This window comes from Blennius ocellaris, assembly GCF_963422515.1.
Source record: "Blennius ocellaris genome assembly, chromosome: 14".
Taxonomy (NCBI): Eukaryota; Metazoa; Chordata; class Actinopteri; order Blenniiformes; family Blenniidae; genus Blennius; species Blennius ocellaris.
The window spans coordinates 14,646,465-14,707,412 of record NC_137663.1 but is presented as its reverse complement, the minus strand read 5'-3'; the positions used below and the strand labels follow the sequence as shown (position 1 = coordinate 14,707,412).

Genomic DNA, 60,948 nt, shown 5'->3' with positions numbered 1-60,948 from the left:
ACCAATGAAAATACTTGTACTTGACCCCCCTCTCACTATATCAGTAAACATTTACCAGTCGGGCTTTGACCCTTGGATGCAAACAGACTTTTGCTCTTTCACGCTCACCATTCTTACCCGCCCCCTCGACTTGCTTTCCTCCAAATGCTAAGAAAAAGTAACCTGGAACACGAGCATGTGCTGGATTTGTTAACGATACTCCCTCCCTTTTTACCCCCTCTCCCCACTCCCTCCTTACCCTCCCTCCTCCTTGCCTGTTCTCCCCTCCCTCCAGTATTTTGCCACTTCTCCCTCCGCTCCTCTGTCTTTCTCCCGTCTTTGAATGGAGAAGCTGGGTTCCCCGGAACCTGCACAGCCCTCGCAGGGTGCGGAACCCGATTCCCTTGCCAAGGCAGCAGGGGTTGTGGGAGATGAGGCAACGGGAGCTGCGTGCTCCAAACTCTCTCAGTGCGCATGCATGAGTCGTTGGATCCCACTGGTCTATAGAGAAGAACTCTACCAAGTCTTGCGACTCACAGGCCCACTGGTGAGTAGGTTAAAGTTGAATTGGTGGGGGTGGTGTTTTTTTCCTCCACCAAATAAAGTTGCTGAGGTGCACATTCTGACTGTATTTGTTTGTTGAGGGCAGAGTTCGAAATACGGGGGAGCTAAGGGGAGCTGGGCTCCCCTGAAAGGGACCTGAGCTCCCCTGAAAGCCTAATTTGAAAAATTTAGGGGGAGCTCTAAAAACACTGGCAATTGTTGGAATTATCATCAATTCCGCGCGTCCGTTTGGTTATGAAGAAGAGTCAAACCGTTGTCTGGATGAATTGCAGGAGTCTTTATTGTACTGAATGCATTCAGGGCAACCATACATGCACTACAAGAGTACAGAATAGAAGCCTCGTACTTTGACGGAGCATAAGATTTATACAGCTGAGCCTGACCTCTTGACCTCGGCGGACCCCTTATTTGGTCTCAGAAGGTATTTCATGCTTGTGATTGGTCACAGTCAGATAGTGGTCTCTACATGAGTCAATGCATACGTCATGGCAAAGGTAAAGTTTTTGGGGTAAACAAGAGCTGGTTTGAGCCGGTTCTTCAAACCGAAAGTACCTGAGGTGAATGTGAGGACAGAGGTTAATAAGAGGACAGGCCTCTGATTATAAGAGGTAATACTGTGTTAACCCTTTCAATCCCCCTTTTGAGCTTATCAAAGCTCAACACAAGGAAATGTGCCTAAAAAATAAAGATACTAAAAAAAAAAAAATATATATATCCCTTTTGGGCTTTGTCCAAAAATGTAACAATCACAACTGTCAAAACATCATTTTGAGACCTTATATTCAAGTAATTACTTCAAACATGATTATGATACTTCAATAGCGGAATAAACAGCGTAAATGTGGAGAGAGAGAGAGAGAGAGAGAGAGAGAGAGAGAGAGAGAGAGAGAGAGAGAGAGAGAGAGAGAGAGAGAGAGAGAGAGAGAGAGAGAGAGAGAGAGAGACAGAGTACTATGGAGGTGGTTTGGCACACCACTTGTTGGAGAGGAGCACTCCTTCTCGCTCTCTTGGTGAAGGGAGGTCTTGCACCTTTTCCTTCCTGGAGCTTCTTCCGACTTCTCGTCCCGCCGAGGATCAGGGTGGACTACCTGATCCTTGATGAGCCACCAGAGGATTATTCTGCCTCTTTTGTTGAGGTGGTCTTTGGTTCCTCAGCCGAGGAGGTCCGGTCCTGCTGGTCAGCAGGTGTTTCACGGCGTCCGGTCTCTTCAGCCGAAGAGGGAAGCGCCGTTGTCATGTGGGATAGATGGTACCAGGTGTCCCCCTTTCCTTGGAGTCGGACTGCATGGGAGGTTCTTTCGGTGACAGCGAATGGTCCGGTCCAGCGAGGTTCAGACCACTTTCGTTTCAGGGATTTCAGGTACACCTGTCCTTTGGGCAGGGCTGGTTGTCCTGTAACGTCAGCGACTGCAGCCTCGTCTGGTTTCGGGTCACCTGGAAGATCAGAGAGTCTGCAGCATTGATTAGCAACTTCTCTCGCTTGTGCATTGATTTTTTCATTTGTGTACGTTACCAGTCGAGTCTGGGGACCTGGAAAAGGTCTACCCGTGCATGCCTCAAAAGGCGTCTGTGTCCTTGTCCCACTTAGGGACATTCTGACTGACATAAGTGCCAGTGGTAAAGCCTGCAGCCAGTTCATAGAGGTGGAGTGAACAATCTTTCCCAGTTTGTCCTTCAGAGTGCGGTTCATCCGTTCCACCAGTCCCTGAGACTGGGGATGATAAACCGATCCGAACCTATGTTTGAGTCCCAACATTTTCTCCACTAATTGAAGATGTTTGTTTTTGAAATGAGTTCCATTGTCTGATTGTATCACTCTGGGGAACCCGTGTTGCGGGATGTAATGGTTCACCAAACACTTAACCACTGTGTTGGCGTCTTCACGCCGAGCCGGATATGCCTCTGGCCACCCTGACCAGGCATCTGTTAGTACCAGAAGGTACCTTTGTCCATTAACTGGAATGAGCATGTCGGTGTAATCCATTACAACAAGTTGTCCTGGTTCTGTTACCTGGGTCTGAGCTCCTTTACCGGGCTCTGGTTTAGTCGTTGGTTTGGAATTGTACAGTGCACACGTCACACATTCAGACAACACATTTTGACATACTTGCAACATGTAGGGATGCCACCAACATTTTTCCAACCTCCTCCAAACTTCCTTCAGGTTTGAATGTGATGGACTGTGTGCTTCATGTATCAGTGTTATCAATGTGGATTGTGGGACTGCAATCTTTCCGTCTTTTCTCCATATGCCCTTCTCATCCTTCTTTGCACCTTTTGATATCCAGCCGGATAGTTCCTCCGGGGAAACCTGGTGCTGTTCCTGTTCAGGTTCTAATTCAGAAAGTGTTTCTGAGGTTCTTAGAACCATCTGGGTGTCAGCTGGTTGGTACCCGGCAGCCATTTTGGCTGCCTCATCAGCTGCACGGTTTCCTCGGGTAATGGGATCTATCCCATTTGTGTGTGCTTTACATTTAACAACAGCCACTTCTTTTGGTAGGTTTATCGCTCGTAGAAGTCGGTGTATGTCTGGGAGATGTCTCACCTGTTCACCTCCAGCTGTAACAAAATCATTTCTGATCCATTCTGTCAGGGTTACATGTATTATTGTACAAACGTAAGCTGAGTCTGTGAAAATATTTACAGTGCAACCTTCAGCTAGCTCCAATGCTTCGCACATTGCAACTACTTCTGCTCTTTGAGCCGATTGTTTCCCTTCAATCTTTTTGCTTACTTTTATGTACAAATAGCCAGTGTCTTGTTCCTGTTCTACCACTGCACATGCTGAAACTAGTTCGTTTACTGTAAGATCTCTGTGACAGCACCCGTCGGTGTAGAGTGTGAGGTCAGGGTTTGGGATGGGTGTCGTGTGCAGTCCGTCTCTGAGTTTGTTTTCTCGTAGAGTCAGTTCTGTACAGTTATGTGGTTTTCCTTCCAACACAGCGTCGGCCATATTGATTCCTTCATGTGTCCATGTGATGTGTGGTTGTGTCAGCGCTTTGTCAATGTCTGTTTGTCGTTTTGATGTCATTGTGAAAGCTTTGCTGTCCACTAACTGAACTAGCTCATGTGAGCAGTGTATAGTCAGTGGATGTTGCATAACAACATGTGCTGTTTTTTGTAGTAATCGAGTTGTTGCTGATGCCAGAGCTTCACACAGGGCGTGTCGTGCCTCATATTGTTCATATGGTGTGGAGATGTACATTAGGACCTTTCTCTCTCCCCCTTGCTTCTGGTGCAACACACCAGAAGCACTGTTTGTTTTTGCTGAAACATCAAGGTGAAAAGGAAGTGTATAGTCAGGGAGAGCAGCATCAGCAGCAGAAGAAAGAAGTTGTTTAAGCGAGACAAACGCTCGTTCAGTATGTATGTCCCAGTCCAGCTTAGCAGTGAGGTTTCTCATGCCTTTTTCGTTTACCAGGCGCCGCAAGATATGTGTGCGTTCCGCATAGTCTGGGACATGGAATCTGGAGAAGTTGCACAAACCCAAGAAAGAAAGCATTTGTTTGACATTTTCAGGTTTAGGATGGGAAAGAACAGCACAGCGGTGAGATGACAGCATGCCAGAGCCGTTACAGGAGACTTCTCGTCCAAGAAAAGTCACGCGTGAGCGAGCACATTGCATTTTGTCACGGGAACATTTCAGACCTGAAGCGTTAAGATGAAGTAGGAGATTGTGAGTTGCAGTTAGAGCAGATTCTTCAGTTGGTGCAGCCAGGAGGATGTCGTCCACATACTGGATGAGGAGGACACCCTCCGAGAGTGACAAAGGAGACAGAACCTTACGGAGAACCGCATTGAAAATGCCAGGAGACAGAACAAACCCTTGGGGCAGACGCGTGTAGGTGTACTGAACTCCCTCCCACGTGAATGCCACCATGGGCTGAACCTGCGAGGAGATAGGGACCGAAAAGAAAGCATTAGCAAGGTCAATGACAGTGAAAAATCTGTGTTCAGGGGTCAGTTGAGACAAGGCAGTAAATGGGTTAGGGGTTGGGAGAACAGGCGTGGTTACGTGCGCATTCACAGCTCGAAGGTCATGGACCATCCTGTACTTTCCTGGGCCTTTCTTTACTGGAAGCAATGGCGTGTTCCATGGAGAAGGCTCCGTCGTTGGTTGGAGTACGCCAGCCATCAAAAGGTTATCGATGGTACCTTGAATTGCTAACCTGGCTTCATTTGGGATCGGATACTGACGTTCCCACACCGGGGTGGGGTCGTGTTTCCAGGTCACCGGAGTAGTCTGGACATGTCCGACATCGTCTTTTCCTGTGGACCAAACAGATTCGGGCACGGAAGACAACAACGTTGCAGTGTGTTCGGAGTCAGTGGTTTCACGGCCATGTGATCGTGGGAGAAGATGATGCTCATAAATTACAGAGAATGTTGTGAGATGTGGGGGAACGGGGATGCGATAAGCCTGCAAGGATTTAGAATACATAAGGTCCAATCTGGTGGTTGTACACCAGTCTGTGGCCTTTTCACAGTCTGCTGCAAAAGGCCCTAGATCTTTGGCGGTGTGTTTAGGGCTAATTAGCAGTGTGACGTGTGGTGCACAGGGTACCATGGGTGGGGGTGGTGTCCGCATCATATACCACTCCCGTTGTTCTGTTGTGAGCGAGATGGATAAACATGCACCCGGCGGACCTACTACCAGGTAGGTCGGGGTCATGGAGTCCATCGAGTCTGCAAGAGATTTGTCAAATGCATCCAAATAACAAGTGTCATCACATCTGTCATAGTACATAGTGCAATGCAGAGGGTCAGGAGGAGGTCTCAGGGGAGAGAGAGTCATCATCCATGGCGTCCAGCTGTTGACAAAATCAATGACAGACCTCCAGTTTGGTGCGGTGATCTGCACAGCAGCCCAGTAGATGTCAGCAACTTGAGTCGAGTTGCTGGTTTCCCACAACGGGAGCATAAGGGCAGCCACATCATCTGAGCAGTTCAATACAGTTCCATCAGGCAATGTCATTTGAATGCCGGCAGAATGGCATTTCAGCAAAGGTGTGAACACGGCCAGCAGGTCTCTTCCCAGGAGGTTTACTGGACACTGAGGAGCATATACAAAAGAACAGGAGTGTGTCTGTGCACCCAACTTTGTGAGGAGGGGTTTTGTGAATTTGCAGGAAGTTGATTGACCCTCAAAACCAGTGAGTTCAATAGATCTTTTGGAGAGAGCAGCCTGGCGTGGCAGTTCGTTCAGAGTGGATGTTCCAGCACCTGTGTCTACCATAAAAGAAAATTGTTGTTCACCGACTGTCATAAGAACTCTGGGTTCCTGCAACCCAGGTTCCAGAACTGGTTCCGGGCCCCGTCATTGTGGATAACTGCCTCCTCGCGGCGGTTGCTGTTGCTGCGGGGGCATGTGTTGTTGGGCAGGAGCCTCCCATGTGCCTGTCGGCCATGACGGTTGTGGTGGCATGAAATGAGGTTGCATCACCTGATTCTGACCAGCAGGTGGCGGCATCCGTGGAGGACCTCTCCAGCCAGATGCACGGCCTCTCCCCCTTTGCTGGTTGTTTTGCGGGCAGTTCCGGGAGATGTGGCCAACCTGACCACATACCCAGCAGACGGCGGTGCTGTAATCAACACCTCCAGGTGTCATCTGTCGTTGTGGCGCCGGATAACGACCTCCTCCCCGTCCACCAAAACCTCCGCGACCCTGAAACATCACACTAGACATCACAGGTATTATTGAAGCACTTGAATCGTCAATTTGGGTCGGAGGGGATTCTTTAGGCCTAACTGGAGCCTGTACTTTCTGTTCCTTTTTTAGCTGCATGTGAAGCAATTTTTTCTGAAGGATTTCAGTTTCCTTGCCTTCCTTGCGGTTTTGATCTACATATCTTTTTAAGTGATGTGTGACGTGCAACTTCCATGTTTTCAACGGACGGGCGTTGTGTTCGGGGTCGTCTTGTAGCTTAGTAAGAACCTGTAACGGGAGTCCCTTCTCTACTCCTAGTTTATACATTAGTCCGGTGGTTGCATCCTTTGAGGGGTGTGAACCTGTTTTACTAATAAATTCACTCTCCGTTCGTTGTATAAACTCATCAGCGGACTCATTGTTTTTTAGTTCAAAAGTGAGATCCTCCACTGAACAGGGAGGAACAGGGAAGACGTCCTCGAGGGCTGCTGTAAGGGAAGTGAAGAATGTTGTGGTCAACTGAGTATCGAGAGACAGACTTCCTAAGCCTGAGCGGCTAACCACTGCTTCAAACTGTGTCTGAGTGCAAGCTCTGCCTATGGCTCCTTTCATGTCCCCCCATGCAAGTGTCATGCCGGTGCAATGTTTCAGTACCCCATTCAACCAGCGGAGGCCCCCCTCCGCGATGGGAGGCAGGGCATCCACTATGCCCTGTACTTCTAAGAAAGTCCAGGCCTTGTACGTGCTCACCTGACCATTGGGTCCCATTTTTGTGAACAGCGGAAATTGACTACCTTTGTCGCCTGCAGGTTGTTTTTTTCTGAGACTCATGTCATGTCGCCGTGGTGTGCGTGATGTAGATTGGGAATCGTCTCCCCATTCTGTGCTTTGTTCGTCGTTGTCGCTATCTGCGTCAGTCTCCGGCTGCTTCATCCTAACCCGTCGTTGCCGCAATGACTGCTGTAATGAAGCAAGGAGTCCCTGTGAGTCTGGTCGATTACGTGGAGTCTCAGTCTGGGATTGTGATGGTGTGAGCGCTGGGGTCAGAGGTGGTTGTAGTCGGCGGGGGTTGTCAGAGGGAGTCAGGGGACGGGAGGAATGCGCAGGGAGGGGGCACGGGGGGAGGTCAGGAATGCTGTCAAAAGATGCTGTCGGGGCCAAAAAGTGGTCAAGAGGATAGGAGGTCTGGGGAGAAGTCAGGGTTGATGGTTTTCTGTCTCGTGTTTTGGGTTTGGCATCTGGGGTCGGTGCCAGTAGGTATGGGTAAATTGGATCGGCTGAAAGCTTTGATCTTGGCTGAACTGGTGGCTTTTCAATCACGTATCTACCCGTGGGAGCCCCTTTGTCATGAAGTTCTCCTTTTAACACTCCACTCGTAATTTCAAATGTGGGCATGCAGGTGGTTCGGAATGGATTGAACGGATTGGGTGGAATGTCTGACTGTGGTAGTTCATACTGAGGTGGAGGATCTATGTTGACGTGTGGTGCAGGTAATGTGGGGTACAGTCCAGAGGAGGAAGGCATTGCATCAACATTAAAAGCAGGAATCTCACTGAGACAGACAGCCGGCGCGCTGAGGGGACCCCCCCCTCCTTTCTCACTCCGTCTCTTTTCCTCTCCCCCTGAGTCTTCAATTTTTTTCACTTCTGCATCTGACTTTCTCTTATAATTTTTTTCACACACCAGTGCAGTCATGTATAAATTCCTCACAATGCCCTTCCACTCATTGATCTTACTATGCGATACTCTCCTTTTTCTCGCACCCCGAGAGAATCCGACCAGTCCCTTTTCTTCCAAAGATTTCAGCTTTTTCAAGTAACATTGTTCAGCTTTACCGCATATTCCCATCAAACATTTACTTGAACTCTTCCGAGATATCCAACCTCCTTTACCCATCTCCTCAAACCAATCTTCTGCATTTTTTCTAACCTTATCTCGTTCTCTCTTGGTATAATTACCCACATATATATTCACCGCATTCTTGAATTGTGTTTCAAGATTCTGTCCATTTTCGTTTTCTGCAACATCATATATGTCGAACCAGTCCTCTTCCCTGTCAAATTCACCTTCCATCTTATCTCTCTTTTTTTTTTTTTTTTTTTTTTTTTTTTTTTACTTCACGAGACCCAGCCGTCACGTAACTTCAAGCCCAAATTTCTACACGAATACAATTATTTTGAGTCTGACCGTGACTCGCAACACGGATATCTTTTCCTGCCCTCCGCGTACGGGCCGGTCATACAATAATCTGGTCAAGATCTGCAGTTATTATTCCGCCCACTGCTGGGCGACCCATAATACAAATTATTTCACACAATAATCTGGTCAAGATCTACAGTAATTATTTCCTGCCCACTGCTGGGCGACCCATAATACAAATTATTTCCCAATTTCCCATTCAAACAGACAACAGTATTTTATCAAAATTACAGATTACTTATCTCAACACACTGGAAGAGGACCTTGAATTTTTGAAGGATAATACCTTCTTACCTTTTATTCAGGTGGCCGGCCCAAGATCGTCTATCAGTGTGAAGAAGATTTTCATCCGAAGTATTTACCTCTTCATCACGTCGGGGTCACCAAATTGTTGGAATTATCATCAATTCCGCGCGTCCGTTTGGTTATGAAGAAGAGTCAAACCGTTGTCTGGATGAATTGCAGGAGTCTTTATTGTACTGAATGCATTCAGGGCAACCATACATGCACTACAAGAGTACAGAATAGAAGCCTCGTACTTTGACGGAGCATAAGATTTATACAGCTGAGCCTGACCTCTTGACCTCGGCGGACCCCTTATTTGGTCTCAGAAGGTATTTCATGCTTGTGATTGGTCACAGTCAGATAGTGGTCTCTACATGAGTCAATGCATACGTCATGGCAAAGGTAAAGTTTTTGGGGTAAACAAGAGCTGGTTTGAGCCGGTTCTTCAAACCGAAAGTACCTGAGGTGAATGTGAGGACAGAGGTTAATAAGAGGACAGGCCTCTGATTATAAGAGGTAATACTGTGTTAACCCTTTCACAATTTTCGCATATATATTTATATTTTCTATGGGTTAAGCTTCATCAGGTTCCTGAAATAAATAATAGTAATAAAATTATGTCAATATTGTGAGTTTATTCGCTCATCAGGCCTACAGTAGGCTAGGCCTACTATTTCCGAAAATCTCTTTTATGCAACCGCTGCGTCTCTCGTCGTGAGTCAAAATGTGCTTGGCAAGTTGCCAAGCACATTTTTTTACATGCGCGCGCGCAAGCAAAATCGGAAAATAGGGCTCCCCCGAAAGCCACGTTGTAATTCGAACCCTGGTTGAGGGTCTGGTTAATGTGGTTGTGACATAATGCAGTCTTGACAATGCAGTCAGTTGGCAGTTGCGAGCGACACAGTACTTTCTCCAGTTCAATCCCATGATCGCTATATTTATGTCAGTGTACTCTGGCACATGTTTACTTCACAACACTGCTTTCCAAACCAAGGACCCAGTACTAATCTGAAAGCAATTGATAAGAAATATTTCAGTTTCATATGATACATGATGGACCCTCACACATTTAAAAAATATGTTTTTTGGTGTTTGTTTTTACAGATGCTGTCTCGGATATTGAACTTTCTCATGCCACTTGTTGTTACAATATTCTGCGGTCACATTGGAAATTCAGAACTTGCTGGATACGCACTGGCCTCAGCGGTATGATCAGTTCAAACCAATTCAATTTTATGTATATAGTGCCAAATAAAACACTGTCATTTCTCACGAGCAAACAACAATAAATGTAGCACAATTAGGAGAAATCCACACTCTCAACTCACTTTACTGCTACTCCAGCTGCCATGACTTTGAGTATATATAAATCTGAGAAGTACATTTAACTTAATTGATTTTTTCATAATTGATTTTGTGATGTTAACAATAAAAATTCCACTTAGTATTTTTAGTGTGATCTTTTTTTTTCAGAACATGAATACTATAAATAACATGAGCCAATCATCCTTGTTATCTTTACTGTTTTTCCTTTAGTATTTGGAAACACAAAATACTACAAAACCCATAAACCATCAGTGATCCCAAGCGCCACAAACAGATAGAAGGAAGATTTACAAAGAGACAGGGGATATTGCTGTATTTGTGAAAGATAGACTACAAACAATCGATCAGACATACACCAGTTTATACAGATGAATCTATGGATCCTGAGACATGAAAAACAGTAAGTTCATTTTATTTGGATGTTATTTGTCATGTAACAAACAAAAAGTAAGTAGTTTAAACAAAGAAAAATCTTGTTTGAAGATTAATTATGCATTGAATTGCTTTATTTTTTTCCAAGTAGATCTCGTAAAATATTTTCAGCGGTGTGGCTGACATTTCCATTAGCCCATGTCATCTGACACTTTCTACACATACTGTAAACAAACATACTTCTTTCCCATTTAACGATTCCATGTTGCAGTTAATGCAGGAGAGCCAGGAGATTTTGTTGTTAACTGAAAGCAGTTACTTGTGGCATTCTGGACCTTCTTAAGGATGAACTGGATTTGGCCAAGCAGGAGTTTGATTAATTTTAATAATCTGAACGAGTATTAATAAATAAATACGTATTAATAAATAAATACACAAAGATTTCCAGGAGACAGAAACGACTTCATTATAAAGTATGGCACTGTTAAAGATGATGATTTTGATAGATGATAACTGAGTTCATTACAAGATGTGATGCCAATATTTCTACTAAATTGAGACATTTTTGCATCTTGATAATAATTGAAGTTGATGCCAAGGTGAACTTGACAGAGTTGAAAGTTTTACATTTTTATCATACGGACACACAAAACATTGGAAAGGTATTATGTTGTGACTGAAGTCTAGCTTAAAGTTAATGTTTTTTTTTGCTTTTCAGCTTATCAATGTGACAACAATTGCAACAGGTTTTGGCCTCGCTTTGGCTTGTGACACGCTCATTTCCCAGGTAGGCACACCAGCTTCAATCTCTGTTGTTTTTTTTTTGGTTGGTTTTTGAGGAAAATTTTCATTTGTCATGGCCCATTTTGTCTTGCAGACATTCGGCGGTAAAAACTTAAAACGTGTTGGAGTCATTCTGCAAAGGAGCTCGCTGATCCTCTTCCTGGTTTGTCTGCCATGCTGGGGTCTTCTCATCAATTCTCAAAACCTGTTCCTCCTCATGGGCCAAGAGAGTGAAGCCTCAAGGTAAATCCTTTAGTACTGGTATTTCACACGGATACAACAGATAACCGATATATTTCAATTACATTGTTTTGATGCTGGAACGGAACCTAAAGTCCTTGTTGTTGAAGTGTTTTATCTACAAAATGAACGTACATTTTGGCTTCTCCTTAGAATTGCTCAGCTTTATGTGATGATATACCTCCCAGCTGTCCCGGTGAGTGTGATGAATTGGAAAATCAGTTTTGAGTCTAAAATAATATTTTGACAATACAGTTATGTTGTTTAAGTCAAACGAGATGATTGCAAGAAGGTTTCAAACATTGTGTAGGTCCACATATTCTTTGTTGGAAACTGAAACGATGTTGATTTCTTTATTAACAGGATAACCCACAGGATAAATATCTCATTTGCAAGGAGGTCCTACAACATGCATCTCAAATCAATAATAATAAAAAAGAAAAAGAAAGATATAGCATATATATTGAGCCACACAGCATTATTGTCACCTTCATATACAAGTTATCTTTGTGCTCAAAAAGAGTAATTATTACTATTAAACTGAACAAATCTTGGTCTCTTTTTGTCACAGGCCATGTTCCTGCATCGGCTACAGGTTGCGTATCTACAAAACCAAGTAAGTTAGAGCAAGAACACTGGTGCACTTTTGCTGATGTGATGATGATGGTGTAACTCGGCTGCTGCCTTTTACTCCTGCTTTTACTCCTGCTGCCCCTGAGCCACTACTCCGTGTCCATATGATTTAAAGGGCCTAATCCTCAAGCGATTTAAAAATTGCGCCCAATGAAAACATGCCACACACACACACACGCGCGCGACCTCAGAAGGGAACAGCTGAAAGGCAACAGAGAAGACGCTGATTTGATTTGGGGATATTGAGTAAAATGTATGAAATTACTGTATTACAGACACTTATCTTGACAGAACAAACATTTTCTAAAACATTCCAGATACAAACAAGCAACCTTCTGTTCAACTGAGCTTTGATTTCTAACCAAAAATCTCCACTATCTTTGATTAGCTAATTACTTTAGCTCAACAACGCTAGACACAATAAACTATTAACATCAAGCAGATAGGATTGCTGCAATTCTTGAGCCCTGAAAAGTTGCCGAAATCTATTATAAGCTATATCCATTATTTATACATATGTCACCTCTACAGACTGGATTGCTCACTACTGTATGTCTTATTTATCAGGGCATCATCCTGCCTCAGCTGTACACAGCAGCAGCAGGAAACATCATCAACTTGGGAGTCAACTACGTCTTGATCGTCAGCCTTCAACTGGGTGTCGTGTAAGTGTGTTTCAACCACCTTTTAATGTTTGTTGTACTTTGCATTATTTGACAAAGTATGTTACACCGGGGTGTGAGGGGATTCGGTCTCCTGTGTTCCCTGGGGCCCTGATGTGCTGGAGACACATCGGGGCCCCTGCCGGGTCTGGGTTGGAACTCAACTGAGGTGTCAAATAAAAGGAAGAGAGAGAGAGAGAGAGAGAGAGAGAGAGAGAGAGAGAGAGAGAGAGAGAGAGAGAGAGAGAGAGAGAGAGAGAGAGGGAGAGAGAGAGAGACAGAGAGAGAGAGAGAGAGAGAGAGAGAGAGCTGATGTCCTGCCACCATAGTAATGGCAGAATGAAGAGCTCTAAATCAGGTTTAATAGTTTAGATTACTCGCCATCGGGGCTGGTAGATTTCTTTTAATGTAACAAGCCAATCAGTATTTCCAGCAGCCATTTATTGTAGTAAATGAAACCAGAGTTTAAGTGCCAGTGAGTGCATTTAATTGTACTTGTTTCTCCATGTTTTAACATGAAAATGCAAAGAACTGTATGTAAAACTGATTTATGCTCCTTGACAGGACATGAGCAAAGACTGACTTATAATGCTCGTCCAAATAGGGAATTTAAATGTATCCTTATTCTTAAACATAGAAACATGTATATGGATAAAGGACAAAGTTTATTACGTAATCATCATTAGATTTTCTTTAAAAAAAAAAATGGAACACCCGCATTTTGTATTATCTGTTGCAATATGTAACAAGTTATTACAAAATACATCAGATTATTACAAGATGTGGTGCTATTGCATAATGAGGTGAACATTTATTACATTATTACATATGGCACCATTATTACATAATGCCATGCTATATTCCTTTTCTGAATAATTACTTGTTTGTTTTAAAACTGAGGCAGTGCATTGATGTTTATTTCTTTATTTTTTTTAGCTTTATTCAGCAGGTGGGGGCAGCACAGGGCAGAGAAAGAAAAAGAGAGCTCTGACAGGAATTGATCTTTGTCCAGCTGGACAAACATTTCTTCCTATGTCTTAACAAATTAGGCCTCTGGGTTCAGGTTCGCTCTTAAATTACGAGTTAAATAACCGTCCTTCTCTATGTACTGAGGCCATTGTCAAGAGATAGCAAGTATGCACAAAACCACTTAGCATCTTGAATTGTCTTGACCCACACCCCCTCCGTGGCCCGTCTTTACTCACAGAGCAGGTAAGATCATCGCTAATGGTGGCAGCCGCTGCTTCTTTTTTAGTAAATAAAGAAATAAAGATGGGGGTGCCATGTGTGTTTGCAGTGGGTCAGCAATCGCGAGCAGCCTTTCTCAGATCAACATCTGCCTGCTCTTGTTCATCTACATCAGATGGAAGAAGCTCTATCAACAGACATGGGCTGGTGAGTCCCACAAACAGATGTTGAATAGCCAAAAAAGTATTATTTGCCACACATGTGGACTCTGCCAGCAAAAATTACAATTCAAATAGTCTTTTGACATATGTGTTTAAACTTTGTGCAGGCTGGTCCACCGAATGTCTGCAGGAATGGGGCTCTTACATGAAGCTGGCTATACCCAGTTTGTGTATGGTCTGGTTTGAATGGTGGGTCTGGGAGATTGGAAGTTTCCTTGCTGGTCAGTGTTGTGCACACTCACATTTTTTCATCATTAATAGAGAGGATGGACTTTTCTGAAAACTGTAACCATTCTGATTTACCGTATCCTTACGCTGAGCATATACAGCTTAGGTCTTTTGCAGCTTCACCACTTAAGTGAAATTTGTGAGGCAATGGTCTGCAATGGAATTTCTTTATGAACAATAACAATAATAATGAAACCAAATGTATGGGAAATTTGTTACTAGTTAAATTGAAGAGATCAACAAAATCTACAAACTCAAAATTCAAACAACAAACCATTAATTCCTTGCTGCCCCAGTGAGGTGCATCAGTTTCTGGTCTTTTGTCCACATGAAATTCAAAAACACTTTTATTCCAGTAGTTTACTGTGAAAAGAAACATTGACAACCCAATAGTGTGATAAAGTCTCTCTCATTAAAAATCTTCTTATTACTGTGTGCAGGTTCTGATGAGTCAATCCTCTCTACAAAGGTCAAGACAATTAAAAAAAAAAGTCTGTATCTGAACTTCACTTTTTATCAAAACAGGTTCACTTGGGGAGGCTGATCTTGGTGCCCAGCATATACTGGATGAAATAGGGTCCATATCATACATGGTATTGAAAATGGGTTCATTTATCACATCATTTACGTAGATTTTACCATTTGAATATACATAAAATTGTGGGGTGAAGTGATTCTAATTGTTGGGCCATGCAGTTTCCTTTAGGTATTCAAGGAGCTGCCTGTGTGCGTGTTGGAAATGCTCTGGGTGCTGGAAATACTAAGAGTGCCATAATAACCTGCAAAGTGACTCTAGTTCTTGCAGGTATGAGAACACACATGCATATACTGCACTTGTGAATATAACACTGGTGCTACACAATATGAATATTAAAAAAGTGTTGACTCTTTCCGGTGGAGTCCCTCTTCATAAAACCCTATAACCACACTGACAGAAGTATATTCAATGTGGATGAAATACAGCAATGTGAGACATAATATGTGTCACTTTATGTCTCACAAAGGAGTGTTTGCAGCGATGCAGGCTATTGTCACCACAAGCTGTAGGACAGTCCTCGGCCGTATGTTTACTACTGATGCGTAAGTTTTCAGACCAACAAATTTTCATTCTGGTGCTATGAGAAGCAAACTTTGTTCTGTTCTTATTACTCTTACTGTCTGCAGAACTATAATAGGACTTGTGGCAGAAAACCTCAAAGTCTTCATATTTCTACAGTTCTTCGATGCACTTCTGGTATGTTCTTGTGCAAAAGAAAACATGTTTCTGTCATGTCTTACACTGATTGCTTGTGTTCAATAGTACACAAAGCTTGTTTTGTTGAATCAATGTCTATTTTCCTTGTTTGTCTATTGTTTCCTTGTCTCTTCAGTGTGTCTCTTCAGGAATTCTTATAGGAGCTGGGATGCAGAAAATTGCTGCCTTTTCCAATCTAGTGGGCTACTACTGCATTAGCCTACCAGTGGGCATCGCTCTGATGTTTAAAGCCAAGCTGGGGATATTAGGTAAGTTGTTCATCCTTCCATATATGCTTTGACAACAAAAAAGAAAAGAAGAAGAAGAAACTTGACATTAAATCGACTCGAACAAGCAAAGCACTTATTGCTGGAACCTTCATAAATGTTTTCCAGCTTACGATCTTAATAATGTGTGAGAAAATCCTCACTACTCCTTCTCACTATCTGCAGTTGATGACCGATGGTTTAATGGTGGACTGGTGAGCACATTTGCCTCACAGTGAGTTTATCCCCGGTTTGAGCCCTTTTGTGCAGAGTTTGCATGTGAGTTTGATTAGTGACCTTGAATTGCCCCAAGGTGTGAATGTGAGTGTGTTTGCCCTGTGATGGACTGGTGACCAGTCCAGGGTGTATCCTGCCCTCGCTCACAGTAAGCTAGGATTGGCTCCAGAGACCCTGAACAGTATAAGCAGTAGAGAAGATGGATGGATGGATAGATGAATCCTTTGCACTGTGCCCTTGACAGCGTCACCAACCTCTCACAGAAGCAACTACGTTAATCATCCATCCATCCATCCATCCATCCTGTTCAGGGTCTTGGGGCGCTGGAGCCAATCCCAGCTTACTCTGGATGGTTAGGGTACAGGTCACCAGTCCATTGTTATTGCTCAAATGGTCCAGTCAGCTCTACATGCGGTAATCTGTTTATCTTATAGAAAAGTCACAACTAAAGCTAATTCCTAATTCACACTTACTCCCGCACACAGTGACAAATATTGTTTGATTCCTCATGTGATCGCATCACACTGTGACATGTGTTTCCTGCCTCCAAGTATTTGCTTATTCCCCTGTGAACAACATATTGAAATATTCCTGCAGAGGTTGGACAAAAAGGACTGTGACTCTACATTAAAGTCCAGGATCATTAGTAAAGCCCATATACACACAAGGCTCTGCTGCACCACCAGTGAACCCTTAATTTCTTTCCCTGCCGTCCGCCATTTACCCCCCGTCAACATGTAGTTCTTTTCTGTCAACTCAAAATGCAAGTGTATTGATGAACTTACATGAGTGCTCATGCACACATACACACGCACACACGCACACGCATTCAGTGCAAGTCACTCCTCTGACCTTGAGAAATGTCTGTATGCTTGTGTGAGTCTATATTTCAATTAGTGACCAATGGACAAATGTGCACAAGGCATTCGATTTGTTCATGGAAAGAAATGTGACAAGTGCACCAAAGGACCCCGAAGGTTGCCCAACCATAAACACCAGATTGTTTGTGTTTCAATTTGTAGATATACAGTATGGTTAAGAATAGTTTGATTAATTAGGTAAGCCTTGCAGAGAAAAAGAAAAGTCTGAATTGATAGTTGCGTGGTTCTACGACTGGTACCGTATTTTTATCACAGCAATATCTATATCTAGACTGAAATGAAATCAATGAGAACCATGTGGAGTGATAAACCTGAATCACATTTTATAAATCATTATACTCAAGTCAAGATTATCAAGTATTCAGTACTGAAACCTTGAGAAAAAAAGAATCATGTCACTGATTTTGCTCCCATAAGCTGTGCTTTGTATGTAAGGCTAACATGTCCATACTAACCTGCTGTGGTGAACATTGTGTTCTCTTAATAGGCTTGTGGTTGGGTATCTTCATATGTGTTTTCCTTGAGGCGGTTTTCTTCATTGGACTGCTCTTTAAACTCGACTGGAAAAAAGTCACACAAAAGGTGAGGCATCCTCTTCTTTCTTTCAAGGCCTACATCTCAATGAAGTAGGACGACTGAAAACCCCCCCAGAAACTTTCTTTTTTTTTTAATAACAGACATTTTGTTCTTAATAAACAATGTATTTTAAGCACATTTTACAAAATTGCCAAACTGACTACAGAGAAATCGCGGACTGCACCCTGGCCAACCCTTTGGAAACCCTTTGCTTGCATCCAATGCTTACTTTAATACAATGTTGAACTTACTTTGTAGTCTGATTCTGTCTTTATAGTCCATAATAGAAAGCACTGTGAAATAGGCTCCATCATCTCAGAGTCATTTGCTTGTTGGTGTTCGTGGGACAAAAGTCAACATTTTCAATTGGTGGATACCTCTGGTAATGCTGTCCTCGTGTGAAACTTGTACCCCAACTGATGTGCTGAGAAAATGTTTGGATTCGAGTAACTGCGAAGTACGTGTTGACCATGTTCTATGAGAAAGAGCAAGAAAGAGAAGAGCCTGATCCAAGCAAAGGCTTCAGACTATACAGCTAAGCGATCCTCCATGGGAGATCTGACTGTCTGGATCCTAAATGTCAAGGACTCCTAGGGTCTGAGGCACCAACAGAGCTGCCCATGTGTATCATGGCCGTTGCAACTTGAGAATTCTTAGTCCCTGCTTCATTTGAAATTTTTTACCTGTTGAAACCCAATTTGCTATGTTTGCCAGGCCCAACAGCGAGCTGGAAAGAAATGTCTTTTGACGCCAAACCGCCCCACCAGTGCATTGGTGAGTGAAGCGATGCTGCCAGACGTCCCTGACGACCCAGTAAGTGGATAAGCAGTGTGAAGTTCAGTCAGTGTGTCCTCGCTTTGTCTCTGTGTGTTATGGCATTGTAGATCTATTAACATGTTCACTGACAACATCACTCCCTCCTGAAGGCTCAGCTGTCAAGCGAGGGGGCTCCTACAACAGACGGCTACAGTCCTGTCGATACGCAGAATAAGGAACTGAAAGCCATTTATGAGGCCGAAGTCAGCAATGCCAAAGCAGGAGGGAGGGACGAGGTTGCTGAGCAGAACACAAATGCTTCAAAAAAGAAACCTGAAGTACCCCTCTCAACCACTCAGCTGATCTTGCGTCGCGGACTCGTCCTCCTGGTTTCAGCTCTTGGTTTGGCTATAGGTGTTATTTGTCATGTTGCTGTCTCACCACCAGAGGCCAGATCCAACTTCAACTTGACCTGGGGGAATGACTCCTCTCCCACAATGCTAGCTCCACTCAACATGACCTCAACCGTTTGAATTATTTTTGACCTCTTAATGTAAACATCCCACTGGTGTGGCCAGTCCTTCAAAACTGATCGGTTGTTCCTTCGAAGCAACACATGTCGAAATCTGATTTTACATCATTACAGAGCCTGAGCTCAGCTGGTGGCTCGAGCTTGTGTTGACAAGAAATGTCTCCGTGCCTCACTGCTGAAAAATCCACACGAAGCTGGAAAAATGATCAAATGTGACACAAACTGAGAAAGAGCTTGTCGCAAAGATCAGCAGGAGACACTTAAATGGGACAACTAGACATGTTTGAAGTCTCACTCAGAAATCATCCGAGTATCGAAGAACAGAAATTTTTACACTATAGTACTGTCCAACTCGATTTAAATGCCACAGAAGAGGAGACTTTTCTGATCCAAAATCATTTCCTTGCTTTTAACTTCAACAAAGGCTGTAAACATCTGCTGTGAAATGTTCATGTACCGTATTTTCCGCACTATAAGGCGCACCTAAATACCTCAAATTTTCTCAAAAGCTGCCAGTGCGCCTTATAACCCGGTGCGCCTTATATATGTAAGAATTGCTCTACTTGAGACTGCTATTTGACAGCTGAACAACCAGAAGCTTTTATTTTGACAACTCTAACTTCGCAACCGGAACTTCAGAGCGGACGACACTCCACACAACACCTTCATCACTCATGGTTGCACACCAACGTTCTAACAAACCAAAATAAACTAGATGAAATAATTACTCCCTAAACTGGGGAACAAAAACACATAAACACAATCAACACAACACCAAGCCCAACAACGACCCACAATAACCTCCAACAACACAAAACATGAATTCCCATCATGCCTTGCATCCTGAGCTCCTCAGTGCAGCCGATAGCTGCAATGAATTATGGGAGTTTCTGTTGCTGGTGTTTTAAATGCAATTATTGGGGTTTGTGGTGTCGGTAATAATTGTGTTGTGTTGTGTTTTTGTTGCTTAGTTCATGTAGTTTAGTTTATTACCGGTAGTTGTAAGTTGTCAACCAGCAGTGAAGAAGGTTTTGTGTGTAGTGTCCTGGCATAGGCTGCAGGTAGGACTATCAAAATAAAGTGTGTGTACCTCTCTGGGTGTTAGAATCAGTGGAAAATGTAACCTAATGGCTTTGAGCTATAAAGGTTGCCGACCACTGGTCTATTCCATGCGCCTTATAATCCGGTGCGCCTTATAGTGCGGAAAATACGGTATATATGTAATACAGCGTGATACTAATGTAAGCAGGTGATTTGTCATTCCTGTATGGCTCCACTGTGACATTTTAACAATGCCTTGTTATTTGTCAGGACAAAAGAGATTGCTGAATAAACTACTTATTTTCTATCAATACAATGTGCTGTGATTGCACAGTAATCAATGCAGAAAACCTTTAAAGCATCTAATAATTACATTATTCGCAGGGAAAATCAAGTAGGATGGACTGCGGTGGCTACATTTCTCAACAGTCTCTACAAAACACATCAAACATCTGTAATTCAATATGTAAATGTTTCCACTTCACAACAGTCGACTGTCTTTGCACCGCATTTCCTTCAATCACAGAGATGAGACCATGACTACATGGTGCTGGATACATGCATTTGCCATGAAACAGAAATAGTCTATTTGAATGTAAAGACATCTGTAAGGGATTTTCGTTTTACATTAACATTGCCTACACCTTTCGTGATCCATCAGTGGTACACGACGTAAACACACTAACCCTGCTCAGTTAATGAACAACATGGGACCGTGTCTTGTTTACCAATAGGTTACCTGTTACACAGAAAAATCTTTCTCAATGTGGTACTCAAACTGAAACGGTGAGACTTTGACAACCGATTACACATACTGCTAAAACAGAAATTGTTTAAATTTTTTTCATTATCAGTTCTGGCGATAATAATGTGTACAGCACACTACTGTTAGTGTTAACATAATGTTGTGCATAACCACATAATTTGCTACCTCAAGGTCTATTTCCACGATTGCCGCCATTCTTTAACTTAGTTCCTGGTCCATTAATGTACTGCATGATGAGACAACCAAGAAGTTCATGTTGGATTCCTTTAGCCACTCTGACAAGTTCCAGTCTAACAGCGCTGACAGCAAACCTCCACGCAGTTGCTCGTCACTTGTTAATGATGCCACAGCATGTCACTGATTGCAGTCTCTGGGGGTGAGCGAGCTGAGATTATGGTCTCTGTGAGGAGCCGGCTGCATCTCCGCTGATGAGCAAGACTGAAGCGCAGACGACTTTGTAACCATGCATGAATCAATCCTGATTTACATGTTGAATAACGTCAAACTAATATGCAAGTTTCTATGCCTGTTGCAAAAATCAATCTGCTGCAATTGCAGTGGCTTCTGACTGCATTGGCGTCACAGAGGCCAGAGCAGAAACTTTCATGGATACCGCTTACGTCAAAGCTCTTTTGAAGTTAGCACCTACGGAAATAAACCAGAATATGCAGTGGTTAGTCTGTCACCTGTGAAGGGGATGGGGTTTGAAGAGAGCCAGAGTGTCCCCTAAATTCAAATAAGACTGGATTACATAAAATGTTCTTTCTGTTGATGTTTGCTTCCACTAAACTTTATGAATAAATTGATTTTTTTAACCAATGTGTTAGAGAAGAGATATATTTTCATGAACTTGAACTTTTCACTTATGAAAAGCATCTGGCTTTTTTAGAGTTTCATAACAAAACATTAAAGAGATGATGTACTAACTTTGTGTCACATTATAGAGACTGATATAGAGGGTTTGCTTCTTGGTTTGAATTTTGTACGTTCTCCTTGTGTCTGCATCAGGTTTTCTCTGGTCTACCAGCTCTGTGATGGACTGGCAATTCATACCTGTTACGTGGGTTTGAAATCCCTCTTTGAATGGAAAAAAAAGCTATCTGAATGTAGTAGAACTGGGCATTTTGTCGTTAGAAGCCCATAGTTGTTCGTCTGATAATGGTTCTGTTGAATAATTTCTATAGGAATAAGTCATTTTGCCAGTATAAACTATGACACTTCCTCACACCACTTCAGACAATAGACTTTGTAACAGTTTATTGGTCGTACTTGGTTTGTATCAACAGAAGAAAATAACAACTATCATTTGACGAATAAACACACATCATAAAATGTCATGTGAAAATAAACTGGAGCCTGAGAGTTTCTTTTCTTCCCCCTCTCAGTTACTGTATGTGATGAAGAGCTCGTCTCTAAACTGGAAAACGTGACCTTCCCAAATCGACAACTATCCCAGTTTCCAGCAGCATGTACGCTGCGATAGAGTCCAGCTCCCCAAGACCCATGCACCATTATCCATGCTATTGTAAATGTGGCCATAATCATTCTCAGCACTGACAGATGCATAAACACATATCGCTTAACATTTGTGAAAATAAACATTCACATCAAAGCAGGTTTTCTGAGGGGCTCGTTAATTGGGAACACACATAAACACGTGAGCCGTGGAGTTGTCGATGGTCAGACTCAGCAAATGTTGCTATAATGAGCTTCCACGTTTCAGATGACATGTAAGCGACATATTGACACGAATGGTGTCTTTTCACGCAGAGCCTCTATTATAACTGCTGCGTAGTACAACCAAACATATGCTTGTCTCTCACATCTAATGCTGTTAGTTGTTGGCCGTTGACCAGTGTGAACGGTCTGATTTCTGACAGGCTGAGTTAGCTGGTTATCTGCTCCCGCAGAGGGAACAGGTGGCTGATTTGCTCAGTTTGACATATCTTCATCCAGCAAGCATCATGCACCGTGAGCTAACAGACCTTTCATTATCATCAAATTTAGCCACACAGATCAAAGGGAGGAAAAATCCGCTGCAGAACGAGAGCCGTCTTTGATGATAAAAGCAGACAACCACAAATGCGTCGTGACCTAAATTGAACATTTAATCAAACTATTTCTAATTGTGGAATCCATTCTGGCTAGAAATTGTAGGATGAGAATATATATTATCAGTGATATGATTGGAGCCCATCTTACACAGCAGGTTTCTATTTAAAGGTGCCATGTCTATACAGTAGTTTTTTTTCTTTCCAGGTCAGAATTTCATTGGCTGTCTCAAAAAAGTTCTGTTTCTTGGTAGATTTTCCAAACAATGACTAATAACTACAAAGATGCCATGTTATGACGTACATAAGAAAGAGAAGTTTGAGAGATATCAAATACTAAAACAAAAAAACACTTTGAGAAATGATTTGGTAACTTCATATGACGTCTGATAATGAAAGTAAAAGGATCTCATTAGCCTTCCTGTAGGTATGACTCCTATGACGCTCAGAAATGAGCAGTTATCTATTATCTCTGGTCAAAGGAGCATGAAGATGATTTACATTTTGTGAAGCTGTAATGGAGAAGTTATTTCTCATGCCAGTCACTGGGTGTGGGACCTGTGACCCAGCTGTACTCTCAAAGTTACTGACAGGCTCATTTTGTGCTCCAAACATGTTCAGCATTCAGTCACCCATCTGAGTCGAGCACTCTGATGAGCATCTCGCTAATGACGACCCCAGCAACCAGGATGACGAACATGAGCAGAACAGTGAGTCCACGTCGTACCAGCAGTTGTCTGACCGACAGTGACGTGTCGGCAGCGGTCTGCTGTACCGATCCTGCTGCGTCCGTCTTCTCATCTGTTGGACCGTGAGACGTCGCACTTAAGTCCATGGCTGTGAGGAAGATATTTTTCACATGCAGTTATTCTTGGCTCTTGTGAAGATGACTTTCTAATGTTGATTTAAGTAAAACAGGTACCTTTATTCCTCATCTCCACAGTATTGACTCCTGATCTTTCCAGCGCCTAGACAAAGATATTCAAACCAGTTACTAATGTTTGAATATGAGAAATGTAAATGAACGCACAACATTAGATTTTTTATTTATTGAATTGATAATGACAATATAATTAATATTGAGAACTCAATGACACGATATCCAAGTGGTATTTGATTATTTATATTAATATATTTCCCATAAAAGCCCTTAACCGTTCCAGAGCTGATTATATTGAATATGTGTTGTTCACTCCAACAATTTATAGCTGACAGTCACCTCACTAAGCTGGTAATGTATTTCTACTGGATGGAGGATAAGAAAGTGCAGAATGAGTCATCAGACACATTACACAGATTCATCAAAATACGGATTTTTCAACAATTATTTGGTACAGATGAAGGGATGAACAACCAATAACCTGATAAACACGAGATAAAAACTTGGAACACTTTCATTTAATTTGCCGAAATTCTCTGAATTTGCCGATTTATTCCTGTGAGAGGAGGTTGCTAAGTTACTCACCTCGACCATGGCTTTCTTCCAGCTGAATTTACACAGGTATGCTATGAAAACAACCGATTGTGATGTAACAGAAATAAAAAGTCCAAGCCAAAACCCTGTGACACAGAGGGATGATATAGAACAGTTTTGTGAATGAAATTATGATCCAGATGTCTATTTACTCGGTTGAAAGTCTGTCCTCACCTAAGACACCCATTTTGGCGGGGAACATCAGAGCGATTCCAATGGGTAACCCGACAATATAAAATCCCACAAAATTACACACGGCACCAATACCTTGTTTTCCCGCACCCCTGACAATGCTTCCTGTCACCCCCTGTAGAAAAATAGGAATTGTAAAAATATTTAGTTTGTGAGTGCAAAAGTGAATAAAGGCACTTTTGATTAAATACATTCTCACCGCAATGGCCTCAATAATATGAATGAAACAGTACATCCCCATAATATCTGCCACGCGAAGTACAATGTCCCTGAAAGCAAATGGATATAATAAATATTATTACAAATAGATAGGAAAGTAAAAAAAAAAAAAAAATCATTCACACATTCATCAGGTCGTACACTGTGACAACACAGGAAACAAAAATTCAATGACAAAGCTGTTAGGTATTACATTTCACAAGTGTACCCAAAGTAATGATTGTCGCAGAGGCATGGGTCTGAGCTCACTTCTCTGAGGTGAAAATGTAACCAATTACATTTTTAGATGCGCCAAGACAGGCTGCAATGGCACACGAGAAAAAAACTAGAGTGGACACAGGAAACACGTTTGTTAAGTAAAGCAGGACCTTAAAACATGTATCGCTATAAATGGTCGAGGAGACGTTGTGATCATCAGCTCATTCATACATGTAAAGATGCTGGAGACCTTGGCAGACAGCTTGGCGAGCTCGACGTTTCCAGCACCAAGAGCATTTCCAACACGAACGCTGGCACTGACAGAGAAACCCATCGGAAACTGTGGAAGAGCGTCATTAAATCTTTCCAAGCCAAATATAGTACCTTACAAAAATGTTTGCAACACAATGCCAACAAAAGGAAAATCGAACTAAATGAATTACCACATAAAGAAAAGCTGCCAGTTGATAACATACAGACTGAGCTGCCAACTCAGTTTCACTGACAATTCCCGCAAGGACCCCCGCAACCTCATACAGCCACCACTCCAAACAGAACATCAGCATGCTGGGGATGGCCAGGTGGAGGAAAGGGCCCCATTTCTGCAGGCAGTCTAGTGACCAACCTATATAGAAATAAAAAAAATAAAAAATCAGTACGATAGATATTTCTTGAGGGAAGGTGTTTACAATTGCCTCTTCTTCAACAAGAATAAAAATCTGAAATGTTTTCAGTTGCGTATATCTCATTCTGTCTTTAACCGAGCAGAAGAGGGTGCAGAAAATGTGTATTCAGGTAAGACTACAGGCAAATTGCTTCAGTTGTCCTCAATTACAAGCAAATGGGAAATTAATAAAAAAAATAAAAAAAAGACGTCAATATTCTTAGTTTGACGTCCCTCTCTTTTTATAATTGAAATATATGGTGAAATCAGCTGCATGAGGCCAACAATCCACCAATTCTTGTTGAGAACAACAGATTTAAGTATCCTAATACACACAATACTAATTTTCGATTGTATTTTGCAGAGTTGAATGATAATGACTGAAATATTCTGCAGCAGTATAAAAATATTTTTGTGTGCTTTCTTTACACGTGTTTAATTCTCGAAACTCACCATCCCATGTTGCTTTATGCAGTCCTTGGTAGCTGATTTGAACCCACAAAAACACGGCCAAGGAATATTGTGAGATGACATTGGCAGCTGCAGATCCACTTTAGGGACGTGAAGTGATTTAAACAACGGCAACAAAAGAAAAGCAAAGCCCAGTCATTTCCACTTTACTTTTGACTAATCATCTGATTAGTGCAATCTAAAAAGCTCGAGCAATGAGCAAAAATAAGTGCAATACTCGTTACTCACGCGAGTCCCAGATCCAGAACACTGAGGAAGATGTAATTGATTACTGCATTTACAATATTTCCCATGGCTCCACAGATCACCTGGGGCCATATGATACCCTGTGAACACAAACAAGTATGAATAGTATGAATAGGCAAGACGTTTCAGGTCTGTCAGTTTGTCACAAAACACAGGGGAGATTGAAAAGTTGTTATGTCACAGTTGTTAAAAGCACCTGATTCTGAAGGTATCTTCCTTGCAGATGGTACATGAAGGTAGCCTGCAGGATTTCATCCATTAGATGAGATTATGAGTTAGACAATGACACACAACACTCATCATTAAAGTGTTCAGTATAAGCCTGGACTAATTATAAAATGCCTCATAATTTTTTTTTTAAAATACACATCAGCCTTGCAATCATAAGTAAACTATTGTGCTGCAATCCCCTGCGATTATGCAATATAGCCTTCCTCTTTGGTTTACACTTTAACCAGAAAACACTGTGTTCAGTCAATTTGTTTAGAACACTAAACCCACTGGCAATGCTGGCATGAAGACTTTGACATACAGCTGGGCGGCCCTTAAGAGGAGGAAGAGGAAAAGGATAAATTTGCAAGATATGTAAAGAAACATACATGTATAATGTTGCACTGAAGACAATTTGAACTGTATTGTATGGGTATGATGCAGTTATATTGAGGACTGTGGTGTGGAAGCTTTACCTGGCAATGTCTGGACTTTGTTTGACAGCAAGCAAAATGGGCTGAGTGTTAATAAGGATAGCCCAGCAGGGGAAACAGGCTAAGAACAGAATCAAAATTCCTCTTTGCAAAATCACTCCGACACGCTTTAAGTTACCGCTTCCATAAATCTGGAAAAACAAAAGTGGCAAAAAACAGCAAGAAAAAAGTCAAAACTGAATTAATAAATACAAATAAATGAAATTAATTTAATAAATAAATAAATAAAAATAAAAAGCATAATGTCACACAATTTTAAATACTCAGGACTGAGTTCACCACTAAATACATTTTAGTTTGAATACCTGGGATATGAGAGTATCACATGTTGAGGCCAAACCAACACCGATGGAAATTCCTGTGACATTTATCACCTGCACAATATTAAATATGGAAAAGTGGTAAAGGAAGAAGATATATATATATATATAAAAAGAATACATTTGAAGGACTACATTGGCACAGCTACAATACAAGCAGAAGAAAAAAGATTGTAACAAGATGTCTCACAGCTATCGCCAATGCCCCCCCTGCCAGCTCGGTTTTCCCCAGGTGACCACAGAACACGATGCTGACGAAGCCAACCAGGAAGCTCAGCAACTGTGAAATGATCTGAAAAAACAAAAATCAAAAACAAAAATCAAGCTCCCTCTTTTTCCACAACAACAGAAACAGGAATGAACTTCATGAATGAAATATTCTAAATGCAACACATAAGGTAGCTGCTTGAGTTAATATACATAAATCCAAGTTTCAAAAGGCCTTGAGGTTAAGGAAAAAAGTTCTTATTTGCTGTGGCAGATGACATGTGTCATGCTTTGGCTTTTTTGGGGGGCTTCAGCTCCTTTGTGTTTCTAAATGTCTTTTACTACTTCTCTTTTCTTCTTCAGAAAATAGTTCTTGTGATTGCGGGTGGAGGTTTTTGACAGGTTTCTGGCATCAAAAGGTTTGCACAAAAGGAAACTAAATGCCCTCATCTATCAAGTTCTGGGTTTGTGCAATGAATAGCTCTCAGTGAAAAATGGATACATGTTGGGTTGCTAAACTATTTTTCTCCCCATAATATAATTTTCCATTGAGGAAGCTATTGCGCTTATTTTTTTTTTTTTTAATATTGTTGAAAATTGAAAATGTTGTTTGGAAAACATCTTTTCATTCATATGCGTTCATGTGTAGGTAAGATTATCACAGATGGAGTTCAAGGGATTTTTTAGGTTATCTGAAATTATGATCCATTTATATTCAATTTTTATAGATTCACCTCTTACTGTCACCTCAGCTTCTTTCATAGTGTTAAATGAGACACACAAATAACAAATCACAATGTACTTGAGTGCATTTTTTTTTTAGAAAAGCTTCCATTTAGATCGGTGAAAGAATCAAATTTGTTTTAGTTTAGTTTCTTGACTCTCCTTTATAAGTTATAAGTCAATTACTTTTCGATCAAATCCTGATAGTTCGGAATCATCATCCTGTTAATTACTGTTGTAATACATTTTAATTTGAAAAGAGTTAGTGGTGTATCACAAACCTCAAGTACAACAAACTAAAAAATATTAATATTTAGCTTTTTTGTTTAGCTTATATGAACACAATCTCACCACAGGTCCTGCCAGTTTAAAACACTGAACTGCTTCATTCTTGTAGTCCACAGGCACTCGGAGCTTGATGCTTTTCAAGCAGGAGCCGCAGCATGAGTCAACACTGTGAGCCGTCGGAGAAGACGACTCGTGCGGTTTAGACGGATCTTGCATTGTGCTTTTCACTCCTAAATCTTCCATACTGTCACGAGATGTGGCAGAAAAGTAAGCTCAGTCCAAAACTGAATGATGTTCATTCAGCAGAATTCCCTTAAGACACATAGAGGAAGGCTGCGAGTAATCGATAACCAATTACCAGGTTAATGATCAATAGCCCTGGCGGTGTCCTCAAACCTTGCTCAGTGAGCGTGAGAATGGACATGTGCAGGCTGCAGGAGGACTGACAAGGAACTCTTTCCACCCCTGACCAACCAACAAGCTCTGGACTTATCAAGAAAAAAAATGTCAAAATGGAGGTGGTCACAGAAACATTACTGACCCTTTTTTTTTCTTTCTCCAGTGCAACTTCAAAAAAAATTACACAATTAAAAAAAACCCATGTATTTACAACCGTTTTTGGGACCTAATTCTGTTTACATACTCATGTAATCATGATTTGTTCCCTTGTGTGAGAACGTATCCATTTGCCAAAGGGAAAAACACTTTAAATTGAAAATAATCAGTTTATACCAAGAATAGGTTAAGGTCAGGACTAGGTTTTTAGTAGATATGGCTGGGTTTGAAATAAATCTAAATCTGCAGGTAAGGAATAAAAACCAATGCGTCGTACCACTGTGTGAATGTATGTTCTTGTTTTGCTGCACTATAGGGAGGTCAATGGACATCTTGGAACCCCCCTTGAAAAAAAACTTTTTAGATGAAAACTTTTTATAAGACTAAATTTAGGCTGATGTTGAGAAAAGAGCTTGGGTAATGAGGTGGGTTAAGTTTAGAGAGAGAGAAAGACCCTGCAGACAATGTATGGAAATCAGTGTATTGTCCCATGACGAGATGTGTTCATGTGTGTGTATAGAAAAAGTCTATTCGACTTAAACTATAAATTAATCTTCACTCCAACGGAAAGGTAAAGGGTGCAGGTACACGATATGTGTGAATGAGAAAATAGAAAGACTCATACATTAAGCATTGTTTATCTTTATTTGATTTTTTAAAAACTTTTTGCTTACATTATGTGTTGCTAATTACTTAAACGATTCCTGTCAGCTTTAACAGTGTAACAGCTTTGTTGTGACTCAAGCCAAAGCAACATTTTAAAATACGGCAATGAAATATAAGAATGTGTAGGTTTAGCGTTTAAGTCCCTTCATATTTGAAACCACAAATGACCGCATATATTCCCCATTTAGCCTTCTCACTGTTAATAGAAACATAATTATGAGAAACAATAATTTGAAAATTCAATTCAATTCAATTCAATTCAATTTTACTTGTATAGTGCTAAATATAGTAGTCATTTCAAGGCACTTTTACATAGAAAAGGTCAACAATTCCACAATGGAAAGGAAACAAATCGATTTTAACAAGAACAAACCTTTACAAAACAAGGCTCAGAGGCCTTTCTGTGGTTCCAGTTGATGTTAGGAGATAGAAGGAGAGAACAAGATAGGACAGCCAGGCAGATTTTTTGGGGAGGGATTCAAACTCGGGTTCAGGTAGTGGGTAATTAGGCAATTAGGCAATTAGTGATTTCAAGTCTAAAATTCAGACATGAGCAAGAGATAAACAACATACTTATTAAGATTTATGAATGCATAAAGCTAATTTAATTTGTAAAAATAGATCAAAATGCTAGATCAAAGTTCTTGAGCCTGAAAGGATAATATGTCAAGGAAACAACATATAAAAATCATTAAAAAATGTAAAAGCAATAGACAATAACAGCTGCATAATGTTTGCCCAGATCTAACAAACTCTTTGTTTTTTGGGGGTCAACACATTTCACTAGATGTGAGAAAGAGTTGTGCTTTTTTTCCCATCACTTAGTGGCAGAACCCTCCCCCACCCACCCGCCCCGAGATAAATCACTGTCAGTCACGTACACACTTGTATCTTGTCAAGTCGTCATGTAGTATGCTGTTCTTCCTGCCATAGTAACAACTCACAGTGAGGCGTTACTGTTTCTCGTTGTGGCTATAGAACCTTCCATCGGGTGGTGCTGTTTTGCTCTATTTGAAACTCAAAAATGTTTCTCTCTGGGATGCTTGACTGAACTTTGAATGGATTTCTGCTCATTTAATCAAAAATGATAGACATATTTTTTCTCACTGAGCTCATTTGATTTACAAACTACAGTCAAGAAACCATGCAACATAATGTTGAACATATGGTGAAACAATAAATTTTTGCAGTTTTAACTGCCTTGGGGGCCGAATTGGGGAAAAAAGAAAAAAAAAGAAAAATCAAACAGAAGAAAGGAGGAAGGAAAATTAGCAGAGGCCAACGGGAGAGGAAGGGGGTGACACCTAATGTAGCCTTTCATTCATTTTCCTGGTTCAATGATGCAGCAAGGCTCATCGGGTCCACCCACCTACCAAATTGTATTCCTCCGTCTCCACCATCCCAACCGCACGCACAGAATCACACACACGTAAATATGTTCGACCAACCAGTGGGCCTGGCGTCCGCCATGACGTCACACTGCAGTTCTTCTCGGGCTCCGCTGGATGACAGTGGCAAGTCGCCGCTTACACACGATGAGCCGTCATTCTAAATGGCGACCGCTCAAGAGTGTGTGTACGTGAGTGCATTTGTGTACGTGCTGTGTTCGCGTGCATGTGAGTTTGGGTGGGGTTTGTTCTGGATGGGGAGTGATGGGGTATTGAGTAGGTGGAGAGGGTTTATTTGGGGTGGGGGTGGTGGGTAGATGGGTTGGTGGAAGTGTAGGAGGAGGGGGTGGGCAGTAAAATCGCAAATGAGGGGAAATTGTTTTGAGTCACAGCAGATTTGGTGAAGGGAGATAAGGGCTGATGACGTTGGTGGTGGTGTGATTAGGATTAGGGTGGGTGGGGGACTGAGGGATTGAAGAGAGTAGAAGGTGGTAGATGTTAGGAGGAGGTGGGGGTGAGTGCGTGCGTAGAAGAAGGTTTCGGGAGGGGTACGAGTATTTGCACGCATAGCGCGCGCGCGCGTGTGTACGGACGTGCGGTTTATCTGTGTGTGTCGGTTGTGAAATTTTTCCTGAGTACGAGAGAGGGGAATTGAGGGAAAGATGAGGAGATGGGTGGTTTAGATAATGGCGGCCGCAGAGAACGAATGAGGGCAGTGGTGTCACGCAGGAAGATGGAGTGCAACGGAACAAGAAAGAGTCGCTGAGACAAAAGAAGTGAATATTACATAGAGAGGCAAAAAAGGAGACAGTGTGCAGAAGGTACACCATGAGAGTGGGGGTGTACAGGCCAAGAAGGAGAGGAGGAACACTGAAAGAGTGCCAGAGTGATTTTTGACGTCCCCCCCCCCCCAAAAAAAAAAGCCTTTGTTGGTTATGTTGTGGATAGCTTTGGCAGCAAGAGCTTTAGGGGTTTTCAGAGTGAACAATGACGCAGGGGGACCCGCCGTGTCTGCTACAGCTGATAATGATGATCCATAAAAGCGATAACAATAATAAGTAGCTTCTCATGAAACCCCAAACCCGTCGGCACGTGATGCTCACGTCACAGACTGCCAAACATGACACCCTGGACACACAGACATGACTATCTCACGTTGGCAGTGTGTGTGCGTGTGTGTGTGTGCGTGTGTGTGTGTGTGTGTGTGTGTGTGAGGGTGGTCAGAGGGAGTGAGCGAGACACAAAGAGGGACAGAGGTGGAAACAGAGACAAAAAGGGGGAGCGGGGAGGAAAAAGGATTATGTCTTTCACCTGCATATACTTGACATTCGCATACGTGATGACAGTGTACAAACTGAAAGTAAAAAAAAAAAAAACAACAACAAAATGAACACATTTATAGCTGCCCCTTTTGTTTGTGGGCAATCTTGTGTAATTTTGCTTTTATCAGTACAGACAGAGAAGAAAAAAAAAATCAAACGCAGCCACTCAGAGAAAAGCTGAACCCCACTGAGAAGCATTATTTTGAAATGTGGTAAAACCTGAATGAGATGGTGGGAGGTGTGAAGCTGGTTTGTCTAACACATTTTTGACTGCATTTTCACTTTAAATCTACACAATGTCAAGCGCTTCATTTAAATTTTAGACGTCGTCAAAGAAACCAATAATTGAAGCGTGGACTCATCCCACAGAGAAAATGACGATACAGATGAAAAGTAATTCAGCCATGACTAAAGCAGAAGAAAATTTGCTGTCTGCTCTTTTGACGATGTATGAGCCATTGAATTTCTGCGGTGAGTAATATAGAAATGGCTTGAAACAGTAATAGCCACGCCGCACCCACATCGTAAAGTAGGTGGCATGCACATGATGTGATGTTTTAGTATTTAATTAAAACTTTCATCTGCAGAGTGAAGACAACAAAGGATCGCTATTCTTCTTCTACAAAACAAATTACAGCTCTGACTTGTTACTGTCAAGTGTTTGAGGTTATCAGGTCAGCTGATTCATGGATCAATCCCGCGTCTGATCTGCTAAAACAGGCATCATGAGAATTCCACTGTTGGTTTTGTGGTGGCATCCTGGTTGCAATTCTTAAATGCCACCAACCCCGATTTGTCTTCCATGACTCATCCAGACTCTAAAACAATGCAACGTCGTGCAGCTCGGTCCCTCATGACACGCTGTCCTTTCCGTAGCACCCCCGACGAAGCTGCGGGTTCGTCCGAGGGGGTAAACACAAACAGACAGCGCCAAAGGGTGTCTGAGGGGCAGCTCGCACAGGCAATGACAAGAGGGGGGGGGATACATGGAAAAGACCAGAAGTAAACAGGTTTTTCAGGTCATCAAGTATGAGTCATCCAAAAGTCTCCCATTAAGCTCCCATGTGACTGTGTGGTAACGTCAGGTGCATGATGGGGTCGGAGGGCGGTATTATCGATGACAAATTCGAGGTGGGAAGTGAATCTGTGCTTTGTTACCTCAGTCTGAAGTAGCTCATTGACGGTGGCAGCTGGTTGACCTTGGTGAGGAGGCAACCTGTTTCTCTTCTCTCAGTTTCCGTTTTACCTCCCGGAGGGTTTTTGTTTTTTGTTTTTTTTTCTTTGTATGAGGAAGTGAAGCGGGAGATGTACGTTTTGACGCGAGAGGCGCAGGAGGAGTGTGGCACCGGGAACAAGCTCCACCACGTCACACCTAAACCACAGCAGCGGCTTGTGAGAATTTAAGAGTCTGTCAGCTTTTAAAATCAATTCCTACACGCTGTGAAAAGTGGTGAAAAAAAAAAACCTATGCGGCATCTTGTTTTGAGAACATATTGAGGATTATTATTGTATCTGCTCATTCTCAATGTTTCACGCACAAAAGCTCTCTGAGCTTGGTAAGCCTTTATAACAACACCTGCACAAACCTTTACCTGTAAGAACCAGGACATTGAAACACAATTGTTAAACATTACAAGGCACGTAACGATTCAGTTTTCAGTCAGTGGAAAAATCCTATAATAGTTTGCACTGGAATATTGACCATTTGTGACATAAGCACATGATCTCACATCCAGATTGACCTGGAATTTACTCAGGATTTAAGATGGATTCATTAGTGAGACATGTGTTTATTACTTTCTCCTTGTGCAAAGACTGATCAGGAAGATATGATCACATGTTCATGCAGATGTTTTTCTTATAACACTGCTCGTGTAGTGCCACATGGTGAAATAAAACGTGATGTATCGTTTACGTGGAATCTGATCAGATTATAAGCAGGATTACACCACATCGAATGGAGGCAATCTAATCAGATAGAAATGTTTACATTGAGTGATTTTTAATTAGTGTTTAATCAGATTGCTTATGCTCCATGTAACCACAGCTACTGAGACCCAGAAGGCCGCAATTCTCCAAACCAAATGCAGTGCTAGAAAAAGAGTTTTAAAAAGCTACTTGAAAAAGAGGATTAACAACAACGTCATACTGTGGGGGTGAATTTGTGAAAACATGTACCAAAACCAAACCAAATGTAAATCCTGCAAAATTTTGGCAGTTTGAGAAGCGACAGAAAATAAAGAAAATAAAGAGATCTGTGACTTTTCAAATATTTAGAAATGGTCACTGAAACCATGATAGAAGGAATCTGGTCTATCAGTCTAATGAAACTGGACTAGAATGGGAGGAGAAACTGAAGACAGGGAAATCAATTGCGAAAGAACTGCTCAGCCATTGATGTGGTCATATTCGGGTCCATTTAGTTTTATTTTCTTCTGTTCCAGCTCCACCTCCGTTCATTTCACATTCCACATCCTTCAGTGGATTAAAAAGTATATTTCAATAGAAAAGAAATTAACAAATAAAAGCTTGATTGTCATGTGCAGTTTGCTGTTGTTCCTGATGGCGCCGTATCTTCCTAACCACACTTTTATGAGAGCACATAGAGGCGTCTTAATGCAGAACCACCCTTAAAGCCATTTTAAGGTTTGTAAGCCGGATTTTGCAATCATAATGATCCTTTAACTACTTAAGGACCTCCTATGGTGAAGCCACAAGTACTGTGTAAAATATCTGTTGTTTCGTGATCCCTCTTTTTTCTACGTAACCTAGTCTACCACTAACAGCTGTGTCTGATTATTTTCTGCACATTGTATGAAAAGAACACCATTATAATCACACAAATCGAAACACTTTGATTCTCAAAGAAACCACTCAGTAATTTACATGGTTTGAAACCTCTTTTTTTCTTCTTGCACTATTATTTAGAGGGGTAACCAAGGACAGGCATAAAACAGGCAGACTTTTTCATGATTCTTCTCCGTTAAACTCCACTGGTTCATCTCCAATGTGTGAGATACTGACAAATCAGTGCAGCTTTCACACAAAAAAATGGTGCCCAGGCCAGGCCAGGATTTGGCCCAAGGCTGATGTTTGTTCACATGTTCCCCACTGTGTTTGAACAGAGGTTGATCAAATATATGGTCAGACTCTACAGTTAAAGGTCACCATCAAAGAGCATGAAAGACTGTGACCAGGCCAAACACTGATAATGCTTTGCTTCTCCAACAACGTATGGCTTGCAACCTTGTCAGAAATGAAACAATAATAAGCAATATGCTTGTCATTGACGCTGTTGCCATGGTAACACCGCGATGAAAGCCAATCACGACTCTGTGATCTTTCACACGTCAACGTTTAGGTTACCTGAGAGTTGCATTAAACACCGAACAAGGGAATTGATCAAACTAATGTTTGTGTTCATGGCATGATTTGTTCAGAAGTTGTTTGCAGGCGTACAGCTGCATACATATTCACATGGGAGGAGCGAGAGCGAGCGCAAACCAGCGAGGCGACGCCACGAGAGGAGATGGCTGACAAGAAGCAAGCTCCCCCAGAATTTAGGTATTCACTGCTGGCAGCGGACCTGAAGGAGCACGAGCAGATACTACTATTACAAATGGACAAAATTAGTCTCATTCTAGTTCAGGGACATGAAAGTGGATGGGAGAAATTGGAGAGGGAGGCAAGGTGGTGGTGTGGACAGGCAAGGGAGGGAGGGAAGAAGGGAGGGGAGGGAGGGGAGGGGTTAGTGCTGCATGTTGGTGATGAGGCTTGAAAAGAGATGAAGCTCGACGGGAGGAGGAGGACTGGAGAGTCTGAGTTAAATGCAGAGAATTCGAATGAATGATGACGAGATATATGCCTTATACACTCTTACATGCTAAACAGGAAATTCATTTTGCAGCTGAAAGCTTACTGGACTTCGGGTCAGGCTGCAGTACAAGTGCTTCATTTTCTTTTTCAGCAATAATGAGTCCGTTTATCATAACGCATTGCCAGAAAGCTCTGTCTGAAACACATTTCAGAAGCTGAAAAAAACAACATGTTCATTGAAATAAGAAGCAATATCAGTATGATTTAAAATTTAAGAACCCCCCCCAAAAAAAGACAGAATTCACAGTGTAATCTTAATGACTCTTGATGACTTTCTCCCTTCTTCATCTTCCCAGCATTATGTCTTCAATATGTCCTGAAAATATGTTTATATTTTCAAGAATTCAATCACATCAAATGTACAACATCTTCACGCCTCACACTCACCACATTCAAAGGTGAAATTTCTGGATTTTTCAGGGGTGCGATGGTCAAAAGTTTCTGTGACTTTGCCCCAACAGCCTCTGAGTCTCAACAAACATGTGTGGAAACTGTAAATTTGGCTGGAAGAGATGTGCTCCCACAAGGTGGTGATTCCAGTTTTCCACACTGACTCACTGTCTGTCTTTAAAAGCACTTTTAGCACTGCACTGATTACTGTTGAACCAGATTAGTCAACCATGCAATATGTCCGCATTATGAAAATGGGACTACTGAATGTGTCTACAGTCCTAAATTGTACTAAACGGAATATTATTAGGTTGTGGATGAATGGTCAGGCACCACAGAGCCATGATGACATCCCCATTTTCGTGCAGGATATTGTAGTGGATTTCTTTTTTCTTCCCCTCACTGCTCTTTCATGTCTTGTACAACAAACGATTAATTGAGGAAATAATAAGCCGATTACTTGATGATGAAAACAATAATTAGTTGGAGTGCTAATAGTTTTCTCTTGTGTATCAGTGTGACTGTACATTTGGTTGTGCGATGAATATGAATGGCTTAATCATACTGATCACAGCACCACTGATGTAACATTTCATGCACAACCTAAAGAGGAAGTGCAGATGTAACTATGTATACAGGATACAGATGATTGATTTCATCGGAAGATTTTATTTCAACTAACCTCAATCCCGACAACACCACACTGGCATTAAATTGTCTGAAAGGTCATTTCTTTTCTTTCATTCACATCTTTTTCTGCAGTTCAGCATGTTAATCATCAGGGTGATGTCTTGAATCTAACAGAAGGGCTGTTAAAGGTTGAACCATTTTGTGGTTTCTTTTTATTTTATAATTTTTTTTTTTCTTATTCTATCATCTGACTTTAAGCCATGCTTTCAGGAGAAGATTGTGGTTCAGAATTGACAATGCAACACTTTCAGTGGAGGCAGTTCATGAGACAATATGGCATTGTGACTACACAGCTGTGGGCTGTGACTGCATAGCCTGTCTCTTTTGGGTTTCTGCGTATATATGTGTGTATGAGAGTGCGAGAGCGAGAGCGAGAGAGAGAGAGAGAGAGAGAGAGAGAGAGAGAGAGAGCTGCCTACAGGTGACTCATCGCACTGCAGATGACCACAATGTTTTTCTGCTACTTCTGAGTGTTCATTGCTCACATTCTACCTTCCCATTGCCTTTCTTCTTTTCTCGCGTTTCTCCACTCATGTTGTAAGCATTTCATATCCGTGTGTTGCTTGGGTGTAAGAAGTCTGTAACTTCAGATTGCAAGTTGCCGTGCCATGCAACAACCCAGTCAGGATGCTACCGGAATGAGATGCAGAAAAAAAGAATGGGAGGGAAAAAAAAAGAGAGACAGATGGAAAATTTACATTTGGAGGACATTTCGTGCTTCCCTTTTTCCTTTTGTTGTGTGCTACATTGTGTCAGGGAAGGCTGGCCACCAGCATTAAAGCATGCAGCCCAGGTACAATGAGCCACAATGTCATGTTACAATCTGATTGACATGGTGAGCATCATGGTGAGGGGAGGGACGACAAGGGGCTGGTGCAGAGAGAGAAAGAAAGAAAGCAAGAAATAATTACAGTGATGATGATGATGATGATGGTGATGATGATGATGATGATGAGGGGCCATGAGTCGAAACAAAGGCAGAATCTATCTCTCTATATATGTATATTTTAAAAAAAAATCAGATGTGAGGATGCCATCTAATTTTCTGCTACACCACCTCTTTTTCTTTCTCTCTAAGCATCAAACTCACATCAATCACACATCCATTTACCCCATCCCTCTCGCCCTCTCAATTATGGGCCTCTCCCCCACTCTGCTGTCCTGTCAACAGCACCCAGTTTTCTATTGCCAGACATCACCTCAAATATGTACTCTCTTAGAGAGCAGATGTTATTGAAATTTGGCTGGGATTAAATCTTTAGTTTCTATGCATTGTGCAAGAAAAAAAAAAGAAGAGAAGATAAACCTTAATTCATGGGTGGTTGAGGTAATACAAATCACATGTGCACAAACCAGACTGAATTGATTATTGAAAAAAAAAGAAAAGTATAGTTTTTGTGAACATGTGATTGAAACGGTCAAGTTTTTAGCGTGAATTTCTAGTATTAAAAAAAAAAACATACATAGCTTAATAACACATCATAAGTGTAAATAACAGATTTCATATCAAGGAAAATAACTGTAATAAAGTAACAATGTCCTGCACAGGTGCATCTATAACAGTTAGTGTGTTTTTTTCCCCCTGCATAAATAACGTTCATTGAATATTCAATTAGCTATTTGAATCAAAAGCTTGCTTGACAAAATGTAAGATTGTAGCTGCGCGCACACACACACACACACACACACACACACACACACACACACACACACACACACACACACACACACACACACACACACACACACACACACACACACACACACACACACACACACACACACAGAGAGCATTTCCATTGTAATTACCCCTGAGCCTCTCTGGAGGTCCCAGTGGGACCTCAGACTGAAGCCGGCCTCAGAAGAGTCCCAGTTGTCCCATTGAGGAGATCATTAGCCTGGTTAGAGTAATCCACAACAATCTGTGTGTGTCTGTGTGTGTGTGCACACATGCATGCATGTGTGCGTGTCACTTGGGTGCTCATGCGTTAAGCGGCTGTTAAATGGACTCCGCAGCCTCTCGTGTCCGTAGACATTAGCTTTATTGGTGTGATCTGAAAAGTTATTTAGACACAGCTGGGATTTCCCTCCCTGGGGATGTAGCTCCTGACGACTCATGATAGCAGACATGAATGAGAGGGGAAATGGGCGTTAAATTGAAAGACCTTGCAAACTGCTGGGGAGAACAAAACACCCCTGAATTAATTAAAAAAGAAAAAAAAAAATATATACAAATACATTTTTGAAACAAAGATAATATCAGAGGAAATTACGTCATTGTTTCATAAATACACAAAGTGATATTTGCAATCGACTTTTGCTAACTTTTCAAATTTTTTTTAGAAGCTCACTATAATATGACTGTATTATTTACATGTTGAAACGCTCATTAAAAAGCTTATGTATGAGGGACACTATATTTTTGTACAGTTTATTTTCCCCTTAGTAAGTAAATGTATGCGTACAATATGATTGTGTTTGATCTTGCCTTCTTGATTTATATCTCAAAATACAGAAGCTGTGCTCTCCATTGGGTTCTTTTGTTTGCAGCCTCATTTGCGTATTTGTGAGCATCACAGGCAATGTTTCTGTGTTTCTGTGTATTTTAGGGATTGGGGAATTTGTGTCAAGGGTTGCACAGCAGCTGTATGTGCGCCCGTCTCGGCTCAAGTCAGCAAACATCTGCATGCTGCGTTTGTATTTTCAGATGCGTCTCTGGACTCTGAACCGACGTGACCTGACCAACCAACACCCCCCCTCACGCTCTCTTCCTTTATCTCTTCTTGCCTCTCCTTTCTCCTCCCTCAGCCATTCTCCTCCCCAGCGCTGTTGTTGGGAAAAATTATCCTCCCTGCTGGAAAAGAGAGCAGAGTGAAGGGGCACACAGAGGGGGGAGTGCGAGAGAGGCCAACTGATTGCTCCTATTGTTTAAGAGTGAAGCCTGCTGCCTCTTAGAGGATAATTGGTACACAAGGAGGGTAATGTGTTTGGACAGGAAAGGGAAGTTAAAAAAAGAGAAATTAAAAGAAAAGGTGGTCTTTGCCTCAATGGTGGAGGAGGTGAGAAGCTGTGCATTCTAAATTTTTATATTTGGAAATATGGCATCATGCTCTGTAGTCAGTATTTCATTCAGTTTATGGGCTGTATCCCAAGCGTTTAACTTATTGCCTCTTTAAAATTTTCTTCTTCTTTTTTTATATCAGATCAGAAGAAGCCCTTGTGATCAATGTACACTATAGTTTCATATTATATAAAATGGGAAGCAACATATATTTGCATTGTTGTTTTATTTACACAAGCAACAACTAAAGAGCACTGCAGACAAACTGAAAGTGGAAGATAAAACACAATAGCTGGAGTAACGTTAGATTGACTAGGACACTAATGGGGAAAAAAACCAGCCTTGTTCATTTATCTGGATGTCTGTTTAGATAATTGTAGAGAATTCTTAAGCTTAACTTGCTTTCAAGTTTAACAAAATGCACTGCATTCATTACTTTGTTTGTCTTTAAGAATGTCAAAATGCTACAAATTAATATGTTTGAAAAATTACTTACATCATGACTGGCTGCAGAATTTTATTTTATTGCATATAGTATCTAATTAATATACATTTTTATTTAATTCAATTCAACTTTATTTATATAGCACCAAATACAACACTGTCATTTCTTGATGCTTATTACAGAGAGAAAACCAACAGTTCCACATGAACCTGCGTTTATTATTATATTTATTAAAAAAAAAAAAAAAAAATCTAAAGAATTTGAAGAAGCAGAAGCTGAGTGGAAGAAATGGAAATATCCTCAAGTTCCTTCTATAGTATTGAAACATTGACAGAAATAAATACGTTCGATATAACGCAATACAGCTGTTGCACTTCCTTTTGTGTGTGTTTCCATGAGCAGGCTCTGCCACCATTTGCCATTATTCATGATGTTCTTTTTCTGATTTCTATCTGCATGTGTCCTTTGTTTCCTGAAGTGCCTAAAGGGTAGCAGGTGTTAAAAGTGCTTTTTAAATCAACTTGACTTGACTGGGAGAGAAGTTGTTTTGTTTTTTTTTTGGGGGGGGGGGGGTTCAAATAGCAAAGCAGCAGCATTTAATGTAAAACAAAAATAAAAACATGGTATTAAGCGGAAAATTTTGAAACAATTTCCGGAATCTTAATACATCAAAATTACTGGTGTTTCAAAACCACAAACATCGCGTGCCATTTTTGGGAAACTATACAACCCTTAATAATGCGGGGAGAAAAAAAAAAAGACTGGTGATGCAGAAATCCTGCTCTTACCCGGATGACCTTTAGCCAGCAGGACTGCTTGAACATCACGCAGAGCGGGCTGTATGGTGAAAACTCTGAAGCGTGCAGTATTATCTGACAGAAGAGTTTGCTTTACTGCATCATCAAAGCGAGCCTCGCACGTTACTCTGTATGTCTCTGTGTCTATTTCATATTCCAGTCACAAACCGTGTGGTGCAACTGCTTAAAGGCTTTGGTATTTTGGGTTGGTGTGTGTGTGTGTGTGTGTGTGTGTGTGTATGGTGGGGGTGGGGGGGCGTGCAGGCTTGATAAGTTTCGTGCCTGAAGGTCCGTTTGAGATGGGATGGCTGCACACCGAGAACGTGCATGCTCAACACGACCACGTCTCTCACCGTTTCACCTCGATACCGGTGACGCCACGAAGACGGATGGAGACGAGAGAGTATCAATATTTGCATTCAGTCTGCAAGTATCCCCATGAGGGTGCGACTGTCTTTGAATGCTCCTCCAGCCATGCATGTTCACAAACTTGTGTCCTGCCAATTAGTGTATTTGCAAGACTATTATTTGTGATATCATTTTGCGTGTGGGTGCGTGGAGGTGTGTGTGTGTGTGTGTGTGTGTGTGTGTGTGTGTGTGTGTGTGTGTGTACAGTGTGTCTAAATTGGAAGGCTGTAATTAAATGCGTAGACCTCTCCACTATCTCCTCCTCCAGCCAGCGCCAGTGACGCACAAACCGCAGCACAGCCATGAGTCATCAGGCCCCCAGGATCACCACCCCTCCTTCTATCTCTCTATCCCTGCCTCCATCCACCTCTACACAGCTCTCTATAACCCTCACTGCCTCTCACTACACATTCCACTGTCCCACTCTTTCTAAATTACCCACCATTCCTCTCCTCCACCCCTCCGGCGCGCGCACGATACCGGCAGCCGCTTTTTCTCTGTACACTCCTTGAGATTCGTGTTCAATTTCCACCTCAATCCGACACGCTCCTGTTTGTCTCCCTACATCTGGCCATCGATCTCTCTACCGCACCACCACCACCTTCCCTCTTCACTCAATCTGTCTTTACCCTCTTTATCTGTACTGTTAACCTCTCCTCGCCCACCCGCGGACTCAGTGGGTTATTAAGTTTGCCACATTTGCAGCCAGTGAGGGAACAGAAGGCGACATCAGAGGGTGACAAAAAAAAAAAAAAAGAGTGAGGGGGAGTTGTGACGAGACACGAGAGAGAGAGGGGCTCCGAATTGTGAGGGAATGGTGAGAGAAGGTGGTGAGCAAAAAGAGCAGCAGTGGCAGTGCATGTAGTGCAAAGAGCAGAGAAGGCTGTGAACAAGTGAAAGGAAATGAGAGAGAGAAAGAGGGAGAGCGTGATTTGAGGCATTTGCCACCTGGCGTCCTGAATCATTATCTGACTCATGCTAATCTCTTATCTTCTCAGCCAAACACACACACACACACACACACACACACACACACACACACACACACACACACACACACACACACACACACACACACACACACTACCAACATTTTTTTTTTTTTAAACTAGCAAAAGTGGAGTCAAAGCAGCACTTCTGAGTGTCAGACGGCGTAAAGAAAAGAAGAGTCAGGGGCCACCGGAGAGTGCAGATGAGAAACATTCACAGGACAGAGGAGAGAATCTCTCTCGACTGTCTGACGAAGTCTCCGACGTGGTTAAGGAGGAAAGAGGGGATGTTTCATTTCCATCTCTCCAAGTGTTTATGATATGAGTAGGAAGGGAGAGCATATTAAATGTATGACTCATAAATGTGTGTGCCTCTGTGCCCCACCAACGCCCTGCAGAGAGGGTTTGCAACCACTGCTGCAGGAGGGATGAAAAAGAAAGAAGAAGAAAAAGGCAATTTCGTGCTTTAGTTGGTGTGGTTATCCAATTAGTTACACAAAACATGTGGCTAAGCGGATGTATGCCAATATGCTTCTGTTCCTGATAGATGTTTTATCCCCAGGAGAGCCTTCACGAATATGTAGCAAAGCCGTCTGATGAAATATTACATCCCGAGTGCAATAGTTTTTGTATTCGGCATTAGTCGTTTGAGTTTGACGGAGGATCGTGCACTATTATCCTCTGAGCCGGCAGTGATAACTTAAGGTATCCTGCACGCGCATGCCGTGAGCTCTCATTAAGAAAGCGAGATTATTGCGCAAGGGTTTCCAGACGTTAAATTATGATGTATTATCAGGGTCGCACATGTAGTCATGTGTATGTCCTGGATGTTACAGAAGAGGACACCTCCCTCCTCATAATAATATGTATTTATTCAGAGCACAGATGGTAATTGAAATTAAACTTTTACTTATCCATTTTTTACCATGTTTAATTCACACCGGTTGCATACAGGTGGGGAAAAACCGACAGCCTTACGCCACAGCTCTTCCGGCTTCAAGTCTAAGCATTTCTGAGGGTGAATGGCTCAATATTACAGAGCTAGATAGCATTCTGATGGAGCTCCCCACATTTATTTCAGACATTTGAAATATTTATGGCTTGAATTTGGAAGTTGCCTAAAGCAAACTTTAAACGATACAGACTTTTAATAGCCCACAAGAGTTGAGCTCAAAAAGCTAAGCAAATACGTTACTGATGATATCAGTTTGTGTGGGATTTAAATGATTGCCTCTAGCCTACATAGCCCAATTTCTGAATATCTCTCTCTTGTCAGAGGAGCTATACAAACAAAGTGATATACTTCAAATGTGTGTGCAAACTATTAATTTTTGTCGATACGAAATTAGGTGATTTGAATTCCATAATACTAAGATCAACTGAGAGAATTTAGCCTGTTATTCCATCCATTTATGGATTGTGCTGCTTCTGAGCCTTTTGTTAAAGGTCACAGTGGATCTGAGTCATTTCAGCTTTATGCTTCTATCCTCCCGCATAACACAAGAGTATGTCTCAAAATGTGACCGAACTATTAGGCAAACTGCTGTGAAACTAAACGAAGAGCTAAAAAACTGAACCTTTCACTCCCATTCAGGCTCATAAATCACTTTGCTGTTTGTTGCTGGATTATGTGGACAAAGGACAGCCTGTTAATGATACCTCTGTGGCACGATTAGGTGGATCGCAGGGACTTTTGGAAGCCTGGTGATAAAGACACGCATCATAAAACAGCAATAACGTCAGTTCGATTTCAGCTGGAGACCTGCAAGTAGCTCCCATTCCTCTCATGATGTTTCCTTATGGCTCCGTGTTACTGAGGTAAAATGGTCCAAAATGTACATAAAAGAACTACATTTTTTGAACCAAACCCCCCCCCCCCCAAAAAAAAACCCCCCATCAATTTTGACATTCACAACAAAAATAAAACCCCCTCCAATTTATATCCAAAATAATTGATGTGGAAACCAAAAGATTACTGTGGCTGTTTTGTTTCCTCAAGCTCCTGCATACAGGACTTGTACATTTCTTAGCCACAACAATAAAACTGGGCCACATGAGACACGTTCCGTTCATCCTGTCCACCCACTGGCTTCCAATTCATGCCAGATTTGACAATATATTACATTGCCTTGCACCATGCTATTAAGTAGATCTCATTCCCTGTCACACATTTCCGAGCATCCTTGGATCCCACGATGACGTCTACTTATCTACCTGCAGGGAAAAATGAACACTGCCACACAGCCAGTTGTTGTCTTCATGTCACATCTTTGACGACCAAGGTGGGATCAAAAGAAATTGATTTGAAAATGAGGCTTCAGACCTAACTGGATCACTTCCCATTGGTGGAACTGTACCAGTAGTTCAACTGCACCTGTTTCTTATGATGATGCATATTTGAGGGAGGATCTGACTGCTGTAATAAAACTCCTCCCTCTTATTATGGCAGATCGTGGCGGCAGCTGAGCAGTGATTTGTGCTTTTTGAGGTCCTCGACACTTCCTGCATTCCTGCCTCCGGCGGGAGCTGTTGTTTGTAGTTCCTGCACGGGTCCTCTGATGACCTTCATAACGACAAGCAGCAAAGTAAATTATTTATGCGATATGTTGAAGCTATGTGGTAAAAGCACTACCTTCTATTTGTGTTTATAATATATCTACCAGTGGCGCATCGTCCGGGCCTTCAAGGCCTTCTCTGCAGGCCTAAGAAAAAGATCTGAATCACAGACTGATGTTGATTACATTTTGTCCATGAATACTTATTAAATAATTCCAAATGGTCTGTCCGCTTCTCATCGCTTCTCCCCGGCTGTGCTGCTTCCAGACGCGTATTTCCACATTAAAGCTTTTCACCAATCACATTTTAGCCATCCCCTGTTGCCTGTTAAAGAAATCTGTCCGAGGCCTTCAGATTCAATTCTGCAGGGTCTGCAGTGTAAAACTAGTGTCGGTCACTGCTCCATTTAGATTTTGATATTGAGGAGGCTGGGCCTTCAAGAAGGCCTAGCATGATGTATTCAAGTGTATTCAAGCCCTCTGATTGGATCGTCAGAGAGTTCACTCTCCAGCGCAAGCTTGCTGCATTTGTAGCGAGATGCACAAACAAAATTATAGTTGTGTTTATTTGATAGCGGTTTTGTCAACCTACAACGACTAAAGGAGAAGATAAAGACATTTGGTTGCAGATTTATTGTCAAAACAATTTTCAAGTTTAAAATTTGTATTTCATTTCATTTGTATTAAATTTTCATTTAAATGGCACTTTTTGTACAATAAATCCATCACAAAGTGCTTTACAAATTAAAAAATAAAAATAAAAACAGGATACCCACCAATCTGACCACATCTTGTGAGTGTATATACACACTAATTGAAAACTAAATGACCTCAGTATTCAGCAGAGCCAAAACCATTGTTATTGGACTTTATTCTGCAATATTTTGTTGAAAATCTACTTTTGACATTTCAATCCCTTTGGTTCATTTTCTTTTTGCCACAATCAAATAAAATTGCGATAACACGACAACATGTTTAATGATGTCGTCTCTGAACGTGTCCATCGACATATTTATGTGCTCCATTCAACCACTATGAATGCAAACAAATGGACATAGATGCAATACCGTTTTCAGCAGCTAACAAGCAGCAGCTTGTTTGTGATATTATTCATAATAAATCGTAGAGAGAATCCAAGCAAACTAAGAGCACATTTGTTTGTGCAAAAGTACAAATTGATAATAGTGGTGCAAAAGAAAGCAGATGTGGAGCCTGCAATGACCAGCTTCGTGTGCAGTTCTGGTTTTGTTTATCACCATCAATACACTCCTATAACCATGCAAAGACTGGATAAATCCACTACCAAGCAGTGTTCTTCATTCTGAAGGAGACTGGTTCTGTTCATCCGGATCAATAAAAAATCTAAAGTACAGTAATGTATCAGCAGGAGCCCTGTCCAGGTCTGAACGGGCACAAGATGAAACGTTCCAACTACACACTAACTCTCCAAGGGGACAACAATAAATACATCACTGGGGCACCTCAAAACATAAAGATCTGTCTCAGACAGCTGACTGAAGGAATTTATAAGTGCTGAGCAAATTTATTTTAAAAGCTTTAAACACAAAACCCAATTAAAGTGGATTCGTAATGATAAAGTTCAACTTATTGAATGACGCAGCATCTTTTCTTCATTGGGTAAATGATTGTCTCTGCTTTGTGATTCCAACAGGGAATTCCACACAAAATGCATTTGATTTCTTTTTCTCTTTTCTCTTGAGCCTAATATAGAATCACACAACTCTGGTCCTCCACAGTCTATTAAAGAAACAAAAGGCCGAGCATTGTACGCAAGCACATTGTCTCTGTACGATTCTTAAACAATGGTTCTGTCCCAAATCACAACAATGGTGGCTTCCAAATACGCCAGGCTTTGGCCGGTATCCTCTCTCGAGTAACAAGTGATGAGGCTGTTTGGTTTATTTATAACAGATTGCAGGTACCATATTTTCCTGTCAAACAAGACTGAGGCTACAATAAAAAGTCAACTTTAATATGTGATTTCCAAATGTAGAGAAATCCTTGGTCTGGAAGGACAATGTTGGATATTATTACAGTCAAAACAACAAATGTAATATAATGTAGAAAGGCTGGAATTATCTCATATATTGGTGCTCAGGTTGTCTTCCTTTTCATGTTTGTGGTTTTTTTTTCTCCCGTCAGTGCCGGCCACATTATTTCTCAAGCATACAGGCAGACACAGAGATAAGCATGCTCCCGCCCGGAAAAGGAACATATAGAGAAGCGATTAAAAAAATATGAGAAAAAAACAAATTATAAAGAATACATGCACTCATAATAAGGGAGGCGATGAGTTGAAATGATAGAGCGGAAAGGAGTATATGACATTCAGTTACATACAGAAACACACAGCTTTTGTTTCAGCGAGATCAGTGTCTGGATTAGCAGAAGTGACAGATAAAGAAATGGGAATTTTATTGTACACTGCTATCTGGAAAATGGATTTTGTGAATACTGAGCTGGCTGGATATAAGCTTTATTCAGGCCATTACTGCCTCAATCCTTTTACATTTACCAGCTCACATTTTAGCCAGTGGCTGCAGAGAGAATACTTTTCCTTCGGTCTTCACAAAAAGAAAGAGAAAAAACAAACAAACAAACAACTTATGTAGATACACATGCAGATTTCATATGGAAATCAATGTGGCCTGTGAGCAATTTCACATCATTTTACTCTGTGAAGTTTGCTTGCATCTCTGTACCAAGTCAGTGAAATAATGTAATTTCATCATTTACATTTACATTGCATGTCAAATTATGTGTCTTATCTATGTCGAGGCAAAATGACTTCATATTTCAGGTTTCAGGTCTAAAGCAGTCCTGAATTAGGTTAAAAAGCAGAATCTGACTGAGTCACAGTTTGGTTTGAAATCAATTCACTGATGTGGCTTAACGGTTTGAGCACCAGATTACGTCTATCAAATCAAAACTGTGGTTTAGTAAACTCACAGAAAAAAGATTTTTCAACCTCTAACAGTCATAAATAAGTTTACTTTATATAAAATGAATCACAAGGTAAATCATCAAATACATGTACGGAAGTAGGTGATTCACGTTACAGCACGATATAGATATTTTGTTAAAGCTGGACTATTCAGAAGAGTTATTCAGAACATTATTTTTTTCCAGTTTATTTTTTTCTCCAGTAACACTTGAAAACAGAGCGATTATTTTGTTGTTGCTGCAGGTTGATTTTTTTCAAAACAAACCCCCCCCCCCCCCCCAACACGTTATTTCCATCATAATTTCATTTTTGAGGTGTTTTCTATCATCGATTGAAGGCGAGAGATTATTTTCGGCATAATGAAGCCGAGTCACCTCAGAGAAGCTTGTCTGAATTTGTCTCTTTGGTTAAAAAGAAATATTATTTTGCTACAACTAAATCATTTATCTATGTAATTGAAGCATACTTTGAATATGTTAAAATAATAAAATAATGAGGCATTCCAAATGTATTTATAAATTAAACCTATCGAGACTGAAAGTCACACTGTTGCTTGTTGTTTGGACCAGAAAGCATGTTGTCAGTACTTATTCCATTTATATTTAATTCAGTGTCTTTTAATCGAATGTTTTCCCGAAAATATAAAAGGAAACCTTGAACATGAACCCTTTTCTAACATTTTGCCCTGGAAAGCCTCATCAGAGCTTCTGAAGGTGTCCAACTCTGAGAGATACATTAATTTTATGCTCCAATTCTGTGATTTAAAAAATGAAACGAAGGTTAAGATGTGAAGATTAACATTCCACACTTCGATGAGATTACAGGTATTAGGCAAACATGGGGGGAAAAAAGTATCCTTACTTGTACACCAACAATTTACCCTCAAACGTTTGTTGTTTTGTCATGGTTATTACGGCTGGCTGGTTATAAATAGGCTGTCACGATGTTTCTGACTCACACAGCCGCGTTAACTGTAAATTAAATGAATTTTAAAGAACCACATCAGATAAAGCTATGTTGCGGTTTGGAAGATTTACAAATGCCCCCCCCCCCCAAAAAAAAAGAAAAGGTCCTCGTATTTGTTTCACTTTGATTTCAGCAAACAGATTTCAGAGGTTTGATTGAGCTCGATTACTCTTAAGTTTACCCTCTGCACCTTTGGTATGGATAAATATTACCGTCAGCCAATTAGATCCTTTCACTATAGATCTGAAACAATTTCTGGAGAAGTTTAAAGGAACGAGTCAGTTGAAGAATGCAAGGAGGAGAGAGTACAGTTATATATCTTCAAAAGTATTGAGTAAAAGTAGAAATCATCAGAAAAGAATATAGATACTAGAGAAATCTACCTAAAGTACAAATACTTTGTTACTCTTACCTCTGATTAGGTAACTAATGTTCACAACTTCAATGTTTAAACAGCAGAGCCACATTTTGATTGTCACATATTTGTTATCTTTTACTCTGCAAACAAGCTTTGCCAGGTTGGGCCACTTACCAAACACATTAAGCCAATAAAAGAAAGGGATCTGGTGGTGGTTTATTCAATAATATAAAAAAAAAAAAAAAAGAGCAGCAGAAACACAATTTCTTTATGACTTGAACTAAGTGAGCTTGTGAGCTGTTGGGTTATTTCAAGAAAAATAATGAAAGCTAATCCGTTGTGTCTGCCGCACAACTTGGCAAACAGCATCTGTCAGATCAGGAACATTTTCTTCCTCACTCCCTTGCATGACACATTTCAGCTGTTTTTCTTCAAAGCTGATGTCTACGTCTCATGGCAGCACACGGATCCTTTTGAAGCCACGCAGGGAGAAACACAGCTTGTTCCGTCATTACTGCGTGTCGTTCATCACAGCTTTTATTCACACGACACGGTGAGGTAAGATTAAAAGCGATCCCTGAGAGTGCCAATACACCGATCTTTTAAAGGCGTATTTTTTATTATTGATAAAGCGGTACCACCCACTGACAGAAAGGTTGTATTTCTTAGTAGACGTTGGAGCATACGAGAAAATGCGTACAGTAGAAAGTGGATCTTCATGTCGGGAATGAACTCGGTTGGTGGCAGGATGTAGCAGTCAGTAAGTCATTATTAATTAATATTATCACCCCTTCACTCAAAAACACCTAAACCAGCTTCAAGCGAGATAAACTCTTGGTTAAACACAAGAAATATGTTTCTCCCCTCCCCCCAGAAAATATGAATACATTATTAGACCATTTCAGGAAAATAATTGTATTTAGGCTATTTGAATGAGAAGTACATTTCGCAAGAGCATTTACTAAAATGTCTATATAAGAGGGTTGTAAGGTATAACACAACTATACCATTATCATCAGCATTCGCATTTGCAACATGGGCTGTGGATTAATGCACATATATCAAAATAAAGAAAATACAACAGTTCTTTTGTTTGTTGTAGAAAACAAGTCCCTTTGTGACTTTGGCTACTTTGTCTTTTAATAGTTCCAGCTTGTTCACACATGCATTTACCTCCATGAACTACTCTCACCAGAGTGAGCGCCTCTTTCATTGTTGCCAGCTCCTCTGTAGTCTGTCTTTCTTTCTTTCTTTCTTTCTTTCTTTCTTTCTTTCTTTCTTTCAATGATGGACAAAAATGAGTTGCAGTATTTATTTGCAGATGTCTCAGCTTTATTCTTGGTTTAACACGTCCTAATCATATCATGCCTTGGGTGAACTCAAGCAATGAAGCATGGAAGCAGTACTGTTTCCATGCAGAACGTTCTTGAGTCGAAAGCATGCAAAACCCTCCTGTATGTGTGTGATATCTCTCATTGTGTAGCAGATCTTCCCTAAAAAAGCACACAAAGTGAAAGTTGTGTAAACATGCTTTTTACTCAACTGCTTTGTGGTGTACCGCAGGGCTTGGTCTTGGGGTTCCTGTCTGTTCTCTGTCTATAGGTCAAATAATTGACATATTTGGTTTCTCCCATCACTTGTTTGTAGATGAAATCCAGCCCCACCCATTGAAAACCACTGAAGTTTTAAGGTTGCCCCTGCTCCTCTATTGTCTGGACGCTATGACGGAGTGGACTTCAGATATTACAGCTCAATGCTGATTGGATGAAGACTGTAGTGATTGCTTCAAAATTCAACAGTGAAATTAATCCCTTAATTGTGATTTAACCAGAAAGGAAGAAGAGGATATAATTTTATAGTATTTGTTGCCCTGCAAATTTCTGTTTCTGTGCATGATTTTATTGGCTGACTTGTAGTCAAAGCAGGGCCACAGTGTAATTTCCTACAAGGCTGCAGTTAAAAGATATCTTCATCATTATCAGTCTTATTATGATGATGCATGAGGCACAAACTCCTTCATGATTTTCTTCATACTCGATCTATGATTGAAAGTCTTGTTTAAGGCTTTTTTGCCAAGCACAATGACGCCTGATGCCTTATTCCAAACCTTGAGCCAAAATTAATCAAGGAGAGATAATGATTAGCAAGTGAGAGACTGATTACATTCCTATCTAGTTGTAACCCGACATTAATCATGATAATTTCCCACACCCTGACACCTCAAGTGAGTGTGCCCTATTTTCGTTGATGCCATCAGGTTATCATCAAAATTGTATTAACTGGACGCGAGTTTCCTGTCTGATATCAAAATGTCGACAGTTTATTCTGCGCCTCAGCCTTCGGATATCCTTTCAAATCTGCAGCAGCCTGTTTTCCCATTTTATGGAATGACAATAAATGTGCACAGGGCATTTATCAATAGAAACATCTGTTGACTGTCTAAACACTAAAAATGGGCTGTGTTCCCCTTTACAGTTGTAAACACAGGTGTTCAAATGTCTTCATCAATAAAAAAAAAAAAGACTCCCATTTTAATTATGCCTATTAAAGGTTAGCAAGTGGAGCTGTGAGCAGGTTCTAAAAATCCGTTTCTACAAAGATACAGGAATTATATTTGATCTGTCAATTCTGTGATTGAAGCTGCAAATCTCCCTATAGTTTTCTATCTATTAACCTCAAGCTCCAGCAATGTTGGCGTGTCGTGCCTGGACGCATGCACACAGGCACACATGCATACGCACACAGTTATGTTACCCTATTCTTCCTTTGGAGGATCAGAGGTTTTGTCGCTGTAGGTGTCAGCGATGAGTCACACTGGCAAATTACTGCATTTCAAACAGCTTTCAAATTACTTCCCTTCCAGTCGGGTGGTGCGCTGATAACCGATAACAGTTTTCACTTCAACAAGGAGTTTTGGAGGACTTATGTTTCCTTCTGTTTGTTTGCCTCAAGGTATAGTGAACACTGAGCCTATTTGACCTACAGTACAGTGCATGCAGACAGACAAGCCTCGTCGAAAACACCATGTTTGTGCCTATAAGTGAATTTACAAACCATAGAAGTGTTTTTGTTTTTATGTTTTACTTTACAGTGCTGAATTTAGTGACCCCGCGGCTGCTGAAACCGAAACTATCAATGTACTTTCCACTAACGAGATAAGTGGGAAAACATTTTAAGGAAAGCCTATTAAGTTGGTGTTCATAAAAAGGCTCATTTAAGCTGACAAATGATAATGGTGGAGATATACAGGGCATACCAGTCACCTACCTAAAGAGGCACTTCGTGACAGAATACACGAAAGGGGTTTGGATGCAAATCCTCCAGTGTTGTTTTCATTACAGCATTATCACAGGTGTGGAGCACTGCAGTGGTGCAGAGAGCGCACAGACATAAAAAGAAATAATCTCCAAATCTTTGAAAACTCATTAACTCAGTTAAAGGTACAGTGTCTATATGGCTTGATTACATTAACAGATAGCAACCAGTCAATCACACCGACCCTCACATTTGGCATCTGACCACACCAGAGAACATACGTTGGCCAGAAAACAAACAAGGAACATAATCGCAGCAGTTTTTAGTGGCAATAGATTTTCCACTCATAGAAACGCAATGGAGTTTTTGGGATTTGCTCGACACGTCCCACAAAATCCATATTTCTTTCAATTTCGATCTTCTGACCGTGTGATTCTGCCGTCGTTTCAATACTGATTCTACTCCGAGACGAGAGTAAGTGTTTCACAAATCAGTCGTCCCCCAAAGAGTAATGCAAAAGACCATCATAAACGCAGAGAGAACAGATGGGGCTTTCGGCTACATGTGCTGCAATCAGTGTAATGTGGATCCCTCATTTAAAAAAAAATTACAATATTTTTGTTTTTGTCAGCACTTGTGCTTTGTTATGTGAGTTACTAGAGCCATAAAGTTCCCACCCCCAATGTTCAAAACTCACGCCATGTTTAATTAGGTGTGCACACACTGACCTCGAGCAAAATAGCAGTGACGTGTTTGGTGTAAGATAGCCTGTTTCTCATAAACATACATTTTTAGCAATGCATTCCTCCTCTTTCTTACAACTATTAAACTGCAATAATGTAGGAAATGCTACTGCTGTAATCATATTTAGGGTTTTGATATATATACTCTACTGATGATGTGTCGTTGCAATAGCAATTCTATGAGAATGCTTTGTTTTTTTTAAATTTGGCATGTTAAATAAAACCAAGGTCTGTAAACCCGATCCTCAAATCTTTACAACTGCCGTCTGTGTATTCACCATCTGTGCTCTCTGGCGCAGTGATTACAGACGATGCGGATGAAAACTGTTATCTTAATAAAGCGTCTACACTGTATAACATTCGAGGCATCAGGCTGCAGGCCGAATGTCATGAGGCCAAGCGTTGCCCCCATATATGCGTGTGTTTTTGTCAGGGCCGGGTTCAATTCACTTTCAATAGTGTGTTTGCTGATGCATGTGCCAGATGTCTACAGGGGAAACGGGAAGAGATTGATGGTGAGCGCTGATGTCGCACGCTCTGATATGAGTCGCCTCATCAACCTCAAATTCATTGCCTGCTTCTGGCCTGGAAACACCATCCGTCACTGACACCAGCACTTCCTCAAAGGTTGCAATATACATTTTACAGCTAATATTCAGGAGGGTAAATAATTTTTAGGCATCAGACAATGAGGAAGTAGGGCGACAAGCACCAGAATGTGCACACATTATTCAGAAAGCACTTCCTGGTGAGTTCATGAACTCCTGCCATAACTCCTCACTGAGGTCTAATAGCTGTTTGGTATTCAGTCACTGCTCAGATCATCTTTCACACTGGATGGTAATGTGGATTCAGATATGGCTTGAACACCATATCCATCAAGGTGGATAAATTGGTCAAGGGTTGCCTTTAAATTGTGGCGTTCATTCAGCGCTGAACAGAAATACCTAATTTCCTGCAGAGCAGGTGAAAGTTTATGGGTCCTCGTAGGATGGAGGCAAAACAAAAAACTCTCGAATATCTGAGCTTGCGGTCACTGTTCCGGAAGTCTTTCTTTTAATTATTCTCTGACATTCGTTCGTATTCAGCTCTGTCATATATTTTGGGATGCAGCTTTTACATACAACACATTTTGAACAATTCTAAATGAAATGTAAATAATCAGAAAGCTGACACATTACATTTGTTTTAAAATCCCTTGTGGGACAAAACATTTGTAAACTGAAATGTAGTATCAGCCATTTACCAGACATAGGAGTCGCATTAAAGGCAGCTTATGGTGCAGTATTGCAATATATTGATGGGAAGGACATCTGTAGGCCATTGTGGCCCGCTAATGAGCTGCTGGTGTTTGAGGGACTACAAGTTGTTTCCCTGATCTGTTACATTACTTTCCAGATGTAAACACAGCTGCTTAACTATAAATGCCACCAATAACAATGCAACATAAAAGCAGCAAACAAGTCGCTCGCAGATGTTACTGCGGGACACCAAGTTGCACCTTGTGATGTGTCTCAATTATTTGACTTGAAGTAAACAAAGAGGAAGAGGAGACACACATTTACTGTCTGGTTTTGAAAATAGCCTATTTACATGGTGTCATGTACTTCTTCTTTTTTTTTTTTTTTACACTGAATAAAATAAGTTGTACTTTTTTACACTAGACAGCAAATTTGCTGTCGGAAACAACACACAGGTTTGGGTGGACTAATATGGCTTGCAGCAAATTCTAACATTCGAAAGACAAAGAAAAAAAAAAAAAAGACCCTACATGAATGTGTAGATTACAGCGTGGGCGCACAGGTCCTGCACACATCATCAAGTCCCAGCTATGCATTGTGTTGTAGGAACCTTATGGTGCAATTACTTGTCCCTCCCTCCCCCGACAAAGTGGCGTGGGCGGAAAAGCTTCTGTTAATCATGAGCTCTATTCTGTCACTTCCAGGTAGGCACCCTTTGCTTTGCGAGGCTGCTGCATTAGCACACTTCCTGAAAGATCCCCGGCTTACATTTGCATAATTGTGGCCTAAATGTCAGCCCAAAAAACAGGGAATGCACCATTCCTATCCCTCGTCTCGTTTGAAGAAGGTCTTTATTTTTTCGCGGTGCACCACGACCCTGCAGCTCTCTCGCAATACCAACAGTTAAAAAGAAGTTAATAAGATGAAACAAAAGGAAATCCTCATACAACCATCACCTCTTGTATTAAAAGGAGTCGTTTGTACAGGGAACCATCAGAGGCAAGCACGCCCCAACATCCTCCGGAGGTTCATTTATCAGTAATGTACATTACAGTAAGAGAGTGTGTGTGTGTGTGTGTGTGTGTGTGTGTGTGTGTGTGTGTGTGTGTGTGTGTGTGTGTGTGTGTGTGTGTGTGTGTGTGTGTGTGTGTGTGTGTGTGTGTGTGTGCGTGCTCGTGTGAGGAAGCGAACACGTAACGTATGGGAGAAATGGAACTATTACTGTGATGTGTGTGTGCTTGTTGTCCACAGTGTGTAGTCCATTAAATGCAAGCACGGTGTACCAGTGTTAAACTATGTGAGTGGCCAAGCAGGCGGTAGAGTGTGAGTCAGTGCGGGGGTGCGGACATGGAGTGAGGGTAAGGGGCCAACTAATGCTGAGTGGCAGTTGATAATGCCAGACCGTTATATCAGCATCTGCCCTCCGGCTCCATGCTTACCTTTCCGAGCCTGCTGCCGCCATCAAGCATTTTCAACAAAGGTGTTCACACACACACACACACACACACACACACACACACACACACACACACACACACACACACACACACACACACACACACACACACACACACACACACACACGCGCACACACACACACACACACACACACACACACGCGACTGGCTTGCAAACCCTCCGCATTCCGCAGCAAACAGACTCTTGCGCAAAATCTAATCAAACAAAGGTTATGTGATGCCTCAAGCCATCGTAACAAATTACATCTTCACTTGATGTGTGCATATCTGGTCTGCTAACACAAAACACATATTTGCACTCAGTGACCAAATCAAGCCTCACCTCTAAAATTGAAACAAAGCAGCATTTTAATTCTCTCTCTCTCTCTCTCCCTCTCTCTCTCTCTGAAAAACTTTAGGTGATGTTTTGTACGTCGTCACACATGATTCATCTGTTCAGAGAAGGCGTGAACAATCAATTATTGTTGAATCGCAAGACAATATTTGCTGATAAAATTGGAATCATATAACTGTCATATCTGCAGCTCATATCCAATTCACTGTATTATCTGTGATTGCCGGTAATGCAGGATCCCCATTTGTGATTTCTGGAATGTACACTGCAACGAATAATACACACACCAACATCCACATGCAGACGAAACACATCTGTGAACATTTGCACTCATAAAAGCCCCCCCTCCACTCAGCAAGCAACCCCCGTGTGGACTGACAGCTGGGTTTAGTGGCACAGAGTGCAAAAGCTACAACTTGGCAATGAAAAACAAAGTGTATGGAAATGAGTTTGTCCTTAACATTGCAAATCAACTTGTTTGTACATTATCTGCTACATGAATGCCAGTACTGACAGTGCAGTCTCCTCTGTTAACTTCGACATAACAGGGAAGCCGAACGTCAGAGGGAGAACGACAACAACCAAAAAAAACAAAAACAACAAAAAAACAAAACAAACCCTGTATATTTATTTGCCCTTGAGCCATATTTGTGTAAAAATGCCCCATTACAGCAGACCTTGGAAATGACTTGGCAGTAGAAGTTGTTTTTATCTTATAAAAAGAACAAAAAAAACAAGAAGCATAAAAGGAAGTCAAGGGGAAAAAAAACTGATGTAAATTTACTTGTGAGTAATCAAAGTATTCCTCTACAACCCGGAGCTGTTTACTTTAACAGACCTTTAGTATCCTGATGTTAGAGGCAGGATTAGGCCGGCTGAAGCCCCTCAGGCAGACGTGTGTCAATTCTCAAGCATTCCACTTCATCAAAGCTGCCAAATGTTCACATTTTTATATATTGATTACATCCAGTCATTAAAAAAAAACCGCTGTGGGCTATCAGAGCAATATAATAATGTGGATCACAAAGCTGGTGTGAGATTTCACTGGTCAAGAAGAGATCACATGGGGCACATTGGCTCAATAAACATTTTGCCACCCGTGTTATAATTAGTCATTTATGCATTTCACTAAATGTTAGGAATCCCACAAGTGTGAGTGTGAACGTTCTGAAAGTCTGAAAATGGCGTTTGATTATCTTGTTCCTTTCATTTAATGTGTTGAAAAGTCAGCCGGTTCTCTCCGCAGGAATCCTGATTGTGCTTCATTCCCCCCGGCATGACTGAGGACAAACATCTGTGGGTCCAAATTGCAAAAGAGCTCACATTTTTCAAGTACATATGACTTTTTATTCTCAAGGATCAGAGCACCATTTTCGATTTCAGTTCTCGATAAAATGTGCAATCATACTAATACTTGTATTAATACTGATGTTGAAGAATTATAAATCCAGTTTATTCCAGTCTATTCACAAGAATAACAGCAGAAATATTGATGCTGAAAATTGATAGTCCACACTTTTTCCCCTTATTTTTTTTTTTACTTCTTATGCCAGTAATAAACACGTTGTCTCTTCATATTGATTTTACATGACAAATAAAATAGCTGACTGATATATTCTTGAAATATGTAGCCAACACTTCAGATACGTTCTGAAATTAGTGACAATGTGGTATCTTATTCTTACATGTGTTCGTGGGTTTCTTTAATAGGATCCTTGTATATATTTTTGCCCCAGACCTAAATGACGAGACCACACATGATAAGGGTGAATATAATAGACAAAGCTGTGCAAAAACCATCCCAGGAGTTTGTCTTTTTGAGCCATTTCCAAAGTAGATAGATACGATTGTGTTTTTCTCATCACCCATCCTTCACCTTGACAGTGGTGTACATGCATATCATTGATTGAACGTATCAGTACAATCTCCCCCTTTTTAGTCGATGGGCACTTTCTTGCTTGAAGCTTTTAGTTCCCAACACATCCCGTCTGTGGAGTATACGCTCCACTTTCACTACAGATGGAAATGAAAATGACTAAAAGGAAGAAATGAAACATACTGTATCGTACAAGTGTGACAGAAACAGACTGTTGGATCACACAGGAACATGTAGGTGTCTTTGTGTCTCACTGACTCAAAATAGCCTCGTATTTTTTGGAATATGTCATGCTCCGCTTTAAAAAAAGATCTCATCAAATGCGTGGGTCTCAAATCCACTTACTAATGTATGCAAGTGTGTTTCATTTCATTTGACAGTATGCAAACGAACATGAAAAACTGTGAGTTAATGACCAGCCAGTGTGAGTGAGTTCATGACACATAATGCATTTATTTACCACATTATGGTTGTGATGTTTGACCTTATTATACAGTGCTGCCGATTTGAACACAAATCTGTGGTGTGAATCAGAAGGTGGATGAGAGGCCACATGAGGCGGATGATCTGCTGCTGACAGATGGAAAGCAGAAATGATGAGACAGTCGGTGGAAAATTGTGCAATGCCGGGAAATTCAGCAGAAATTGAGCAGCAAAGCACGGCTACCGCTGTGGCTCGTGAGCCATGCAGCCAAAGAGGATTGGGGCCACCTCGGACAAAAGCCTAACACCTGGGCTGAGAAAGAAATCGGCCCGCTGAGTGCCCGCCACTTTTCTGTCTGAAGCTGCAGATGCAAGTCATTGATTCTTCGGGAGCGTGTCACCAAATGACCCTAATTGATAGCCTGTGAACGAGGTCACTCTATATTTTCCCTCTCCTGAATCCGAACGAGCTGGAGCAGAGGAAGGAAGAAACAAGGGGGGGAAGATGCAACGCGCTAACCTTTAATATGTGAGTAGGAAAATGGCTGCGTCCCAGCTCTATCTCTACAATTTTCTCTTTTCATTGAGGAAAGTACTATTTCATTCATGCCATTTCCGTTCATTCATCAGCTGGGGCCAGCCTAGACTCACAGTGCCATCTCCACACCAACATTCTTATCAATGGGAGTGACGTCAGCAGTGCCTGCAGCTGGGGGGTGGCGGTGGGGGTGTCACGTGGTCCAATGAGGGGTATATACAATAAAGTTGCGCTGACCGTGGTGCTGAAAACATTCACTCAATTGTACATTAGCGCCCGTGCTGCTGCCATACAAACACACCTCACAACTAAATAAAGAACCGCCAGTTTGTTGGGGTTTTTTTTTCCCCTCCTTGATGTTGGCCACACGCTGAAGCGAGAGAGAGAGAGAGAGAGGGGGGAAAGAGAATTTCTCTCAGGTCATCCACCATTCATGAAATAATCTTGGCTTTACCAGTGCGTTGTGACTTTCTTCACTTCCCCACCACACAGTGGGACTCCAGGTAAGTGGAACCACATCTCATTTTGTATCATTCACGATTTTAACCAGATTTTTACCTCTGAATTACTGTTCCCTGTTTTTTTTTTTTAATGCTTAATGCTGAATTTTCATTATAATCGGCTGAATTAATCTATTTGCTGCAATTGGGTTACAGTTGTCTTTCTTGTTTCACACTAATCGCAAATGTGACATTTTTTTTGAGGTTTTTCCATCATCAAATCAATAAAACAAAATACATTCAGCGATTTTTCCGATCAGGCAATTTCAATAACAGTTAATTTTGTCCCCATTTTTTCCTTTAAATTCATTTTCTTTGAATTGAGGAATCAACACATCTGTGAACAAAGTGTTTAAAATACACTAATAATAATAATCATTATGAATTTACATCATTAAGTGCATCTTAAATGATAATTGACTGTATAATTTTATAATTATAGAGGGAGGGGATAGAAGGATGAGGCCACCAAAGCGTGGAAACAAATGTTTTTAGATATATGTGTGCAGCTGCCTTTCATAAACGCCATTAAATTTATTACCCGTGTATTTTTTTTTTTGGGGGGGGGGGCAAAAATCGTGCCAAATTTAAAGAATCAAAAACTCCGTTAAAACTGCATAAAAAAAACCCCCATCCTCTCATTAAATTATCTCCGTTGCCTTTTGTGTCGTGTCAAGTGTCTAAATAAGTCGATTTTCTTTCGTTCCTCACCTTGCTCAACTAGAAAATAAAGATTTAAATAATTAAAATTTGGTG

At 41.2% G+C, this 60,948-nt stretch overlaps 2 protein-coding genes across 2 annotated transcripts; one reads left to right on the top strand and one right to left on the bottom strand.

Moving 5' to 3' along the window:
• Positions 1-322: 322 nt before the first annotated feature.
• Positions 323-21,651, top strand: slc47a1 (solute carrier family 47 member 1; the record flags this gene model as incomplete). Its single annotated transcript, XM_080508983.1, has 18 exons — positions 323-526; positions 9,779-9,880; positions 11,091-11,159; positions 11,250-11,398; positions 11,549-11,591; positions 11,967-12,011; positions 12,596-12,693; positions 13,988-14,085; positions 14,207-14,320; positions 14,853-14,920; positions 15,024-15,132; positions 15,332-15,407; positions 15,492-15,561; positions 15,698-15,830; positions 17,433-17,527; positions 18,236-18,334; positions 18,448-18,615; positions 21,625-21,651. The coding sequence occupies 18 exons, from the start codon at positions 323-325 to the stop codon at positions 21,649-21,651; spliced, it is 1,767 nt and encodes a 588-aa protein (XP_080365109.1).
• Positions 21,652-23,295: 1,644 nt separating this feature from the next.
• LOC308139521 (multidrug and toxin extrusion protein 1-like) lies at positions 23,296-28,589 on the bottom strand (the record flags this gene model as incomplete). Its single annotated transcript, XM_080508982.1, has 14 exons — positions 23,296-23,468; positions 24,316-24,448; positions 24,533-24,602; positions 24,802-24,877; positions 24,982-25,090; positions 25,194-25,375; positions 25,868-25,965; positions 26,114-26,211; positions 26,328-26,372; positions 26,633-26,675; positions 26,818-26,966; positions 27,141-27,209; positions 27,346-27,447; positions 28,437-28,589. 14 exons carry the CDS (start codon positions 28,587-28,589, stop codon positions 23,296-23,298), a joined length of 1,500 nt encoding a protein of 499 aa, XP_080365108.1.
• Between the last annotated feature and the right edge of the window lie 32,359 nt (positions 28,590-60,948).